General features: G+C 36.0%; 5 protein-coding genes and 1 long non-coding RNA gene across 8 annotated transcripts; 4 read left to right on the top strand and 2 right to left on the bottom strand.

Moving 5' to 3' along the window:
* Positions 1–9,812: 9,812 nt before the first annotated feature.
* On the top strand, positions 9,813–24,048 carry LOC126975218 (trimethyllysine dioxygenase, mitochondrial). The gene is made up of 8 exons (XM_050823008.1): positions 9,813–9,907; positions 11,430–11,529; positions 12,743–12,855; positions 14,318–14,538; positions 15,958–16,139; positions 16,903–17,127; positions 19,425–19,558; positions 23,788–24,048. Exons 1-8 carry the CDS (start codon positions 9,901–9,903, stop codon positions 23,922–23,924), a joined length of 1,119 nt encoding a protein of 372 aa, XP_050678965.1. The 5' UTR covers positions 9,813–9,900; the 3' UTR covers positions 23,925–24,048.
* A 14,336-nt stretch (positions 24,049–38,384) lies between these two features.
* Positions 38,385–39,547, top strand: LOC126975277 (probable DNA-directed RNA polymerases I and III subunit RPAC2). Its single transcript, XM_050823090.1, has 4 exons — positions 38,385–38,681; positions 38,870–38,964; positions 39,051–39,254; positions 39,327–39,547. The coding sequence occupies exons 1-4, from the start codon at positions 38,652–38,654 to the stop codon at positions 39,343–39,345; spliced, it is 348 nt and encodes a 115-aa protein (XP_050679047.1). The 5' UTR covers positions 38,385–38,651; the 3' UTR covers positions 39,346–39,547.
* A 3,322-nt stretch (positions 39,548–42,869) lies between these two features.
* LOC126975247 (40S ribosomal protein S2) lies at positions 42,870–44,376 on the bottom strand. Its single transcript, XM_050823051.1, has 3 exons — positions 44,214–44,376; positions 43,359–43,878; positions 42,870–43,170 (listed from the first exon to the last, which is right to left on the bottom strand). Exons 2-3 carry the CDS (start codon positions 43,875–43,877, stop codon positions 42,904–42,906), a joined length of 786 nt encoding a protein of 261 aa, XP_050679008.1. The 5' UTR covers position 43,878; positions 44,214–44,376; the 3' UTR covers positions 42,870–42,903.
* Positions 44,377–48,581: 4,205 nt separating this feature from the next.
* LOC126975289 (uncharacterized) lies at positions 48,582–51,886 on the bottom strand. The gene is made up of 3 exons (XR_007731679.1): positions 51,621–51,886; positions 51,162–51,474; positions 48,582–50,433 (listed from the first exon to the last, which is right to left on the bottom strand). It is a non-coding gene; the product is annotated as an uncharacterized LOC126975289 (long non-coding RNA).
* A 336-nt stretch (positions 51,887–52,222) lies between these two features.
* LOC126975224 (N(4)-(Beta-N-acetylglucosaminyl)-L-asparaginase-like) lies at positions 52,223–60,853 on the top strand. Its single transcript, XM_050823018.1, has 6 exons — positions 52,223–52,390; positions 52,499–52,652; positions 54,255–54,483; positions 59,018–59,205; positions 60,136–60,243; positions 60,588–60,853. The coding sequence occupies exons 1-6, from the start codon at positions 52,276–52,278 to the stop codon at positions 60,811–60,813; spliced, it is 1,020 nt and encodes a 339-aa protein (XP_050678975.1). The 5' UTR covers positions 52,223–52,275; the 3' UTR covers positions 60,814–60,853.
* A 3,536-nt stretch (positions 60,854–64,389) lies between these two features.
* On the top strand, positions 64,390–68,525 carry LOC126975219 (adenosine deaminase-like protein). Of its 3 annotated transcripts, XM_050823009.1 has the most exons (7): positions 64,390–64,651; positions 64,811–64,959; positions 65,229–65,417; positions 65,997–66,213; positions 67,015–67,171; positions 67,766–67,866; positions 68,277–68,525. In XM_050823009.1, exons 1-7 carry the CDS (start codon positions 64,604–64,606, stop codon positions 68,508–68,510), a joined length of 1,095 nt encoding a protein of 364 aa, XP_050678966.1. In that variant the 5' UTR covers positions 64,390–64,603; the 3' UTR covers positions 68,511–68,525. The 3 variants fall into 3 exon arrangements, with proteins under 3 accessions (XP_050678966.1, XP_050678968.1, XP_050678967.1); XM_050823011.1 differs by lacking the exon at positions 67,015–67,171 and having other exon boundaries at positions 64,394–64,651; positions 68,277–68,470; XM_050823010.1 differs by lacking the exon at positions 64,390–64,651 and having other exon boundaries at positions 64,813–64,959; positions 65,239–65,417.
* Positions 68,526–72,089: the final 3,564 nt, after the last annotated feature.

Raw genomic sequence — 72,089 nt, 5'->3', positions numbered from 1 at the left:
ATATTATAGTTTAAGTTTGTTAACTTAAACTTATTTTCACTAAGACTTAATTAATAACAATTAAGCGCATACTATCACAAAATGCGTATTATAAGATAGAAGAATATTTAAATAACAAAATTATTTGGAACACTATTTGTAATTTAGTGACAAAACAAAATAAATATATGATTGGTAACAGGTATTATCATCTACCATCTAGTCTACCATCGATGACATTTATATTTTATATTTTTATTATTGACATATATATTGATATTATTGTTACATTTATATTTTTACGATAATGTATTAAATTATTCTATTGTATTTATGACGTGGAAAAGTGTAATGTATATACCTACTTTCAATAAATTGTTTTGATTTGATTTGAGCCGCTCTTCGTTGTATGCGATCAAATGAAAGAAGAGCTGGTACTGGGGAGCACCCGCCCAGAGGTGAGAATAGTTTCCATGTGAGGCCGAATTTGTGCCTTATAAAGCTGCAGGCGGTGGCTTTTAGTGAAGTACTGTCTCGCCTTACTAAAAAGGTTGGTGTACTCTAGTTAATCTATTTAGATTTAATTTAAAGTTAATCTATGTTCACTATCACCATGCAATGTGATAGGGATTGCATAGCCCAGATCTACAAATTACGTACTGTTACACGGGAAGGAAATTATCTCTTTAAAATAAAATATTTCGCAATTTTTTTATCACAATATAATATCTTTAAAATAAATTTTTTCACAATTATTTTAATACGATTATTACGACTATTACTACTACAATAATTATTACAATTATTATGATGACCCCTATAGCCCAGTGGTTAGTGACCCTACCTACTGAGGTGAAGGTCCCTGGTTCGAATCCCGGTAGGTGCAAACATTTATATGATGAATATGAATATTTGTTTCCGAGTCATGAATGTTTATATGTATTTATGTATGTTTCAGTAAGTATATTGTATTAAATATATCGTTGTCTTGTAACCATAGTACAGGCCATGCTTATGCTTGGGGCAAGATAATTTGTGTAAAGTATGTCAATATTACTTATTATTAATTTACTTAAATAGAAAAAAATATAGCAACAGTTGAGTAGATACAGTGTACTAGATACAGTAGATTTAATATATTTAAAAATAAGACGTTTATTATGAAAGAAGACCGACGATTGACTAATACTACTGCCCCTGATCCCGTTAGGTCGTGGTGTATATTATATTGTAAACAAAATGTTGTCTAATCATAATTAACAACGATAACGATTTATGCCCTAAATAATAAGGGTATATAACAGCACGATAACGAAATGAAGCTATTGAACGATAGAAAGAGAAGTTAGACCTTGAGTTGGTTTTCGTCGACGACATTCTTTGGATGTGGACAAGCCAATATGCGATATATATACCTAATTAGAATAATATTAGAAAATTTACGAAAATGATCTTAATATAAGGTATGATTCTATATCAATTGACTTTTAGTAGCACTATCACAAAGATAAAAGAGATCATTGCTAGAGAGGTAATAGTTGTAATTAACACATATTCTTCAGTATATATTATATTGTTCTCGCACATTTAATGGTCTATACCGACTAATCTAGAAATAAGGGATTACTTGTAACTAATTCTAGTAGGCTTCATATGATACATGGTAGCATTAGGTTTAAGGGTAAACGAATACACTTTTAAAATAAAGTCTCAGCCACTGTTCTGGCATTATCCTACTACTCAATAGCTGAATATCTAAGTGATCAGACAGACTGGGACTAGATTACGGTTATTTAATAGCAATAGCAATGACAATACTATTTTTTATATTTGATTAAAAAGAGCGCAAAAAAATATGCCGGGAGAGTTTCTTGCGCCGTTTCTTCTCTCTCGGAGCGCCATTTGTTTCCGAAGCGGTAGTAGTGACTAGTATATTAAAAATTACATCAAAAAGAATTGTAAAGGAATCAATCAATTTTGAGAGAATAAATGCCTTTTATGGCTTTTAATCGAAAGTTGTAGAGTACTACTAATACCTACGTAAGTATCTATCCCTACTCTGTGGCACTACTATGAGTAATACTTGATCTACTAATGTTGAAACTGAAAAAATTTCACAGTTGAAGCTATTTCAGTTGGAGTAGAGCTACAAGAGCTGGCTTTCAGGTATAATTATTATGAAAGCAGCACTTTACTAGCTGTCAATAGGTGTTTGTAAAGTGCTTTATGAAAAGCCATTACATTCAGGTGTGCGTATACAAAATATTATTATTATAATTCAACACGTTAAAGTGTTGATGTTAATAATTATTGTTGTATTGTTGACATATTACATAATTCGTTTGCGTGTGTGGAATTTTTAAAATTAAGTATACAGGGGATTTCGGGGGCAATAAATCGATCTAGCTAGGTTTCAATAAAAAAAATGTAGTATATCCATGTTTAAATGAGAAACAGCTACAATAACATTAGAATACAAAGGTAAATTTTTCCACTAGATACAAGACAATAATAGCTCAGATTGGGTGATCCGGAAAGCAGAAGACCCCGGTTCGAATGCAGTTGTCCTATTAGTTTTTTTTTTTGTTCAAGTTTTGCACGTTCTTAAAAATCTGAGCAAGGTCATTGTCAAGACTGTCATGTATGTTATATTGCAGGTGAGTGTTCAATTAAAGGTAATCCATGTGTGACAGGAGTACTTGACAGAGGTGTCTATAAAATTAGACAATGTTTACAGGCAACTGCTCTAGCTGCTACTACAAACAATGAAATGCAGCTATGGCATAAAAGGATGGTACACCTAGGAGTACGTAACGTTACCCATTCAACTCATCATATAGTAATTATAGTTTTTGTAAGAATTAGATGTTACAAGGTGAATTAGAGCTTCAAAGTTCCATCGGTGGCGGTTTTTCTTGCAAACAGAGATTGATTTTCACTGAATAACTTATAAAGTTTTACAGTGAATAAAGATTTCTTTGAATTTTAATTTGAAGTTTCGCAATTTGTCGTTGTAACCGGTAAATAAAATAAATTCGGGTACTGGTATTGACCTCTACAATTCCGAACAGATGTAAAAGTCCTATTACGAATCGTCAACGCTCGCTTATAGTGTCCGAGCGCTAGTGTTCGTTTGCAATACACGATATTACGTTGGTGTGCGTTGGGAGTACAAGTATGGTTCACGAAACAATTTTGATACAAAATTAAATTTTTCGTAAGACATTTTTAATTTTATTTATTTAACACGGCTTTGGGTTTGAGATGGGACAAAATTTCGAACCCACTACACTCACCCTGACCTCCAAATCGTCCGAAACTAGTCGGCACCCAAAACGATAAACCGTCAGTAAAGCCGTATTAATTAAATTAAATATATATATTTTTTAATCCAGAGTCTGAACACTATTAGGCAGGCAATCAGGGGTGATTATAAATGAAAACACTCAAAAAGAGTCCACAAATTAAAAAAATATTATAAAGTTAATAATACATTATAAAGTTTGAGAAAAAAGATTACAAAAACATCTCTCGCAATGGCATTGATCGTGCTTTACGGGGATCAATCAACTTGGGAAGTACACAGTTATAGTAAAATGTTTTCAACTTCGGTAAAATTTGGTCACGCCAAAATAAATCATCTTTACAAACTTTTGACGACTTTCATCGGGTAGTCATCCCCAGTCCACACCGCGAACAAACAGATATTTTTATCAGCAATATGGAGCTGGCCTTGGACTTCATATATATAGTCATGATTCCGATCTAAAATAACTTCAGAGCGATCATTCAATTTGAAGCATTTCAGCTTCTTTTGTCGAATAGCTTCTTCAGGATCTAATCCAAAGGGGGACTTTATTTCCACCAAACCATCTTCAAACAATACATCCGGTGTGGCTCTTAAGAAAAAAAAATCCTTATCAATGAACAATCCATACTTGTCAATAATAATGTTCTCTTGAATGCTTAGTTTTGCCAGTGCTTTGGATTCATTTTCTTTTCCATGTTTCACTGCAGGTACGCGATCAAGGCTATAACTGTATAAAACATTCTTCACAAGAGGTGCAGAGTTCTGGTTTGACCGTCTTTTGCAAATTTTACTAAATATTGACGCAGTTATAATCTACGCAATTCTAGCCATCAAACAATTTCGTCCTGCAAAATAGAGCCCCTTTTATTTCTTGCCGGTTTAAAGCTTGTTGTTTAAAATGGTCTAAGAAAATCCTTTTTGCTTGTCATTGGTCACCGTCCATATCTGGACGTTCACAGTATTGACTGTAGTTTGAGACGGTTCTAGCAAAATTAAGCTTTTTGCGATGATGGGACTTTGTCAGGTGTATTTAGATTTTGAGGATGTCTTGCTTCTTCAACGCATTACAGATACTTTTCTGGATTTTGGTCGAAGACAGACTTATATGTATAAAGTGTACTGTAGTTTCCTAGTGTTGAAGGCTACTCTAGTAGAGAAAAATATACTCTTTTGCCACCCACCATTTTGGCCACGACACTGTTCAGCACGATTATTTGTGAAGGTGTGTAAAAGGCTTCTCGAGTGGACGGCAAGTTGAGAGACATTCTTTTGCAACTTTAACATCGAAGTCGCTGTTGTCGAGACATGATTAGGAGAGCCCAAACAAGAGTGATTTCGCTCTTGCTTACAGTAGTAGCTCTTACAAAGATTGTGGTCTCCAAACATATGCCGTGGACTGTTTAAAATGTCTTCTTGTAATTTTTTTATTTTATCTGATATAGTGCCAACTTACGATTTCCTATATTTTATAGCAGATCGTATTGCAGTTCGTAGTCTGGTCAGACGGTCTCCCGTCAACAGTTTGCGATCAGATAGTGGAACAGACGTATCCTTCTGTAGCTGCAAATTTCTGCCATTATAATTTCGTAGGTTATGGTTAGTGCATTCTACTTTCTGAACGGGAATATCTGGATATGGCCTACTTTCTAAAATATTTTAATAAGTACTAGCGTCCCCATCAGTAATCAATGTGTAATCAATCAGACCTCTTTTTTCCACCGACTACTTTAAACCTTCTACTAATATATCCTGTACCATAGAAGTCGACGAACCCGTATGATTTTTAGTGCACTTATGTGCTCGAAGTTCTTCTATTTTCGCATTAGCACGTGCGCAAATTACACAATATTTGTTTCGAACTCCTCATACACGTGTAAGACTTTACCTGTATGTTCGCCAATTATTGCCGCAACACCAGAAAGAGCCGAATAATTACCTTTATACGACCTCTTGCACCAACAAGCATCTGCTTCCACAGGTATCATGTGAATACCCGCGTTGCTGACATCTTCCATCGTTTTTTCGGCAATAAATTTCCACATTTCAGAAAAAGAATCATGTGTTTTGCTGTATATACGAAATGGCACTGTGGGCCATATATATATTTTTTTATTTATTAGTTTCCAATCAACATGTATTAAACTTTACAAAATAATGCTACTTAAAATATATCATGATTAACATATACATCAATTAAATGGAAACACTTATCATGGCGTGATATAAAATTTAAATATACGTAGAATTCTACAATGAAAAAGTAGATTATTGTACATGTAAGCGTGTTAACTAATAAAAATTATATTCAAAAATTTAAAACACACATAAGATTATATCCTTAATATTATAACATAAAATGAGCCAAAACATATATTTAATATATTGTAAAAAAATACTTTGTGGATCAAAATATTTCGATCGGCGTACACTAGGTGATAATAATAGCGATCTCCGGACAAAAATTTCGTAGATCCCACCTCCACAAGCGTTCGCGCCAGACTGAGGAACTAATTGAATTGATGCAGAATATATTATAGTCCTTTAATTTTATTTACTGTAATTTTGTCTTATTATATTGACAAACGAAAACCAATTAAATGTATTCAATGGAGATCGAGTTTTATGTAATATTAGTTTATTAGATAAAATTGTGTTTCTTTGGAATATAATAGACGCTGAATCAAGACATTTATGGCTTAAATTAGGTTTTCTTTATGATTTTTTTCTTGAAAACTCAGGGAAACTAAAGAAATTCTAGAACTCCAATAAACAAGTAAAACATTCAACTCATCATATAGTAATTATAGTTTTATAAGAATTAAATGTTACAAGGTGAATTACAGCTTCTAAGTTTCATCGGTGGCGGTTTTTCTTGCAAACAGAGTTCTTAAAATATTTATAGTAGATTACATGAAAAGAAAAATGAAAATGTGTAACTCGAACTTACAAGAGGAAGAATTGTTTTACAGTTGTTCAAAATCATATAATTAAAATATCTTACTGCTGCTGAGAATTACAGCGTCAAAAATCATGAATTTGCATAAAAAATGTAGTAGGCCTCGTAACCCACTTCTCTACGTCAGGCCAATGAATCAAGCCGTAGCCATAGATGACTTGATCGTCAGTGATTCGAGCAGTCTCACCTGCTTTGTCGTTCGTTCATTTGGTAAACGTGACAATCTGAGCATTGAATGGGATTATGTTTACAATTTTATCAATCATCATTTTTTAAATATATAAAATCTTGCGTTCCCCTTTTAAACCTAAGATAGTTCTAGAGCTATTACTGCCAGTGAAACGTGTGATATGTATTTATAAAAAGCAGATGAATTGGTATTATAAGTAAACACTTCGAAGTTCGACCTTATCTATATGCGTAAATAAGTGATGTGACGAATATATTCGTACGAAACATTTCCATTCGTGTTCGTAATTTTTTTTACGAATCAGCTTGCGAGCGCCATCGATCGAATCATTTTCATTCGTATCACGAGGGTATTTTCATTAGTATCACATTCGTATCATTAAAACAGTAATTTCAGTCTGAAGTTGATGTTGACAAAATGGCTGATTTGTACGCTTCCACAGCTGCTTCTGGGTCTTCAAACCGTTGACCGCGTAATAAATCTTTCATTCTGGGGAATGTAAAGAAATCGTTTGGGCTCAGGTCAGGACTAGGTACGGAGGATGGTCCATTAGCTCAACGTTTTCCTGCTTCAAAAATCATTTGTCTTCCGAGCTCCCATGAGCTCGCATTATCGTGATATACCACTCAGGGGTAACTGTTCTACGATCCTGTAAGGGAATATTAGCAACATGCCCCTTTTTCGAGACAAACGTAGAGACCATTTTCTTTGACACGCTGCGGAGCGAACCACTTTCGTTGGTTTGACCTCGTCTTTGCAGACCCAAACCGTTGACTGATGTTTTCTTTCAGGTTTGTATGAAGAAATCCATGATTCGTCACCTAAGACAATATTATAAAAGGCATTTGACTTCCCTCCGTTGAAGCGTTGCAGAGTATTCCTGCACCAATCTACACGAGCCGCCTTTTGGTCTTCGGACAAATTGTGGGGAACCCAGCGGGAAACTAGCTTTCATACATACAGCTCATTATGCAATATCGACTGGATTGCACTCATTCCGATACTGATAAAAGCCTGAATCTGCCTGTATGTCACATGACGGTCATCTAATATAATAGTTCGCACAGCTGCGATGTTTTCAGGCGTGGCCGCTGTTCTTGGTCGACCTGCAGAAGAAACAGTTCTGAGCGACACACGACCGTGTCGGAACTCGGCATAGCAGCGGTATATTGTCGTTTGACTGGTGCTTCAACATCATAAATCGAAACAAGTTCGTTCAGAAATATATCTTGAGATAAGCCGCGACAAAAAGTTGTGATAAATTATGGCACATTATTCACGCGTGAGCTCCATTTCTGTTAACGACGTGTCAATTTTAAACCAACATAATTTTTGTTGTTGAACTTTTTTTTTATTTGTATGAATCTCATTAATAGGCCAGTATTCAAATTCTAAAAAAGGTTTTATCGTAACTCAATCCGAAATATTCTATTCCCGATCATTTCAGTGACCCCTCGTACATAATCTGTAGATACTTATTATGGCCAGTGAATATAAATTTACTTTAAATATAACCTAACCTTGGATGGGAATTTTTCTAATCAAATCAAAATCACTTTATTCATGTAGGTCACGGAAATGACACATGAATGTATGAACTTTTTTATTATTGAATCTACTGCTACTTATATATTTATTTTATATTTATTTATTTACTAATAATCTAACAGCTTTATATACCATTACAATAGACTTACAAATATGCCAATTTAGGATTAAGAATAATAGTTACAAAACTTTAATAGGTATACATTTGTTATTTAATGCTAATATTATTACATACGTTAATAATAATATTATTTAAGAGGTGTGTGTGTGTGTGTGTGTGTGTGTGTGTATAGTGTAGGTGAGTGAGGGTGTAGGTGATTGAGTGTTTTCGTGTTTATGTTATACAATTTTATTTTCGTGTGTTTTAAGTATTGAGATTTCGTGTAAAAAGCGTTGCTTAGACGTCGCAAAAATGTCAGTACCTGCGTACTCGGTATTATATAAGTATGTTATACGTTTTAAAATATTGTTCTGGGCATAATTTGTAGTTACTTGGGAGATGTGAAACAAGGAAGTGTGACGGGTTTTGTAGTCCGGTACGTAAGCGTACACGTACATATATCTAAGGATATATAGATTCTAATAATTCCGAACAGTCTATAAGGTTATTCCATAACATATGGAGTAACAGTATATCGCTTTTTTTCCGCCGTGTAAACAGAGGTTCCATTCTAAAGTGTACACAGACATCGTCACGACACACGTCATCGTTACTTCGTTAAGGGTTGATCGAATGAGAAGAAGTAGCAAGAAGCTTATTGCCACTCATTTAAATCAACATTTACATTTTAATCGTTTTACAAATTATTTCAATTACAATATAATATGTAAAGTGATGCAAAATACATACTCAAACGTCAAATAGTCAATGTCTTACACGAGTTAGTCAAAAAAGTAAATGTAAGTTAATACGAAACAAAAGTTACTGAGTACAATAGCTGCGTCATCCACACACACCGTAAATAAATAAAGGTATTTTGAGAGCATTTTACAAGAGATTATTTAAAAAAATCTGAAGTCGATCCTCCCGCAACAGGATCATCCTGCCACCACAAACAGCGCCCGTTCACGAGCATGACGCATGAGCTAGCCATCGCCTCTCTCAACCATATTTTAGGAAAGGGGACGACCCGTCCCATGTCGCCGCCATGAATTGACTAGGATATCATTGTTGTGATTGCCGGGTGAACATAGTCGCATGTCTTCCTCACCAATGTGTTAAGGTGGATGTACCTTGTCCAAGATACGTCGTGATGACTTGTATGATACTTCTGGTGTTATAAGAGTGGTTACGGTGGTGATTACTTCCCACGGCGTGACCCGTACCCTCGTTTGTCCTTCATTTTATGTGAGGATGGCCGTGATTACTGAGTGACCCGGACTCCCCTTTGTTCTTCTTTTCTCTTTTATAAAAATCAGCACAAGATCTTGGTGAAGAGCTATGTTCCTGACATACATCCGGTGGCGATAATTTTATCGCATTATTGTACCAAAGTCCTGACTTCTATCTTTGTAAATTATATATTTTATTAACTTCATAACTTTTAATCATTGCTTAGCAATAATAAATTTTTGCAGACTCACAGAAAATGGGCTTTACGCAGACGTATTCAAAATTTGTATTCAATTTTGGCATTTTTGACTGAATGGCTTTTTTTTCCGAAAATCATTGAGACACAATCGTTCAAAGTAGATACTAGCCATGGGCCTTTAAAACATCCACGAATTTTACGTGGCAAGTATAATATTCCCGCTAGTGAACTAATGCGGATTCGTGCTCGCGAATGAGTTCAGTTCAGTTCGTTTATTCGTTACATCACTAGTGTAGATGTCTTTAACACGGATGCTTGCTATTTTATAAGTTCGCGTCAGATCGTTTTCACTGTTATTAGTAAATAGTTACTTCTTTGTTTAACAATGAAAAGTAAGTGCGATTTAATATTTATTTAGATTTTTCAGTCCTCATTTTTAAGTGCTCATTCTTTAGAGTATTTTCAATCAATATAGAATTTTTTAGCGAGTAATACAGGTTTAAATAATTTCAAGTTCGAAACGATGTTCGATAACCATTTTAACTCAGGTCAAGTGATAAGAGATAAGTTAAATTGGAACTTTGTCATTGCTTATATATAATATTATTATAAAAGATTTATGCACTATATTTATTTTTGTACTAATGTAAGTGTATTGCGGATTGAAAATACCGATATTATTAAAATGATTTGAGTTTTCTTTACTGTTAATTCCGCCAATGTTTGTCTTTAAACAATTCGAAACGTGTTTCGCCTCTACACAAGGCATCCTCAGGACGATTTGTTCCTGTTTCGCCCAGGGTTTTTATCCCACATTCCTGTTTCGTCCCACGTTGATTTTTATTCCTGTTTCGTCCCACTTTTTAAAATGTTATTTTTGTACAGCCAGAAAAAAAAATGTGAATTACAACAATATTCTAGATATATATAAGAGCAATAATTTACCCGAGACCAAACGATGGCATGAAAGGTGTTCATAAACCTATTACAGGATATTATGTTCTTGAAGATTGCGGCACAGCTGTCTTAGGTTGTCTCAAAAGTATAAACGATAAAACTTGGCACAAAAATATCATAAAAGTACATAGTAAAATTATCTTGATTCCTACGTCCGTGCATCAAGATGAAAATGGAGAAAGCGGTAGATAAAAGTTAGGATTTTAAGCCATAAACATGCTTGTTTAGCGGGCACACGTTGTACACGTTTTTTTGTAAAGATATTGAGTTTTAAAACCAATTTATATAATAATTTAAATAAGTAAAATTTGAATTAGTTAAAAAGCTCCTGTTTCCATTAATTGATTTCTGGTATTGAATACTAACTTATTGAGTTCATTAATAAAATTTATCGTCAAAAATATGATTTTTAAAATATTTTGTATGCTGTCTGTACAAAACATATTGTAAAACACATAAATTACAACCCGGGGCGAATAAAGAACAAAAAGTGGGGCAAAACAAGAATAAAATAATAAATTATTCATTATTCTTATTTTCGAGACGAAACAGGAATAAAACCTGGGGCGAAACTAGAATTTTTTGTGTGGGGCGAAACAGGAACAAATCCTCAGGACGTGTTGTCTCGCCAAAATCTGGCACGAGACTCCAAGTCTCGTGTAGAGGCGAAACACGTGTGTAATTGTTTAAAGACAAATATTGGCGGAATTAACACTAAAGAAAACTCAAATCATTTTAATAACTATGGATTTCCGAAAACGCCTATTTCAATATTTTTTTTTCAATACCGATATTGACAGGAATTTCACAGTAACTAACCTTCATTGATATAACGAATAACTGTGGTTAGTTTTATTTGGGAAATTTGGGTCCTACGCAAAACTTGAAATAATTGAAACCCGTTCTTGTAATAAACAAACTTACAAAATAATAATTGAAACATAATTTTGTTTTCAGTAACGGAATGTTCTGTTGTAGAAGACACGAAAGTCAAAATTCAATTTGATGATGGCAAAATACTCACGTTTGAAGACTGTTGGCTAAGAGATAACTGCAGGTACATACATGGCTATTATTAATGTTTAAATAAATGTCTTTTAATTGGAAAATAATTCACTATTGTATTTGTTTTTTATTTTTTAACAGTTGTTTTTGTGCTAAAATTGTTGTTGTTTTAAGAATAACATATAAATAAATGTTAAAAATGTTTCTTTGCTACCGAGGAAAGTCTTTAGAAATTTCATTAGTGCATTTATTAAGTTTAAGTAATATGCCTCTGTATTTATGTTTATTTAAATTTGTAAATAGAGAAAACAGAGTGAATTCATAACTACCAATAGTGGATATTACATGTATACATATATTTATGTTAGGGCCTTTAGTACCCACTGGTACTAACTCAGTCCCACACCCACTCAGTAATAATTTATTCAGTATGTAGAAACGACACGTACCCAAAGAAAATCAAAATTATAAGAAGCATTTACCACCATTTCGGAAAGGTTATTTTTAACTGAGAAGAAGTGACAAGGAACTCATTGCCACTACCAATACGACTTTTTAACTAACCTTTAAGTTTAGAGCATTCTCCCATCTTAAAGGCCGGCAACGCATCTCTTGACACCTGGTGCTGCGGATGTCCATGGGTGGTTGCCCCACCACTCCCATTACGCGAGCCTATTGCACATTTGCCTCCTTTTATATAAAAAACAACAGTTTTAGATCATCAATTGTTAGGTTGCATGCTATTTTAAATGTCTCCTCAAAAGAGTTTGACTTCATTCAACTTTTGTCACATCAACACTGTTTTTGAATGAAGTTTTTGACCATTTCTTTCCTTTAAAAATAAATTATTTTCGACCACCTCTCAAATATTTTGTTCTCAATCCCTGAATAGTTCACGTTACGTCATCTTTGCTTCCGTATTGAACTGTCAGAATATGATATGTACCTGTATGAAGTGTTGACACATCATCAGCCGGAAGACGTCCACTGCTGGCTAAAGGCCTCCGCCAAAGATTTCCACGACGATCGGTCGTGCTCTGCCCTCATCCAACGTATTCCGGCGATCTTGACCAGATCGTCGGTCCATCTTGTGGGGGGCCTACCAACACTGCGTTATCGGCTATCGGCTACCAAACGGCCATCTGTCCGTCGAACTATGTGCCCTGCCCACTGCCACTTCAGTTTCGCAACCCTTTGGGCTGCGTCGGTGACTTTGGTTCTCCTACGGATCTCCTCATTTCCTCATTCTACATAAAAACTTCCAGGTGTCCAGTATGTTATGATGCAAATTTAGTGGAGAGACTCGCTCATATTGTGAATTTTCCCGATGTCCGTGTTAAAAATATTCAAAATTTGCAAACACGAATCTCAGTTACATGTAAGTACATAGTATATTGACTTTTTTAGACTCAAAAGCCGTGAATGCATCGAAAAAAATAAGTAATAAACCTGGCCTGTTATCATGCGTTGTGTTACAGTAAAAGGCTCTATCTAGACGCTTCTCACCAGTGGGAGGCTCCTTTGCACAAGACGCCGGCTAGATTATAGGTACCACAACGGCGCCTCCTTCTGCCGTGAAGCAGTAATGTGTAAATATTACTGTGTTTCGGTCTGTGCGGTCTTTCGGTGTCGTGCGAATGTGGAATTCGACGGCAGGAATCCGGTTAAATAGGTGTTCGGAACACTCCCCGTGATAAATACAGTAGAGACACACAATGAAGTAACGCCACGCTGTAATATATTTTGTACCACTTTGAATCTTTTATATTCATTACTTATTTCATAAAGAAAATAACATACAGTACCATCCCTCACTATTTGTATATATCACTCAAATTCAACTTTGCTCTGTCAGAGAACGTCTATAATCCAACTAGACTCCCAACCGCCTATTTAAACGATGTCAACAATGTTCGAGAGGCGTTGTATACATTAACTTATACACATAACGTTAAAATATTCTATACCCGCAAGCACGGACGCGAACACGAAACATGCACATTTTGTTTAAGAAATTAAAATGTAATTACGTATTTAGCAAATAGCATAGACTATAATATACTAGCGTATAAACGACCTGACAACCAGATAATGCGGACCAATTGTATTTGTCAATGTTTTTTTTATGAAAATAAGGGACGAGACGAGCAGGACATTCAGCTGATGGTAATTTATACGCAATTTATATGCACATTACAATGTAGTGCCGCTCAGGATTCTTGAAAAACCCAAAAATTCTGAGCGGCACTACAATTGCGCTCGTCACCTTGAGACATAAGATGTTAAGTCTCATTTGCCGAGTAATTTCACTAATTACGGCGTCCTTTGACCGAAACACAGTAATGTTTACACATTACTGCTTCACGGCAGAAATAGGCGCCGTTGTGGTACTCATAATCGAGCCCACTGGTAGATGGTTGTTTAATATTGTAAATACTAAATAGCGAATCCCAAACGTGGCTGATGTTTTACGAGTTGTCTATCAAAACAGTTACAAGAGAGTCGGTTACAGTATAACAAACAGTCAGTTACAGTATCAATAGATTCCCTTTCCGTTTCTATCTTTGTGTGTTAGAGATGTTCCTCTATCTCGCACTTTACATATGTCGTTCGCCGCCGATCTTTGTATTTTTTTGACAATAAGGGACGAGACGAGCAGGACGTTCAACTGGTAGTAATTGATACGCCCTGTCCATTAAAATGCAGTGCTGCTCAGGTTTCTTGAAAAACCCAAAAAGTCTCAGCGGCATGTCAATTGTGCTCGTCACGTTGAGACTTTGTATATGGCCAAAGACCTATTTACTATTTCGATGTTCTGCAAGCAAATTTTAACGTTTCAGGGACTGACAATCATGTGTCGACTTATGATGCCAGCTTTTTATCACAGTTTGATTTTAAGATATGGGAGCAAAGTCGTCGACTCTCACCGGTTCTGTGGAAAGGCTCTGAGGTTGTTTCGAAAGTTGCTAGAGTTGAAGTAGATAAGTTTCTTAACACCGAGGAAGGAACTAAAGAAATATTTCAATCACTGCTTGATTATGGGTTAGCTTTTGTTGAAAACGTAAGTAATTTATTTATTAGCATCGCCAACACAATATTCACTAACTCTTTACATTAAGTATTATTCTAAATAAGTCTTAAGTCTAAGTGTTATTGCACTTACAGGCAACGACCACATTCAAGTATAACATACTTACCTATACATGTTTGTGCAACATAATAACTAATAATAAAATACTATATAATACAATACAATTATATAATTAGTTTCTTTATAGTGAAAATTAATAAAAATTAACAAACCTAATTTTACTTAAACTAAATATTACTTACATTAAATGAAGAATTTTTTGTTGAACTTGAAATTATATTTCCGTCTAGCAACATATCAATTTCTAAAGTTAATACTGAAAAGTTGCATCATTAAAAATGTCTAATACTTCGATTAACTTTGGGCTATTTATTGTAAGTGCGAATAATTCTATTCAGAGTACGAAATAATAATTATTATTGTCAATCAGGATAGCAAACGTCGCAAATATGTCGGTCTCAGTGAGTCTTAGGTATATCTTTGTGCCGTTTTAGTCGAGACATTTGGCCCGTGGGGCCAGAGGCGCTGAGAAAGTACAAAGTTCCCTACAAATAGGGCTACTGGAAACCCAAGTGCTGGCAATCGTTCAACGGATCAGCCTAGCTATCCAACGCGGAAATGCTGCCAGTATTCTTGTTACACTTCCCCGTAATATATATATGTCGCAGGGAAATGATAATAAGAGAGATTTGTTCAATTCCCTAAGTGATTTGATCAAATCACGGAGTATGTTTAAAGAACAACACGATTTTATCATTTCTCTAAACAAATCTAGTGATTTGATCCAACGCCATGGTTATTCCGTGAAATGACAATGAGCGACGCGACTAAAAGAAATTATGATAGCGAGCGAAGCGAGCATCAGAATTGAGTCATACCCCGACCGGACAGGTTATGTAGAATAAGAGACTGGTGCGCCACGGGACAGAGTACATCTCACTCCCTTCCCCATCCCCTCTCACCCCCTCCACCTGCGACATGATACTAAATTATTACCAAATTATGTCTAAGTCTTACCAAATAAACCTTATAAATACCGAAGAAAATACTTTTTGTCATTTCACGGAACCAACTCTGGCATTTGGTCAAATCACTAGATTTTTTCGAGAAATGATAAAACCGTGTTGTAGTTTAACATCTTCCGAGATTTGACCAAATCACTGTTTTTATCATATACCTGCGACATATTACAAATATACCTTAAATATTATTATTATATAAAGTATCAATAAATTCCTTGTGGATGCCGAAATTTCCCTTTCGTCTTGTTTCTTCTTTATAAATTTGTCTTGTACATTAAAAAATTTATATTTTAATTAGACATGAGAACAACTATAGAACAATTATAGTTTGGAAAAATATGAAAATAATTATTAATTTATATTTAAGGTAACGCCTACTATAGAAGCGACGGAGGTGGTATGCAACGCTCTCGGTGGAGTTATGCATACAAACATGTACGGGGGGATGTGGACAATCAGTACAAACCTCACTGAACACTCAGACACCGCCTACACCAACTTAGCTCTTAAACAACACACAGACAACTCATACTTCTCAGAACCAGCAGGGTAGGTAACTTAGGCTACTAACTTTAATTGTGTATATAAGACCAGGGGAGAACGACACAACTTCAAAGTCCGGAAACAATAAATTGAGTTAGGCCACTTTATGAGCAAACTTTGACGTGTAAACATCTTGTGTATTTCAAATGACTGTTGGTTATGTCAGCAAACAACTATACAAATCTCTTCACAGTCCGGCAAGCAAGTAGCAAGGAACTTTTTTCTATTTTCAAGCTTCAGAATAAACTTCCTTGAGCAATTTCTCTAGGATAATACGTCATTGGTATATTCAATAGGCGTGTAAATCTTTCTAAAAGGCCGGTTTTTTTATGAAAATAAGCGACGACATGAGCAGGATGTTCAGCTGGTGGTACCCCTGCCCATTACAATACAATGTTGTTCAGGATTCTTGAAAAACCCAAAAATTCTGAGCGGCACTACAATTGCGCTCGTCACCTTGAGACATAAGATGTTAAGTCTCATTTGCCCAGTAATTTTACTAGCTACGGCGCCCTTCAGAGCGAAACACAATAATGCTTACACATAGTAATGTAAGTAAGCAGTAGCTTCACGGCAGAAAAAGGCGCCGTTGTGATAGCCATAAGCTAGCCGGCATCTTCTCCGGCGAAGGAGCCTCCCACTGGTAAACTGATGTCGGTGTGGCATTCAGATGAGAGCGGGCCATGTCATCAGCTCTTGTATAATACTAGTTCCAATAGTTGCTGGTTCGATAGTATAATAAACATAATATCTTAAATTAAATTTTCAGCCTTCAAATATTTCATTGCATAGAGCACAATGACGGGACTGGCGGTGAATCAATATTTATGGACGGATTCTATGGTGCAAAGAAATTGAAGGAGGAACATCCTAAAGATTTTGAGTTTCTAAGCAATTTTCAACTAGATGCTGAGTACATAGAAGATGGTCATCACTTTAGGTTGCTTGCTCCTGTCCTTAAGGTGAATAAATTCGGCGATGTGGTACACTTGAGGTAGGTAGTAAATATTTCTCATCTTCATCCCATCTTCATACCCCCCCCCCCCCTTAGAAAGGTACACTTGAGGTAGGTAAATATTTCTAACCATCTCGTCTATCGTCTCATCTCCATATTCACCCTCCTCCCTTTTGAAAGATATACTTGAAGTAGGTAAATATTCCTAATCATCTTTATCCCATGTTCCCATCCCCCCCCCCTCACCCCTTTAGAAATGAAGAACTCCGGGATGCTAAATGATAAAAGGATGTGCACCTAATGGTGGATGTTCTGGTTGCCGGAATATCAGGGGCTTCGTTCTTATCTATGTGCCGTCCTTCAGGCACTTTTCATCTTGGATATTCACAAATCGAGCGGACCAAATGACATTCCTCCGATCGTGCTATGGACAAGTTCTCGAGATAGATTTAGTGCACAGGATCCCTGAAAAAGGAGTTTATTAAGATCCGTGCAACTACTACCCAATTACAATAATTTTCCCCCCTTTTTTAACACTAAAGTACATAGGCTGCACTAAAAGTATCGGGAATGGAATATTTCCACTGTTCCTGTCATATTAAAACTTTTTAATTGAAAACTCCTTCGTTTTAAAAATCGAATACCATTTATTTATTTTAAAAAAGATTCTCGGTCTTGTCACAAGGTCTTGTCAAACTTGTTTAGTCGTTGAGAAAATGGAATTGACTCGAGAAAATTCTAGAGCGATGATTTATTATGACTTTCGAAGTGGTTTAACACAAAAACAAAGTGTAGACCGGATGATTTCTGCATTTGGTGATGAAGCCCCATCCAAAACCACAATTTATCGCTGGTTTGCTGAATTTACACGTGGATCCCCGTCAAGGTCGTCCAAAAACTGCAATCACCAAAGAAAACGTTGATGCTGTGCGTAAGCTGATTGAGGAAGATCGACATGTGACATACCGCGAAATTCAGGCAACTTTAGACATTGGCATGAGTCAGATAAAAATAATCTTGCATGAACAATTAGGTGTAAAAAAGTTGTTTTCCCGATGGATACCGCATTTGCTCTGTGAAGAGCAAAAAGCGGCTCGCGTTACTTGGTGCGTCAGAAATCTCGAAAGATTCCACGCAGGATCCTCAAATGCTGTATACAACATTGTATCAGGTGACGAATCCTGGATATACGCGTACGAACCCGAAACAAAAAACCAGTCACGAGTTTGGGTGTTCGAAAATAAGTTAAAGCCAACAAAAATTCTTCGTTCACGGAGTGTTGCAAAAAAAATGGTGGCCTCGTTTATCTCCAAAACCGGCCATGTTGTGACTATTCCTCTTGAGGGACAAAGAACGGTTAATGCAGAATGGTAAGCTAGCATTTGTTTGCCACAGGTCGTTTCTGAACTCTGTAAAGAGAACTGCAATCGCCGCATCATCCTCCATCACGACAATGCGAGTACTCACACCTCGCACAGAAGAAAAGAGTTTTTAGAGCAAGAAAATATAGAATTATTAGACCATCCGCCGTGCAGCCCCCACCTAAGCCCTAATGATTTCTATACTTTCCCTAAAATAAAGAATAATTAGCGTGGTCAGAGATTTTGGAGATCCCAACTTCCGAATGATATGGTTGCTTCAATGATTGGTTCCATCGTAAGGAAAAATGTGTACAAATTTTGCGGAGAATACTTCGAAAAGCAATAAATACATTTTTAAATAGTAATGTTGTGTTACTTCCTTGATTCCCGAAATTTTCAGTGCCGTCCTCGTATAATCCCACTGACGTTCATGATTTTAATTAATTATCTCCCGACCAAGGTTGTTGACATATACCAAATATTGGTGGATAAACTTATATCTACACTGTTCATTTTTACAACAACCCTACCAGTGGTCGGCGATTGGTGCCGATAGTGTAGAAGATCCTATATGATGAATTCTTTATATATGTTTAATTAATAATTATATAACCCATTCCCGCCCGCTTCGCTGGGCCAATTTTTAAAGGAAGGAAAGTTGGAGATTAAAAAATAAGTAGCCATAAACCATTTTGGATTAATTTTCTTATCATACACATGGTGGTAGTTTCATGTCGATCAGTGGTTTAGGCTTGAAAGAGCCTCTATATAAAATATATATATATATATATATATACTAGCCATTCCCGCCCGCTTCGTTGGGCGAATTTTAAAAGGACATAAATTACACAATAAACCATCTAGGATAAATTTTGCATCGAATGGTGGTAGTTTCATGTCGATACTAATCGATCGAATCGATTCACATATATATCAATACAATTAATTTAAATTGTAAATGACATCTAATTTCAGATTCAACTCATACGATAGAACTCCGATGGCTTTCGCAGATGGCGAAGAGTGTCGAAGTTATTACAGATCTTTAAAAAACTTAGCGCAGTACTTTGAAGACCCACAGAATCAGTTTGTGATTAAATTACAACCAGGTCAGTGTGCATGGCAGTAACTACTTGATCATTAAATCGGCTTTATGACTTATGAAAAAAATAACATGCTATCACAAGCCTATATGGGCTCGCATATACTTAGGTATAGGTTTAAATCCCAGGTACCTAATAATAATGTTTACTTATTTATTTATTTATTTATTAAATTCCGCCAACAACAGTATAATATAAAAACAATAACATTCATATGGTAAGTGATGCCTTAATTATAGGCGAAAATGACATGCTATTCAATTAAATTAAGCCACAAAATAAAATAAGAACTAAAATATATTATATATCTACGAATATAATCTTAATATAAATTAACACGAAATAGTTTGAGGTCATCCCTCCCTTGAAAGAACCGTTTTAATATATTTTTTAAATTTGTGTAAGTTGTGATCAAATATGTCGACTTCATCGTGATGACTGTTATATTCCCTGGTAATTCTATTCAAGGGAGAGAAATAGCCTACATTAGATCCTGCATAATTACAGAGAAATGAATTATATCTTATCAATAACTTAATTTAAAAAATAATACACTATTATTAAAGCATCGATCAAAGTTACAACGAAGTACAAGAACTTTTATATTCTGTTACTTACTGCTACGGAACCCTTCATGGGCGAGCCCGACTTGCACTTGGCCGTGTTTTTTAGGTACACAATAGGAATATTAGTAGATTCGGATAAGTCTTGAACATAATACATATAACTATACATTATATAGATACATAGGTAGGCTACGAGCATTAATTATTATTTTCAGCTATATTTTTTGTAATCCCTACTAGATATGCGTGTGTGTGTATATATATACAGTCGTGGTCAACTAATTAGGGACATTCAAGATACTGAAGAGAAATAACCGGTTATATACATATAAATATGAAACCCTATTGATTTCTCAGTAACTATTATTTGCATAGTTTGGTCCAATTATCATGCAATAAATGGCTGTAAATAAAAGATTAAATAAATAGAAAAAAGTGTTTAATATAAAAGGTTAACCATGTATTCAATTTAAGGCATAATTTTGTAGCTGGACATTTAATTAAGCAAAGTAAAGTAAAATGAAAAATAGAGTTAAACAAAACTAGTAATCTGCAGTTTTTAAATTTCTTTAACAACTCCATTTTATTACGTGTAAAATCAGTACCCAGCAGCAAAGCCTTTGTTAGTAATAACCGCTTGATACCGATGTGGCATAGACATTATCAGTTTCTGACATGTTTCGACAGGTATGTTTGCCCATGCCTCACATAAATCTTCGTTATGTTCATCTAAAGTTGTGGTACGATAAGTGGCAATTTATTTCTTGATTTAGTGCCAAAGGTGCTCGATTGGGTTGAGGTCCGGGCTATTATAGCCAATCTAGTACTGATACCGACTGACTGTTAAGAAACAACTTGACTGAACGGGTGGTATGTAATATGTTTCGGGTCGTTATCATGCTGAAACGTCCATATAATAGGGAGATGTACCTCAGCGTAGGGAAGCATAGTTTCTTCTAATATTGCCTTGTATTGATGTTGGTCTAAATTACCCTGAACTTTCCTCACAGGTCCTCCCACTCCACGTCCAGAAAATGAACCCCACAATTTAATGTTTCCACCGCCACACACTTGCTTACACATGCTTTTTTGTGAATCTGCGAATCATTTCCGCACATTTATCGCTTTTACACGCTTCACAGGACGCCGTACGTATTGCCTTTCATCTGAAGAAATCAAATTAACCTTGGTCTCGTCAGAGAATAATACATGATCTCATTGGGCGTAGGTCCAATGTCCATATTTACGTGCAAACGTCAAACGTGCATTTCTATGTTCTTTCTTCAACAACGGTACTTTGCGAGCCACTCTTCCGAACAACCCTGCTTCTACCAGACGTCGTCTAACGGTCCTCGCTGATACACCGGCTCTTTCGTCCGCCCCAAAACACTTCGTGTTTAAATAAAACAAAGAAACCTAGAAACGGATGCATAATTGCAAACCATAGTTTTTGAACAATTGAAATATTCTGCAATGCTTCGGTATGACCAACCACGCTTGACAAATTTCATGATGATTTTTCGTAGTGTTGCATCGCAACTTTTAATTTTGCCCATTTTTCTTCAAAATAGTTCTCAAAACTTAAAATTAATAATCTTGATTGCCGCCAAAACTACCACGAAACAATAGGAGAAGAAATAAAAAAATATTGAGATTCAGATTTTGAAAATAGATTGAAATATCTCAGTGTCCCTAATTAAATGACCAGCCAGAATTTTTTAAATAAATAGCACTGTGATAATCTATCAGCTATACTTTAAAGAAGTTTAATGTTTAGGAAGTTGTTATTGTTTGTATAATCGGGCACATAAATGGGTAATTATGCTTACATGTAAGAGATATGGAATATTGTGTACACTCGTTGGAAAATAAAAAATAAATTCACAATTTGGTTTAAATAGAGAGTGTCCCTAATTAGTTGACCACGACCTTATATACAGGGTGGCGCAATAGAACGTGCATATTGAATCATCTTTTTTCGCGGGGTAGAAAGTGCGCGGGCGAGGGGAGTCTGCATCGTTGGGTAGTTGGGCTCATGGAGTTTTAGTCACTATGAGTCACTTCGACGGGAAGTGTCGCGCATTTTGCGTGCGCGCATTTTACGAGAACTCTTGTTCATACATCGTTACTAGGCGTTTATATTGTTCTGAATATGGACTACGGCAAATTAGTGAAGCTCCGAGTGCTAATTTAATTAAAATATGGGTACAGCGTTTTGAAGAGACTGGTTCAACGTTTAAACCACAAGCAAAAGGTCGTCCAAGAACATCTAGGACCGACGACAATATTGAGAGTGTTATGCAGTCTGTACGAGGAGATCCACAAATGTCTACTCGCAAGAGATCGTCTGTCTTACACTTATCGAGACGAAGTTTGCAACGAATTTTAAACTTGGATCTTAAACTGCATCCTTACAAGCTGCAGTTAACACAAGAATTAAAAGAGTCTGACTTCGGAGCAAGGCTCGTATTTGCAAATGAAATGCTTAATCGATTTTCCAATTTTGACAATATCCTTTTCTCAAAAGAGGCCCACTTCCATATCAATGGGTTCGTAAACCGTCAAAATTGTCGTTACTGGAACAGTGAAAATCCCAAACTCAAGCACCAGAAACCACTGCATAGTCCTAAAGTGACAGTATGGGCAGCAATCTCTGGTAGAGGAATAATTGGACCGTTTTTCTTTGAAAATGCGCGGGGCAAAACGTCACTGTTAATACCGAACGCTATGTTGCGATGTTGGAAGGTTTTTTGGCTCCAGAGCTTGAAAATTCAAGAATAGTGAATTCTAGGACTTTGTTTCAACAAGACGGAGCTACCTGTCACACATCAAATGACTCCATGGCTATTGTGAAACAGATGTTCCCTGGCAGACTGATTTCGAAAAGAGGTGATATCCCATGGCCCCCACGTAGTCCAGACGTGACGCCTCCTGACTTTTTTTTGTGGGGATATCTCAAGAACAAAGTCTACAGCAATAATCCGAAAAACATCGATCAGCTCAAGGAGATTATCCGTGGTGAAATGGCAGCAATTACACCAGCATTACTGAAGAAAGTTTTCAATAACTTCCGTTTGCGATTAGAGGAGTGTCGTCGTAGAGAGGGTCATCATTTAGACGATGTTATTTTTAAAAAATAAACTTCAGTTATTTCTTAATAATACCTCAGTTTTATTTTAACTATACCTTTTGTATTTATTTTTTAAATCAATATTTTAAATATGCACGTTCTATTGCGCCACCCTGTATATACAGTAAGCCTACGAGCAGTTCTAATTATATTACAAACACACAAGTGTCAAATTGATAACCTTATTGTAATAAGTCGGCTTAAATGTACTCAATAACACATCCTGTATAAATGTACTCAATAACACATCCTGTATAAATGTACTCAATAACACATACTGTATAAATAAATTTTCGGGAATAACATCCAAAGAATTATGAATAATCAAAAACTTGGAAATAGAAAATATGCTTCATGCTGCGTTCCTATACGTATTTCATTTAACATAATGAACGGGTAAATATTAATTTTATATTTGAAACATTGGATGGAAAATTGTATTGGACGTGCGACGAATTTTCTATTTACATTTTCTAATGCCTTTATAAGCCGTTGAACGACAACCTTTATTGTGAAAATTAAATTATTTTTTGTTTCAGGTACTGTTGTGGCAATCGACAATTTTCGTGTTCTTCACGGGCGAGCAGCGTTCACTGGGAAACGAATCTTATGTGGGAGCTACGTGAGACGAGATGATTGGACGGACAAGGCTCGGGTTTTAAAACTCATAAAATGAAATGACGTTTAGTAAAAAGAAAACAATGTATAGTTAATCTATTTCACATAAAGGTTCTGCCTGTTTAACATAAGCACATAGGCGACAAAGCCTAGTATAATATAAACACAATCAATGTTATGTACTTACTTCGTACTTTATTTTCCCGCAAAAAATCAACCAGTAAATATCTGACTTAATAATTACTTCTTCATCAGATGCATGCTTGTTCAAGAATTATTGTGTGAATGAGAATATGAGGACAAACAAGCGTAGGTACTTTTTTATTTTATGTTATTTTATTTATTTATTCAGAAACATACTTACAAATGAATTAAACAGATACCAGACCTATAGTTTCCTTAATTAACAAGATTAATAGCGAACAGTCTATTATTATTATACATACATATAAAAATACTCTAAGAAAACGTAATATAAATTTTATGAGAATTTTTTACTACATGTATATGAATATATATATGGTACATACACCAAAATAACATTTTTTACAATTATTGTCTGTCTGTCTGTCTATTTCTTCCGGCTAATCTCTGAAATGGGTGGACCTATTTTGACGGGACTTTTATTGGCAGGTAGCTGATGTAATAAGGAGTAACTTAGGCTACGTTTATTTTGATTTTGGAAAAATAAAATAATATTTCAATGTCCAAGAAACGGTCTAACTCTAAAAATAATTTATATGGCAAAACAACATTTGCCGGGTCAACTAGTCTATAACACTATAGTGGTGTAAATTATTATATTGTAAAATTGACTCACACGACGAACAAAACTATTTTCAACAAAACAACTTGAACAAGAATGTACATGAAATAATTCTTTTGAATGACATGTGCGTTTAGGCACTATGTGACCTCGAATGGTAATTGCTGATGCCGTTCATGCACCTTCTGTCTAGTAGAACCTACACGCTTTTCATGTTAGTAGCCAACTCGTATTTATCTGGAAACATACTGCAATGAGGTTACATTTTTTTGGGTTCCAGCTTCTTAGCATGTGGAATAATGCAGATCGTATGAATTATATTTAACTTAGTAACGTGCGATTTTGCTTGGCGTCTGGAAACAGTACAATCTTCTCTTTTATGTCTTATCGTTCCACAGGTCCATATGTACAAATTCGAAGAACGTAACATCACACCGCCGGTACATATGAATGAATGAAAATGAATTAATTTTGGAAGAAAAACTGACACATTTACACAAAAAAGTTAATGAGAACAAAATATATGCATAATCTAAATACATAACTTACTTGAAACAAAAGAAAAAAAAGCAAAACTTAATGTGGCAGTGGTCTTCCAAAACTGGAGTCCACTCAGTTATAGCTGTGTCCATACATACTGAGCACAACACTGATTTGCGGGGAGTTGTGTGACGTTTGGAGCTGAACTGACAAATTTTAAAAACAAAATATAATTAATTCTGGTACTAAAATAAATATAATAAATATACTAAAATGGTACTAAAATAAATATAATAAATAAATAAATAAAAATAATAAGCAGAAAGCTCTCAAGCTGCTTATGCACTATCTTTTCAATTACTTTTGATAAACAAGGAACTATGCTCACACGACGAAGTTCCTTAAAGTCTTTTGGATTGTCGTTTTTTGGTATGGGACGCACTAGAGCATGACGCCATAAGTCTGGAAACTTGTTGGATGACACTATGGCGATGGAACTTTTTTATTGAATGAGGATTGCAATGTGGGTAAACAGAAAAAAAATCATCCATAGCAAATTAAAAAAAAAATAATTTATAATGGCAAAGTGCAACAACTGTGGAAGGTTCTTCGCAGAGGAATCAGATGGCGCTAAGTGTAAATAATGTTCAATGCTATTACATAAGACGTGTTATCCGAATGCTCGAAATAATAACAAGTGGAGTTGCTAGGATTGTAACATGTGCATTAAAACTAAGGAAGCTTGCAGGAAGTGAATACCCCTAGCTCCCAGGAAGAGGACAGCTTAAAAAAACAGCTAAATGACTCGTAACAAGATAAGTTGCTAAACGATGTCGAGATCTCAGTACTCCAAGAAAATAATCGGGAGAATCTGTTACACGTTGTCATTACACTCGCTCAAAGGCTTTAGTCTCGAAGAACTTGATATAGTGAATGCATATCGGCTCAGTGCACGCATCAATGCCGTGGAATACAGGGGAGCCGGCTCCGAAACAACCCGACGGCCGTGACCGCGCTCCGTTGTGGTGCGACTGACACGCCTGAACGAAATTCACTTATTTTTGGTGAATCACCCATTTTAGATTTGTTTCATCATTTATAACTATTTCAGGAACACACATTCTACACAATTGATTATTACACTAATAATATAATAATAATAATAATAATTCATTTATTTTAGAGCAAGTCCATATTACAAAATAAAATTACAAATACGATATAAATATAAGTGAAGTTAAAACATAAGATATAAAATATAAAACAAAAGTGTACAATTAAAAATAATAAAATTACACACTTAATCTTAATGAAAGCTATTAATTTATGATTTAAATACATATTTTTTTCTAAAATCGAAATATTAGCAGAAGCAACTTCCAAAATATGAACATCAAATTTTGATTTTTGACGTTTCGATGCGCTACTTTGTCTTTGAATCTTAGAGATGGGACAATTAGAATGAATTACCTAGAACTGAAATTTTAAAAAATTATAATATCTTCAAAGTACGAAATTGTATGTATCCAAATTTTTATTAGGTTTTAAAATTATAGTGTCTGTTGTAGAACAAAGATCATTGATGTAGAAGAAAGTTCCACAAGATTGGATGAATTGAGTTGGTATCCGAGTACTTAATAAAATTATTGAAATAACTTGTCTTATTATTTGTATCTAAAACTTTTCGTTCTCTGCATAAAAACCATTTAGTTCAGTCGTTCATTCGTTGGATAATCTCCCATCACTATGAATTATCTCTGGTTACCTGTACGAGTAACGGCCGTTTTATTGAAGTTATACTTCTTTTGGCGCGATGGAGAAAAATGATGAGAGTGAATTTTTACGATGCGCGCGCACACCGACACCTGAATTCTACATCGTGAAGTTAGTTCTAGGTGGCATGAAAATCTATAACTATGTTCAAGTTGTATATCTGATCATGGTATCTTATTTTGATCATGGTATCTTAATATCGAAATTTATGGGTGTAGGTGTACATGGTGACCTCCTGAGATGATTGATATCTTATCTAAAGGACAGATTACAAGCAGTTAGGATTGGAATCATTAAATCAAACTTTGATCGCATACCCTCTGGCGTACCACAGGGATCTCACTTGGGGCCCCTGCTTTTCAATTTTTATCTGTATTCTACTCCAAAATTTTAATGTTCGCCGATGATCAAAAAATATTTTTTCCCATTAATAGTTTGGCTGATTGCGACAAACTTCAATCAGACCTTCATAGACTCTTAGATTACTGTAGAATTAATCGACTGGAGTTAAATGTCAACAAATGCCAAACTATCACTTATACCCGAAAACGCAATTTTATCTCTCACAACTATTCTCATAATGGTACCACTATTTCCAGAGTTGAGCACGTCCGTGATCTTGGAGTAATGATGGATAGTAAGCTTTTGTACACTTGTCACTATGATTATATAACACAAAAAGCTTATAGAATGCTTGGATTTTTACATAGAAATGTTAAAAGTTTAAAAAAAATTGCCTCCCATAAAATTTTGTATTTTGCTTATGTTCGTAGCATTATGGAGTACGCCTCACCGATCTGGTCCCCATCGTATGTTACTTACATATCTCAATTAGAGTCTATTCAGCGGTCCTTTACACGTCGCCTAAATTATGTTCTTCGGAGAAAGGACGAATACGAGGATAGACTTACATATTTTGGTCTACTTACCCTTGAAGATAGACGGAAAAAAGCAGACATGAAATTATTATTTGATGTGGCTAACTCTGCAATAGATTGTTCGCTTCTGACCGGACGGATCGGAGTATGGGCCAGTACAGCACATACACGGAGTAGACGCCTTCTCGACGTTGGCCAACCGCGTACTAATTATGGCAGACATTCTGTTTTGCACAGGATAGTAAATTTATACGAAAAAAAATTTAAAGATATTGACATTTTTTTCTTCAGCCGTAATAAATTTATTAACTCAGTGATCGAGCACATGTCCCAAGCTGAGAACGATGCCCATTAGACTGAACACTACACACTACTCACAACTCATAACACTCTCACATATTCATACACACTATACACATATCTATTTAATAATCATGTATCACAAGCACATATTATTCAGGACTTCTTCTTCTTTATTTTATATAATTACTTACCATTTATTTGCCAGCGTTATTATTTCATTATAATTTAATCTGCCAAACTTTGTTAATGGCAATACATGTATATAGTTTATAGAATTAATCTGTAGAAAAGTAATGCTGTAAAGTTTGCTTAAAATAAATAAATAAATATTCTAGTATTTTTATATTTAGATCACGTGTTTCGTAACAGTACAATTAAACAGTGTGAATAAATAAATATTATTTTGGTGTTTTTATTAAATCAATTTCATATACGATGGTGATAGTATTTACTAATAATTTATTAGTATATCTATATATATATTTAAATATTAGTGATAAAACTGATTTGAATAAACTGTTTTGAGTGCATTTATAGATTTGAGGTTAATTGTAGGTATGTATAATTTATTTACATCGTTACTCAAAAATTATTACATTATTATCTAAAAACTATTTGTTAAAATTTGATTTATTTTTCCATACACCAAAGAAGTATAACTTCTAACGCGTATAAGTACACACACTCTTTTTCTATCCTTAGTTTGATAGATTTGTCTTACGTCTAGTAAGTTACTAGACGTAAGACAAATCTATCCTTCTACGCTTACTTACATTTCAATAACCTATCGTATGTTTTGTTTTTGTATGACGGTTTGCAATTATTTACGTTCTGGTAAGCCGTTCTAATGCTTAGGCTTATTGGTTGACACACAGTGGACTCACGACTAAGGAGAAAAGTGTGCTTACATTGTCTTTAAGCACACTTTTGCCGTTGTACTATCAGACTTCGAATGATATGTCCATATGTATATAGAATGTCATTGCCGTAATGGGTAATTTTAGTCATAATAATAATTTATGACAACACCTACTCCTGTCAAAACTATTGCTATCTAAAAGGGGCACGCGGGGACTACTTCTATAGTGTCAAATGTCAATATGTCGTCTAAGCTGGGTCTGGACCAAAGAGTATAACAATATATAGGGAAAAGAGAGCCCTCTCTACGTATTATGAGCTGTCTATTTGAAAACTAGCGCCATCTGGAGATTGGCCCCGAAAATAACTATATATAAGCTCCAAATTATTAAATTCATTTTATAATGTTGTGACGCAATTAAATAACTAACTCTACTTTTTAATGTAGGTATTGCAATATTTTACCATGTTCAAATTGCGCGTAGAGTTAGTTATTCAATTTTGTCACAACATAGAACATAAAAGATGGATTTAGTAGTGTAATTAAGCAAAATGGAACACGAGAGCTACATACATGCGCAAACGCTAGAAGTAGCCGCCATGGGGCAGTGACACAAATAAAGAAAAGTTGAAAGGTTTCAAAGCGAGTGACAGCTGACAAAGCTTTCATTTTCGGGCCAACTACAGTCTTCTGAAAACGTCACTTTAATTAAGGCGTCTGTCCCACCCCTGGTCTGGACCACACAGAATCATACAAGAAGAAAGCGCAGAAAACGAATCGATGGGTCATTTTTTCTTTCATTGCATTTTAATTTTTGATTTTATCAGTATTATTATAGTTTATTAGTGTAAATTATATTTATATTTAGTGTTAATATAATAGTTTAGTGTTTAGCTAGAGTCCAGGTAAGTTTTTATGTATATTATCATAATATGAACAAGCCGCCTGACTTGACTGCCCCGGGGGCTGAGATAGTTCCCCCGAAGGCTAATTTTATTACTATATCGACAACTAATGAGTCGGAAATGGACACGGATAGTTCTGTTTCCAAGCGAACAAGTCGCAAAAGATCTCATTTACATAAAATTTGCAAAACCTGTAATATGAAAAAGAGGAAGCACGCTCAGGCGGTGGGTGGTAAGACTGGATGTCGTTGTGGAAGCAGTGAAATTAGTGATACTTCAATAGAAGTTACTAATAAACCTTTAGAAACATCTAATATCACTAGTGAAAATAATTCAATAGTTCCAACAATACCCTCTATTGGTTCAGATCCCAAAGTTTACACTTCTATTGGAAGGATAAAGTACAGCGAAAATGACATAGCTCCATTTATTGTGCACATACAAAGAGAAATAAATTCACCAAATGACAGTACCACTCTACACCCTGTTTCATTTGGCAGGTTCCTTAAAAAAAAAAATTCAAAATATTATTAATGGTTCATTGAATAAAATAAGTAGGAACAGAATGTCTTTATCTTTTTCAAGTTTTACTGACGCTAACACCTTCATTGATAATTCCAACTTAGAAAAGATGAACTTGAAAGCATTTATTCCATCATTCCAAATAATGCGCATGGGCTTTGTACGAGGAGTGCCGTCGGACTGGTCAATTGAGGATGTTATTGAAAATGTGTCAGTGCCTAGTGGTTGTGGTAAGGTTCTCAAGGTTAGACGAATAAATTATAAGACTATAGTGGAGGGTTCTCCTGTCTGGAAACCTACTCAAAATGTTGTTCTGACATTCGATGGCCAGGTCCTGCCGGAACGTATATTCGTTTGTTTTAATTCCTTACCAGTAGAGCTATACACATACCCAACTATACAATGTTTCAATTGTTGTCGATTTGGACATACGAAATAGTGACTCTTGTAATGTAAATGAGGAGAATGTTACTGGTTGCTATTGCTCAGGTAATCATTTTGCTATTAGTAGATCTTGTCCAGAGTATGACCGTCAAAAACAAATTAAAATTTCTATGGCACAAAATTGCATCTCATATGGGGAAGCAACAAAATTGATTGCTCCTATTAATAAATCCTATGCTTATGTAGCAGGAAAAACATCAGTTTCTTATAATACTCCAGTCCATCTGTCTACTCGCCCTCATTCATCTCATCAGTCACAGCCAAATAGTTCATATAGGAAAACAATCTTTAGAAATCGTCGTACACCCCCTAAATCAAATAATGGTTATGATCAAGAGGCTTATCAAAATATAATCAAAGAATTTCACACTCCTGCAGTCCAAGATGGCTGTGCATTGGAAAATACTTCCAAATTGACTACATCAGATATCATTCAAATTCTCATTCAGACATTAACCCAGTCTAATATTAAAATACCATACAACGTTGCATCTATAATCGATATGTTCAACAATCCAGAAACCCTTAAAAATGGCAGTACTTCAAAAAATTCTACAATGGAACTGTAGAAGTGCAATTTCTAAAAAATCTGAAATAATATACTTAATAAACAAGTATAAGGCTTGTTTATTTGCACTCTATGAGACTTGGCTTAAGCCAGGATTAAAATCCACGGATTTTCTTGCTTAAGAGATGATAGGTCTGATGGGTATGGTAGTGCCGCTTTACTTATCAGAAACACTATCTCTTTCTAACCTCTCTCACTTTCTACCTATAGTAATTTTCCCGTGGCAGCACCACAGATTAATAATATTTGTGTAGTTTCTATATATATTCCTTCTGCTTCTTCTTCAGCTCTTCACTACTTTAACAGTCTTATCGCACGTCTTCCTCGTCCTTTTATAATTTTAGGAGATTTCAATTCCCATCATATTTCTTGGGGATGTTCTATCTCTACATATTGTGGTGAAATGTTGTTAGACATACTTAATTCTCATAATATTTGTATACTTAATTCTGGTGCTCCTACCAGACGCACAGGACCAAACGAAAATATTAGTCCAATAGATCTTTCTCTTTCTTCGCCAAGTTTAGCTTCATGTATGACATGCCATACGTTATCAAGCTCACATGGAAGTGATCATTTCCCAATTGTTGTTTCATTTCCGACTAATGATTCGCGTTACTTACAGAATTCTTACAGAAAGCCACGTTTGAAATATAAACTCAAAAATGAAAAATTATGGGATAAATTTAAAAGAGCCGTAGACTTTAATATTTCGAATTTACCCAATTTATCGCATGGAGTTAATAATTGTAGCAATGCTAAATGCATTGCAAGTGCACTACTACAAGCTGCAGATGAAACATTCCCTTTGAAAAAGTCACCTAGTCGCCATATCCCTTCTCCGCCTTGGTGGGATAAAGAATGTACTGAAATAGTTAAATTAAGAAAAAGAGGCTGAGAAACGGTACAATAGAGGCATGTCAGACGAAAACTTTAGCGCCGTGTCTGATGCTATATCAAGTGCACGCAAACTACTAAAAAAAAATGCAGGGATGGAAAAAATTATGCCTATCCATTTCTCCTCATGTTAATCCATCTATTGTTTGGCAAAATATCAGACGATTTAGAAATGGTATCAGTGATAATCGTATTATATCAATAGCTCCAAATTTAAGCGAAACATTTCTGGATCGTCTAGCTCCCCCTTCAGTTCCGGAACACAACCTTTTTTGTAGTAATATTACTTCGTATATCTTCCAAAACCAATGTATCGTTAATTCTTCCTTCACTATGCAAGAACTACAAAGTGCTTTAACTTCGATCAAAGACTTTGCCCCAGGTGAAGATGGTATTCCATATTCTTTTTTAGCAAACCTTAGTCAAGCTTCTCCTCAGTATTACTTGGATTTAATTAATAAAATAATTCTATCGGGCAATGTTCCCCCTTCTTGGAAATCGCAAATGATTATTCCCATTCTTAAACCAGACAAGTCACCGAGTCTTGCATCATCATATCGCCCAATAGCATTATCACCTGTAATCGCAAGAATTGCTGAGAATTTGGTAAAAAATCGTCTTGAATGGTTCATTGAAAATTATGGAATACTACCCGAATCACAGTTTGGATTCAGGAAAGGTAGGAGCACTTTGGATAGTGTGGGTACTTTTACAACAGATATATGATTGGCTTTTACACGTAATGAATCAGCTATTGCAGTCTTTTTAGACTTGCAATCAGCTTATGATAATGTCAATCTACATATTCTTCAATATAGAATGAATAAACTTGCTATTCCGGATATTCTAACAAACTTTATTATAAACCTTCTGTCAGGTAGAACAATAAAACTTGACCAACAACGGGATCAAAGTAGACTTGTGTGGAAAGGACTTCCACAAGGATCTGTACTCAGTCCGATACTTTTTAACCTATAAACTCATGACTTGGAATCTTCACTTCCGACCTCTATTAACATGCTTCAATATGCTGATGATTTAGTAATATATGCCATGGGTAACACATTTAGTTCATTATGTAGCCGAATATCAAATTCCTTAAATTGTTTAAAACTTTGGATGGATGAAAATGGTCTCAGCATTTCACCTCTTAAAAGTTCGGTAGTAATCTTCACGCGTCAACGTTTACATCCTCCAATTTCCATAATTTACGATAATCGTCGAATACCAACTAATAACCATGTCAAGTTTTTGGGAGTCGTTTTAGATTCAAAACTGACAGGAATGGCTCATTGTGAATACGTAGTTACTAAATGTGAAAAGCTTATTAATTTAATGAGATGCCTCTCTGGTGTTTGGTGGGGTGCACATCCGTTTTCCCTGAAGCTACTTTACAATGCTACAGTACGGAGTATCCTTGATTACGGAACCTTCTTGTTAGAGCTCTGTAATTTAGCAGGTCTAAGAAAACTAGATTCTATCCAATCAAAAGCTATGAGAATAATAACTGGAGCCATGAAATCGAGTCCTTTGAATGCATTACAAGTAGAGCGTAACGAACCCCCGCTTTATTTAAGGCGCCAGTTTTTGTCTGATCGTCTATTTTTTCGTGTTTTGCAATTTTCAAATAGCCCCTTGATAACCAAAATAAATACTCTCACGGATCTCATTGAATCATCAAGTTATTGGAATAACAAGCCACTACCTTGTTTGGTAAAAAGTTATTTGGGGTATAAATCGATTCACTACCCGATACATCGATCTCCAAAGTTTGATTTATTTAAATGTAAATATGAAGCCTTATCTACCATTCCGACTGTTCATTATCTTGCAAATATTGAAAAATATAATGCCAATAATTATTTTAATTCTGTTGTTAAAGAAACCTGGCCATGATGGCATCATATTTATACCGATGCGTCAAAACACAAGTCAGAAGATTTTGTAGGAGTAGGAGTTTATCATGCCCAATATAATATTGTCCATAAAATAAAATGCCCATCTAACACGTCAGTTTTTACTGCTGAATGTCTTGGCATCGCCAAAGCATAAGAATATGTTTTACTTTGTAAACTTAATAATAGTTTAATTTTATGTGATTCCAAGAGTGCTTTACAGGCTCTTTTGCGATTTCCCTTCAAATCAAAATCATTTTTTCCTAGTATAGCAGACATTAGAAGTAATCTTTACGCGTGTTCAACAAAAGGTCTTTCAGTCACTTTTGTCTGGATACCTAGTCACTGTGGCATAATAGGCAACGAAACAGCCGACATACTTGCAAATGAAGCTGTGGTGTGTGGTGACAAATTCCCCTTTAAAATATATACTCGGGATGTAGCTGTTCTTTCTGGTCTTTATCTCAGGGCAGAAAGTGGCCAATTTAAAGGCAAAAATTATTGCGAAATTCAACAAATAATTCCTAACAAGTCATGGTTCTCTGTCATTAAACTTGATAAAATCATTACCACCATATTGATAAGAATGCGCCTTGGACACACCACTTGTCCGGCCCACCTTGCAAGGTTTCATATTATAGATAGTCCACAATGTGAATGCGGACATGACTTTGGGGATCTGGATCACTTATTCTTTTCCTGTCCTAAATATGACCGAACTTCCTTTTTAGATAGTTTGATATCCATCCGTGTCCCTTTCCCCACTTCTATAAAAACCCTTCTGAGTTCTGTTGATCCTATATTGTATAGTATACTTTCTAGATATATTTATAGCAATAATATTAAATTGTTAATAATGCATTCATCTATTTTTTATATATATTTATTTACCTTAACATTTATCTTAACCATATCAAATTTCTCGTGTTGTACATTTTTGTAACGTGATTCGTTTCCCTACCTTAAAATAATTAAAAACACTTTGAAGTAGAACATACAAGAAAATTTGCAATTTGAATCGATGAAAGAAAACTTGAAGCTGGCGGATGCATGGAATGTGCGAGCCAAAGTCTCCAAAAAGGAGTGAAATTAAAAAAAAAAACATACAGGATACAGATTTGAGATTTCAGATTACTGGAGTCAAGTTTTTAAATTTTCTTTGACTGGAGTTGTATTTTGTACAGTTGTGTATCAATTTTTTATTTTATGAATAAATTGTTGGGAAGGTCCCTATCCCTAAATAATAAAGCAATTATCATTCAACTTTATCAAACCACTATTAAACATGTTAAAGAATGAATTGAAACTGTCGGAGGTTAGTTGTCTATTGTTTGTTTTATTTACATTTATTCAGTGAAATTAAATACTACAATTGGTTTTTCAACTTTGAATAATGTTTTTGTTGGTAATAATACCTTATCTTAATGATTAGTAAACAACAATACAAATCATTAGGGCACCTGATATTCTACTACCTTTGGTTGGTTAATAAGGTGACATTGGCTAAATTATGGTTTTTCTCCTACAGTAGGAAGAATACAATAGAAGTAGATTCTTAAAAAAAAAGTGTTTCATTTTTATTATATATTTTGTTAAAGCTTCCTGGTGATGATGATTCTGGTCTTACATGTCGAACATATGTGATAAAGGATGAAGGACACACCCTCGGGAATGCTTTGAAATGCATTATTAATAGATAGTAAGTGAATATAATTAACAAATTTTCATTACACAAGTTCATTCAAATTGAATTTCTGTGAAGTGTGTTAATGCTTAACATATATTTGTTTCAGTGAAGATGTTCAGTTCTGTGGATACACAGTTCCACATCCAGCAGAATCTAAAATTCATTTTAGAATACAAACTGAAGAAACTCCAGCTCTTGAAATATTGAAACGAGGTCTTAATGACTTAAAAAGGGTCTGTGAGCACACTATGGATCTATATGAAACAAAAGTTAAAGAGTTTAATAAAACATAACATATCTATCATGACTTCTGAACTCTGGGTTGCCTTTAATACTTGTATAAGTGTATGTTGTATTGTTATATCATTAAATCATTAAGAACTGTTACTCATCTATTATCTTATGCACACCAGTAACTATTGCCTAGTGTATCGAAAAATATGAACAGTCTCCATGAAGTGGAATATTGTAACCTAGTGTTTCAAAGAAGTAATAACTGTTTTAGGATTGAGGATTAACTCAACTTTTAAGTTTTATATCTTGTTCGACTAATAGGAGTTGATATAATATTGTGTATCTAATTTAATAATGACATATTGTATGCAGATGTGGTCACTAACTATGAGCCTGATGAGAAAGCTAATGGTCATTTAGAGGGCTATACTCAGAGTTTCCCTGCGAGATTGAATCAGAATAAGGAGATCCGTAGGAGAACCAAAGTCACTGACAAAGCCCAAATGATTGCGAAACTGAAGTGGCACTGCGCAGGGCACAGAGTTCGACAGACAGATGGCCGGTGGGGCAGTAAAGTCCTTGAAAGACGACTATGTACTGGAAGAGGCAGTGTTGGTAGGCCCCCACAAGGTGGACCAATAATTTGGTCAATATCACCAGAATACATTGGATGGTGGCAGCGCAGGACCGATCTTTGTGGGAAGCCTTTGTCCAGCTGTGGACATCTTCCGGCCAATGATCATGAATGTAATACCAAATTAGTTTATTTATTAATTTTTTTTAGAACATAAAGTAGAATCTACTTAAAAAGTTAATAAAACTGGGCTTCAAAAGAAATCATAATAAGCTTCATGTCACAAACAAGTTTAATGGTGTTACAATAAAAAATATTTAAAGTCTTCCTACTGCAAAACCTCAACTCATATTTTGTGACCAGTCCCTTTTTACCTTAGTTATCTATGTTGTCAATTTAACTCATGGAATGTTTGTTACATTGCATCCAAAATGAATACAATATGAACCTTAATTCTTCAATTACTTTGGAATGTCTATAAAATCATTTGATGAATTACTGCATATTATAAAAGTGGATATTAAGGGTGATTCTACAATTTTAAGACTCAATTTCTCGAGAACAAAAACTCGTTATAACATTAAGGCATTAAACATTATTCATTCAAAAAAATCTTAGCTCCAAGGTGACAGCATCCGTGATAGTGGTGGTGTCGTAGATCATAATTGTGAAGGCATTGGTGTTGAGGGTGTAGCACTGGTGCATCCAGAATAAGTGTTTTTTTTTCACGCTTGTCTACAATCAGTAATCTACTATAAGTGGATGTGTTCGTAGATCTAACTAAATGGCTAACGATTGTGCAGTTCTCAGTGCAACTCTTCAACCCGCGGCAGTCTTCCGCGAAAATGAGGATAATAGGAAAAGAAAAATGGATGAGATGAGAGCGAATCTACGCGGAAGCAGAAAGGGAAAAGAAAAATAATTATATCGTTTAATTACATTAATAAAACGAAATTTCTTAGAAATTATTTATTTTCCAAACACCCTGTTATATGCGTAAATTCACTTCATAATAAAATATAGGTCAAAAATATCAAATGTTAATGTTATCTAAACTGCAAAATAGCACGATGCTATATAACGACCTCGCTATCCATAGCAACGCACTCTGCGTGTTTAGCCGCTCAAGTGTCTCGATTTTCTTGTAAACGCAACACTAGTGTAAACAACGCAACACACCTTTGGTCGAAAAACCACACTCCACAACTGTTGTGTTTCAGCACTCTATGTGTAAGAAAAGGACATAGAGAATATTCCTCCCAATTATGAAACTACAACGAATTCAATGGGTCCTAGTAGGGATACTACTGAACTTATAAACGAAATAATTACAGAAAGAGTCAGGGTTCACAGCTCTGTTTACATAATAAGATCAATTTTAGCCTAAAATTTTTAGGTGGTTCGGTTGTGAACATAGTTTTTATGTTAATAACGAATTTATAAATCACATAGTACGGCTGCATATACACAATTGGTGTAATATAATAAATAAAATATTTAATCTCAAAAACATGCAAAATGCCCAAAATTTAGCTCTTGCCAAATATAAATCTCTTAGATGTAGGAAAAGTAAAATAAACAAATTAAAATATTAATATTGTTTTAATTTATAATTGTGCTAATTTTAAGTGTACCTAATATTTTTTTTGCTATCTTAAAATTGGCGCAAATTGAACCCAATAACCTCAATGTAATTTTACTGAACTAGTAGGAACCTTTTTCAATTATGATAAAATAGTGATTTAAACATCACTAGTACCGAGTTCGATAAAGCTCTTGTAAATAGATCCCTTTAACGACACTAGCGCAATAGAACATTTCTTTGAAACTTCAGAACAAAATTATTGAACTGTCTTATCTGTAGCGTAGTAAATCTGTGGTAAGAGTGTTCTGTAGTCAGCTGTGTCCTATTGATTTTTTCCCAAAGTAAAATTCGCGAAAACTGGATAAGCTAGGTATCAGCTTTTTAATTAGTATCCTAAACAAACCAAAGAACCAACATGTTAATTAATGAAATGAAACTGTTTGAGGTTTGTTACTTATTGTTTTTATTACTATTTTTAGAGTAAGAGTACAATTGATTTTACAACTTTAAATTGTGATTTGATGGGTAACAACGCAATATAATTGGCAAATTATAATAAATATTGTAAATTATTAGGACAGATTTTCAAGTAAGTACTCATAAAAATTTTGTTTTATATAAACTTTGTTAAAGCTTCCCGGTCTGAATCGGGACCCAAAATGTAAAACATTTGTTATAAAAGACGAAGGACACCTCGGGGATGCATTGAAATGCATTATTTCTGGATAGTAAGTGACTATAATGTACACATTTTCACAACCTAAATTTTCTTTCCTTCAAAGGCCTTGATGTGTTACATTATTTTCTATTTCAGTGAAGATGTTCAGTTCTGTGGATACACAGTTCCATGTCCAGTTGAATCTAAAATCCATTTTAAAATTCAATCTGCAGAAACTCCTGCACTTGACATTTTGTATCGTGGTCTTTGTGACCTAAAAAGGGCCAGTGAACAAGATTTGGATCAAATTGAAACAAAACTCAAAGAGTATAATAACCACTCATGCTTTTGTAAGATGAGGTATTAAATATCTTTGACAAATAATATTATTAAATATTGTAATGTCAGACTCATTTTTTATTTTTGCTTCAGAACAAAACAAGCCATGTAAATACAACAAATACGTAAATTATATAGTTTATTGACCTTATTAAGATAAATAATGTAAATTATATAATATAGGTACTGAGAAAGATATCAGCAGTCAGCAAATGTGTAACCCTGTTATTTGTATGATTAGATATTTGGTTTAGATTTAGTACTTATGTAAATTATAAATATGGTTTTCTGAATAAATATATGCAGTTATAAAACTGGTTTAATATTAAATACCTTATACCTATTTATAATCTTGGCACACATACTGTAGGTACATACAAGTACAGTATTGTACTGGAGTAATACTGCAACCAGGCCTGTTTCAGCCGCATTCAGTAATATGATAGGCACTTGAGTTCACCTATTAAAATTTCGACTCTAATGCAATTTCTATTCACCCCATTTTACGGTATTTCAACTGACAGGCGCAAAGCAATGTGATCAGTGTCCGTTCACACTTCACATTACATTTACCTTACTACCTAGGTACTTTGCATGATGTCTGGTATTTCAAAATAAGGTCGTAATATTCACTCATAGATTCCACTTAACATCAGACCGGTCCTGCGTGTTATTTTACGTGTATTAATAGATCGCTTATATTAAGGATGATTTGAGTGAATGTGAAAGCTTTATTTTCACGCGTCACCTGGTGTTAAGTGATCACCGCCGCCCACATTCTCTTGCAACACCAGAGGAATCACAAGAGCGTTGCCGGCCTTTAAGGAAGGTGTACGCGTTTTTTTTGAAGGTACCCATGTCGTGTCCCGGAATTACCGCACAAGGAAGCTCTTTCCACAGCTTTGTAGTAAGAGGAAGAAAGCTCCTTGAAAACCGCACTGTGGGGGACTGCCACACATCCAGATGGTGGGGATGATATCCTAACTTGTGGCATGTCGTGCGAAGGTGGAATTTGGCGGCAGGAATAAGAACACTCCCCGTGATAAATGCGGTAGAAGACACACAATGAAGCGACGTCTCTACGCAATGCCAAGTGATCCAGCCGTTCACAGAGCACTGGGTCCCCGACAATTCGAGCTGCTCTGCGTTGCACGCGGTCAAATGGATCGAGCTGATACTGAGGTGCGCCATACCAGAGATGACAGCAATACTCCATGTGTGGCCGGACCTGCGCTTTGTAGAGCGCTAGAATGTGGGCCGGCTTGAAGTATTGCCGTGCTCTATTAATGACGCCCAGCTTCTTCGAAGCCAATTTGGCTTTGCCCTCCAATTGGCAATCGCTCGAGACCCAGTATTCCGATACTAGGCGAGGCTTTAAGGGAAGTGTTGTCGAAGAGCGGTGATGCGGAGAGGTATAAAAATATCCATGCCCTGCAGTATCACATCGGCTACTGCAGCGGCGCAGGGACTAGGATCATCCAAAGGTAAACAAACCCTGCCCCAAGGATAGGATGCAAAAAAGGAACGCATCCTATCCCAATCTGGTGACTTGTAGTGGCAAACGCGGCGGGTTGCTGGTGGTCTGCGACGTTGGCGTCGGATAGGCACTACACTCCTGACCAGGCAATGGTCGGACGTTCCGAGAGGGGCATCGACAGAGACCTGGTAACTATCGGGATGTGTAGTCAGCAGAAGATCTAATAAGGACGGCATGTTGCTATCCACATCCGGGAGCCGCGTTGGCGACTCAACCAATTGGGAAAGGTCATACGCCAATGCAAAACTATGCACAGATCGCCGATGTTGCAGAAGGTCAGGAAACACGACATGATTAATACAATTATTAAATACTATTGCAAGATATGGTGCTATGACATCAAGTATTTAACTTATTACTTTAACAGAAATACCCCATATATTAGCAGTTTTTTTCAGGTCCAGAGAATTAAGTTTTCATTATTTCACCAGGGCTAACAAAACTGAAAATTTGTTGACATTGTCTAACATTTTCCAGAAGAAGTGACTCAGCAACACTGGTAGAGGAGGCAAGAGTATTTGTTATAGAAACTGGAATCTCAGAAAAAAATCTCCAAAGCAGTAGCAACTTCTTGCTGAGATTGAATTATTGTATTGTTTATTGATAGATTGTATTCAATGTTGCGGTCTTTCAATCTTCCACATTCCTAGTTAATAACATTCCATGTCATCTTTATTTTATTGGGTGCATTTTTAATTATTTGTCTGATATGCATAGACTTTGCAATAGAACAAACACTTAAACAATTTAGAGTATTTTTAACATACTCGAGTAGATCCATCATGATTATAAAATGATCTCTTACTCTATAGTTCATATAGCCTTTGTCTGCTGCTCAAGGCATTCATAGATGCCAGCTGTTGCCCAATCATAAAATAACAAGAGACAACCTGATTTGACTGTTTTAGAAGTAAATATAGAAGTAAACTCTGTTTTAATTATTTTAAATAACATAATACATTTCATTGGGATTAATATTATATTTGATAAATCCAAATTTGAAAGTTTACTGACACATTACTTACCTCTATATTTCCCCATTCGCCTATTATTTCACAGGAACAAACGCAAACTTTTTAATTTTAGTACATTTATTGACCTCAATATTAAAAACAATCTGACCGTGGACTATCTGACTGAAAGTGGTCTGAACTCTGTTTATTACTGCCTGAGAAATGGGTTTATAATTGGTAAATATGTTATCAATACAACTTTTGGAGGGGCTGGTTAATTTAGTAGGCTATAACAAAATATTGGTTAAATCATATGATTTGAACAAGATCTGAATCTAATACTGGTGTTAGATTTTTCTAATAAATTAAAAATTCACCACATCGTACTAATATTATACATGTGAAAGTTTTTTATGTCTGGGATGTATGTTTGAACTTCTTTAACGCAAAATCTACTGAATAGATTTTGATGAAACTAAAATAATATAGCTTACACACCAGAATAACAAATAGGCTATAATTTATAAAACTAGTGTGAATTATACAAAATATAAAAGTGTGATTGTTACTAATGAATACAACTAGCGCCATCTCTTATCAACTAGCAAGCAAAAGATCAATAAAATTTAATTTATATGGCATAACGTTTGGCGGGTCAGCTAGTATGATATACTTCTTAATTTTAATTAAACCTCCAATACACTTTCAAATAATTCATATACTGCATACAAGTCGGTGACTGCATCTGGGGGTCTGTACCTATATACTAACAACAATGGCGCGCTCGAGCTCTGCACAGGCTATTTCATTGGTACGTTCAACAGAGAAACCCATATCTTCTCGTTCTTTGATCTTTCTGAGGTTAGCAGTGAATGTGTTAATTTACTTATAAGTATAAGAGATACGTGTAGCCCTTTCTTTGCTAAACGCACTTGCCACCTCATGACCCCTGAAGTTAAAGATGAGCTCATATACTGTGTACTCTGTTAAATATGTATCTTTATGATTCAATAATAACTCCAGTTAAAGTTCTTTACCTATTTAGGTATACATAGTAGATTTTGTCATACTTAAAATAATCAACTGAATAATTCTCTCATTAAATACAATACTTAGTAGTGGTACAATTGCAATAATACAAGTAAATAAGTTGCATGTGTTTATTTACACATTAAGAAATTTAAACTTTGAATTCAGAGTATGGTGACTTTGTAAGTGGGATGTCCCGCCATAAATCTGGGGTAAGGTAGGCATAGGTCTTTGCTATTGCAGCATATGTTGCCTTAGCAAAGTTCCCTAAGGTGCCAGTAGAGCCACGGGCTGATGTGTAGCAGTCCTCAACACCAGCCATTTGAAGCAGTTTCTTGGGAACAGGGGCCGACACAATACCAGTACCTCGGGGGGCAGGTATTAACCTCACAGTTACAGAGCCACATTTGCCAGTTACCTGAAAGAATTATAATATATTAATAACATCATAATTTAAACGATTTAAGACAATTAAATGATGTGTAATCAGACGCATCATGCTTCATAGGCAAAGCCTCAAGTGGATACCACGAATGAAAATTAATATGGTTTCATCATAATAACATGTCTTTGCAGTGTGTATGAGAGAACATAATTTTAAATTACCTTGCAAGGTACAGTATGAGGCTTTCCGATCTTGTTACCCCAGTAACCTCGTCTCACAGGCAGTACTGAGAGCTTGGCAAGAATAATAGCGCCACGAATAGCTGTTGCAACTTCTTTGCTGCATTTGACTCCAAGACCAATATGTCCATTGTTATCGCCAATAGCCACAAAAGCTTTGAAACGGGTCCTTTGTCCGGCACGTGTTTGTTTCTGTACAGGCATGATCTTCAATACTTCATCGTTTAATGCAGAGCCAAGGAAAAAGTCAATTATTTCAAATTCCTTGATGGGCAAAGAGAACAAATAGATGCTCTCAAGTTTGTCGATCTTGCCTTCGCGTACCAGCCGACCCAATTTGGTCACTGGTATCCATTCCTTCTGATCTTCCTTGCCGCGACCACGGCCTCTGCCGCGTCCACGTCCACGCCCGCGCAGGCCTCCACGACCTCTATCACCACCGCGAGAACCAAAGCCACCACGGAAACCGCCACGTCCACCGGCTGGAGCTGCGTCCGCCATTCTGAAATAGTATTATAATATCAAATACTTGCATTGTAATAAAATTTCTACACTTAACGATATCAAATTTAATCAGACGCGTTAAGGCCATCACCGTAAAATACTATGGTAGATACCACGAATGAATTTTTATTAAGTTGTCATCATATTAAAATACTTCTTTAGAGTCGACACGTGGATAGGAGGTTAGGTATGTCAAATTTTTGTTCGTACGTAATTTACTACAACCAATCAGTACATATAATAGTACATTTAAAATCATAATGAAAGCATTATAAAACTATACTTTGACTTTATAAAAACAAGTTAAAACGGGATAAATCTAGAATTACTTACGTAGAACTCCAAGCTTGAACGACGGTCAACTTCAAAATGGCCGAAGATCGGAGTTCAGTTTATGGAGCACATAAGTCGATTTTTTTTTTATGACGATGGATGCTAGTCTTTCTGTCAAAATAATAAAATGGTAGTATGTTGAAACTTTAATTAGGGTTGTAAAAATTGTTCCTATTGTCACTACAACTAAATTCCCTATAACCTCAATATAACTTCTACTAACTATTTATATTAACCTAACAGAAATAAACCTGACCACATGAACAGATATGACACGTCTTTGAGATAAAAAAAATCAGGTTGCACTATGGGAGTGCCGGCAGAAGTGAAAAGTTAAGCATTAACGTTGTGAATTTTTGAATATTTTGGAGTGGTTAGGGAATAATATCGCAAAAAAATTACTTTATTTATCAGTATTAAAATACAAGCATTTATGTGGTTAAATACAATATTCATTTATTGCGCTATCGTACATAAAAATGACAACAAATATTACGTAAAAAAAATTAACACTTTAGAACTAATACAATTATTTTACATTAAAAAGTTTATCTCTCAGAAAAATCAACTTTCATCTATAATATCAAATTCAAATTCAAATATTTTTATTCAAAATAGGATGTGACATCACTTATTGAAAGTAAAAAACTACCACCCATTCCAAAATGAATGCCTCAGACCTGAGAAGATTGTTAAATCAAATCAACGACTGTGTTACGAATTTTCGATCAGGTCACATGTCTTGACGCGAGATAACATTATACATATACCCATCCCAAGAAAACTTCTATACGCCACTAAAGAAGTTTTCACTTCAAAAAAAATAATAATAATAATTTTGAAATTCAAGAAAAATCACTAATAAGTAAAAGCATCATACAATATATTGGCCACAATGCGAATACGTTCATGACTTTGAAGATCAGCTATTTTTTTCCTACCTTGTCACCTTGGCAAGTGGTACTCGTGATGAAGGGTGGTGAGACAGTCGCACATTGACATTCGCAAAACCAGGACTCAAGAGATGCTGTGCTAGCCGGTAAGGAGCATATAAAACTCTATGGTATACCTTGTAAAGATATTTATAGCTCTTGTGTTAAAACAGTGCAGTACCTTCGTTTCCATACCTTGGTATAAATAAAACTTCTTTAATGTAGAACATACAAGAACACTTACAATTTGAAATAAATAATTCAGGAAAACTTAAAGCTGGTGGATGTACGGAATGTGCCAGCCCAAAAGGAATGAAAAAATAAACAATATGGCAATAGTCCGCAACGTGCCAGCCTAGCGAAACTATAAGAAAAAGCGATTCACTCGATTGTATAAAACGTGCAGTCATCGATAGATTGGTAGATGACTGCTATAATCTTGGAAAAAGCGGAGATAGCCGAAATCTTTGCCCTGTGCTTCAAAACTGTGACATTCAAAAATTTATGTTAATAATTCATCTCTGTTTTACTCCTGATATATTCAATTAAATTTCTATCCCTGTAACTAGTAATTCAATTCATAAAACATTCAGTGCATACACCTCCTACATACATTGCTATGCAGATGACAGTACTGGTGATGCCGTATACACGGGTCATGTAGGTCTCTCTCGGGAAATCGTGGACCAGTGCCGGGAGAAACTTGTGTCTTATATCGAGTCCTCTCTTGGGAAGGTCGCGGAATGGGGTTAATCAAACCTTATCCAATTTTACCCCCAGGAGACTCAAGTTTGCGCGTTTACCATTAAAAAAAACCCCATTTGTCATTACACACTGAGATAAGTGTGTAATGACAAATGGTGACAATCACTGCGCACTTCAAACTAAGCTAAATTTCAATTTTTAACTTAGGCAGTCTCGCCTCATATCACATAGTCTTTATATCCTCTTTGCAACGTGCCCGCAAAATTACCGCAACGTTACCGACGAAAAGCGCGGGAAACATCTAAATTGGCGGACGCGTTTTTTCTTGATATTTTTATTTATAATTAAAAAAGTGGATCAGTGAAGGTTTTTACGATATAAAAGTATTTATTTAATAGTTATAACATATTTATTTTATTATTTTATTTATATAGTGTACTTTTTGGAATCCGTTAAGAGTTTTTTTAAATTATTATGGTGGTTGATCCCCCAGACGACCCTGCCTGTAGGATGTAATGTCGTAATCGACGATTCGTCAATGGATACTGAAGATGGACTAATTCCTCTCTCAGAGAGAAAACGATCGAAACCAACAAAAAAACACTCTAAATCAAAGAAAACTAAAGCTGGAAAATTCTTCTCTAACTAACGAAAATTCTAACGTAAAAACAATGTTACCACCCAAAATTCACGTCTCACCAGTTAATACTTCTGCTGCTACACAACCCACTGGTTCAGGACACTCACAACCACAAATAATTAGAAAATATGTTCGCACAGATTCAGGCCCTTTCACGGTACATGTACAAAGATTAACAACATCCCTTGATGATCCCATTACGATGCACCCAATACAGTTTGGAAAAGATTTAAAAAATATAATATTAAAAATATTGTTTAATAGCTTGAAGCGTATCGGCAGGAACAGAGTGTCCTTGTCTTTTACAAACTATGAGGATGCCAATTTGTTTACAGAGAACTCGGCAATAACTAGTCTCTGCTATCAAATATTCATACCAAGTTTCACTGTTACTAGAGTTGGTATAGTGAAAGGTGTGCCCCAAGATTATTCAGAGGAGGATATCCAGGAAAACATCACTCTTCCTATAGAATGTGGTCAAATATTAAAAGTGAGGCGAATTAAAAAAAAATGTTACTGATGGTACTACCTTATTTTCTAATACCAACATGGTTGTATTAACCTTTGATGGTCAAATTTTACCTAAAAGGGTTTACATGTGCTATACATCTCTTCCTGTTGAATTATACATTTTTCCTACCATCCAGTGCTATAATTGCTGCAAATTTGGTCACACTAAAATACAATGCAGGTCAAAGTCACATTGCTTTAAATGTGGGGAAGAACACCCCTCAGACACTTGTGTATTGTCTCTGAAAATGCTCACTGTCTCCACTGCACTGGTCGTCACTTTGCCACTAGTAAGCTATGTCCAGAATTCGTTAGACAACAAAAAATTAAAGTTTCAATGACCCAGAGTTGCATATCATATGCAGAGGCAGCTAAAATCCATCCTCCATCTTGAAAACCTTATAATGATGTAGTAGCTTCTTCCCCTCCCCAATCTGGAAATAAAAATCATCCTTCTTCAAATTTTAGTTCACATGTACCTCCTACACCAAACAGTGGGCATAAAAAAACTGTGTTTATTCAACGTCGTGTTCCTCCTAAACAAATTGGAGGATACCGTACGTACGTATATGACCGTACCATGCATGAATCAATTAATAATGAATACAATAATCATAATTCCCAAATACCTGATGGTTGTGTGTTGAAACAGAGATCAAATACAATTCCACAACAATCAATTGCAGAATTAATTTTGGAACTTATTAAATTGCTTTCTAATTCTAGTGATTCATTCTCTAGTGATAACTCTTTACCGTCCAACGCTGCCAATTCATTATTGACATCTTTAAACCAAATCTTTAATTATGGACCACAAAATCCTTCAGTGGAACTGCAGGAGTGTAATAAGCAAAAAAACTGATATTATTTACTTACTAAATAAATATAAACCTATGGCTATGTGTCTCTCTGAGGCATGGTTAAAACCAGAGTTTTCTTTTAGGATTTCTGGTTTTGTTACTGTGAGAAATGATAGACTTGATGGGTATGGCGGAGTGGCCATACTTATTAGTAAAGCTTTCTCATATAAGATTTTTTTACTCCCTCCTCTCAGTGATGGCATTAATGCCATCGCTGTGATTGTAAATAAAATTTGTATAATATCTGTGTATATACCTCACCCTTCTTCTGTTTTATATAATGAGTTTAGTCAATTACTTGCTACCTTACCTGGCCCATTTTAGTACTTGGTGATTTCAACTGTCAAAATCAATCATGGGGCAGTTCTAACACTAATTATTATGGTGAATTGATGACAGATATTTTAGACTCTCATAATGTATGTATATTGAACAATGGAACTCCAACTCGACGTACTGGTCCCCATGAAAGCCACAGTGCTCCTGACTTGTCACTTTGCTCTCCAAGTTTGGCCTCACAGCTACCCTGGAGTGTACTTGACAATTCTTATGGCAGTGATCATATATCTTGTCCACCTTCTAATGTAAAACATATTTCTAAATTTAAACAAACTGCCAGATAACTGGAGTTCATATAAAAATTATGTTGAACAAAAACTATCCAACCTTCCTATTGTTAGTGGTGGTAATGAAACATGTGCAGACGAGTTTACCAAAATATTAATTGATGCTGCTAACACTTTATTTACATTACGAGGTAATACACAAGGTAAAATTCCATTTCCTCCTTAGTGGGATCATGAGTGCACTACAGAGGAAACCGTGCTAAGAAACAGGATCTTATATCATTAATTAACCTTCATATCCCTGTTATAATTGCCATTTCGGAGACATGGCTGAGGCCTGGAGCCCGATTTTGGATCCCTGGTTTCTGCAATTTTCATTCGGCAATACATTTCTTTTTCTTCTATTCCAATCCCCCCTCACAGTAATCAGATTAATGCTGTTGCTGTGAGAGCTGTAAACATTTCCTTCCTCTCATTGTATATTCCACATCCAAGCCCCTCCCTTATTCCAGAAATTGAAACTATTCTAACTTCTCTCTCCAGTCCCACTGTGATTATGGGTGATTTTAACGCACACCACACTTTGTGGTTGAGTTACAACTGTGACGGGTTTGCTCCGTTGTTGGTTGACATCTTTGAGGATATAAATCTTTGTATCCTGAATGATGGCTCTCCGATCCGCAGAGTTTACCCCAATCAGAACCAAAAATTGGCAGTAGATCTATCCCTTTCTTCAACTTCCCTTGCATCTCAGCTATCCTGGCAAAATCTTCCTACTACCTATGGTAGCGACCACTTCCCTATTATCCTTACTCTAAATAATAGGTCAATTCCTCTCCCCAATCCTAACCCCTTACTAAAATATAAATTGCGAAACGCAGATTGGTCTCGCTATGCTCAAACCGTGGATGATTTGTTGGACTCCCTTCCTGATCTTCAGTGTGATGGTAACCTCTTTACTATGATGATGACTATGAACAGTTTGTCAAATCTCTTATTTCTTCGGCCTATTCCAATATTCCCCGTAAAAATCTTTCTGTCTCTTATAATTTGCCTTCCCCTCACTGGTGGGATGGGGAATGCAAAGACTTGTTCAATGAGAGAGTGGCAGCAGAGAAAGAGTACACAGCCCAAATAGCAGAAGAGAACTTCATGAAATATAAACGTATTGATGCTAAAACTAAAAGGATGGTATCAAAAAAGAAAAAGCTTGGCTGGACTATGTTCTGTGAATCACTTATCCCCAGATCGCCTTCTTCTATTGTTTGGCTATCCAAACTCCAACAATCCATCTGAGTGGCTTAGTACTTTCGCTGACAAACTTGTTCCCCATCCGAACGATTTCCCTATTTCTACGCCAGCATTCTCGATATCTAAAAGTACCGGGTGGATTGTACACACTTCGGAATTGTTTAGATCGCCTCAAAAAGTGTGTAATAAACAATATTGTCGTGTCATTACAATATTGGTTACTTTTTGTGGTTCTAATAGACACGGTTTCCTTAGTACTCTAAAAACAGCCGATAAGATGCCAAAAACATTCTCTACTATTCTTCGAGCACGCGACAACCGATAATTGAAAATTTGTTCTTTCGTCCCTTTAGCGTTAAGACCGGTATACGGCTTCAACATGTTTTCAGTGAGAGCAAACGCACTATCTGCCACAAACACGTAAAGAAGTGGTTCGACCCTGAGAGGCAAACTCATTGATGTTGGCAAATTCAGTTCATTTATAGATATTTTTTTATACAATTCTGTGTTTCTGTACACACCGCCATCACTTATTCTGCCTTGACATCCGCAATCCACAAATGTGAAATTATAGTCAACCAAAGCTAACAGTACAATGCTGAAAGTTCCGTGATAGTTGATATATTACGAACCACTGTAACAGGGGCTTAGTATTATCACGTGTTTCCCATCAATCGCGCCAAGACAATGAGGGAAATTCCATGTGCTGTTGAAATTGTTTTCAATTTTTAACCATTCTGCTTCCGTCCAAGGTAACTGAAATGAAAATACTTAAATTAAATTTTTATTTTTTATAGGATCCACTGGACGACGAGGATACCGAAGCAGAAGAAGGTAACATTACGCAGGCGACATCGGAACAAACATTAAAGACATTTATCGCGTTGGACGAAATGAATACACGCAGCAATGAAGCTTATAATATTTTAAAACAAATGACGAATACCGAGCCTGACACATCTTCACTGTATTGCAATTTACTGTGTAATAAATTGAGAGGTTTACAGGAAAGTACTAGAGATAGCACCATGGTGGAAATAGATAAAATAATGTATGCTCTTAAACAACAAGACAATCAATCATACAATTCACAATACTCTCATTCATCCAACTCGCAGCCACCTGTATAATGTTAAGTCTCACTGCCATCCCCAGATTACTCTTATTCATCCATCGCACAACCATTTCCACAATATCAAAATCCTCCAGACGACGTCCACTCATCCAACTCACAATCATCCGCGTCCCCACAACATCAAAACTCACAGTCGCAAGCTTCACACTTGAAACAATATTACGAAAATGTACGTTTGCCTTAGAACTCTGCTTCCAATAGTATGCTAAATTAAAATACATACATTAAAATAAATAATTATATGGATTCTCACAACTCTTATTGATCTCTGCTACCAATAGTGTACTACAATTAAAAATACTTACTTTATAGGTACTTAATAAATAATTGATTCTCACAATTTACTTACTTTTATTTCTCCCTTTAATTCTACCACCAAGGCTTCGCAAACGTCATCGACACATCTTGAAATTGTTTGTTTGGAGACTTTCAAAAGATAACTAAGGCTTCTGTAGCTATCTCCAGATGCCAAAAATCTCAGTGGAATTGCAAGCCGTTCTTGGACTGGAATATCTTTTCGCATATTGGTATCATTCCTTGATATACCTAGGCCAATTTTATTTAATAGGTATTCAAAATCACTTAAAGTCATCCTACAAAAATTTAAGAATGTGTTGCTTGGTTCTTTTTGGATATTAAAGAGCATATCAGTTCCGTTATATCTGAAAAGAAAAAAAGTTATTAATTCTATGCAGTAATGATAATTTCACCTGAACCATTTCCCATTATTTTAACTGCGGCACCTGGTCCCACCAGGTGCTACTAAGGGGCTATAGTAGAAAATATTATTAGATAACTATACACTTACCTTGACCGACTTTTGTTGTATCATGACATCCACCAGCGAGGTTTCTTTTTAATTTTACGCGATCGCTCATTGGTAATATTCGCATTTAATATAATCAAAGCGGCAGCTACAGCGACGATACGTTCTCTTTCACTTTGCATCTTGAAATGAAGCTTGAAAAGATCTACACAGACCGACACGCACCGTTGGAACGGCCCTGGCTGCGGTTCGTCGCCGTCCGTGCTCGTCGGCTGTGCGTGGCTGATCCGTAGAATAGCGAACCGTGGGACCCCAGCATAAATGTTTATAAAGCATCGGCAACTTTCATATCTTAAATTGTAATTATTTTATCTCTGTATATTAATTTTTTTGTCTTTCCTTTAGTAATTAGTTTAAAATTAGAAACCGAGATATTAGACTAGAATTTAGTTAGACTTTACTTATTAAATCTGTTACATACCTACATATTTACCTATTTATTTTCTTTTGAAATCTGTACTAATCTGATGATATGTAAATAATTTTCTAAATTCCATGTATCTTTTTCTTTCCTTTTGTAACTCGTTTCCCCGTTTTTAATGGCTGAATGCGCATACAGAATGCGTGCAGTGCCAATGAAAAAAAATGAATTTAAATGTGAAATTAAAATTAAAAATATACTAATCTAAATTCGAAAATGAGACTGTTATTTATAATTTATTACGCCAGTTTTATTTCTACTGGCTATAACAAAGCACACGACACACCACTCGTCCTGACTACTTGGAATTTTGTAAATGCAAGTATTGGTGGTAATGATAACAAATTACATTTTTCATGTTACCGATTACCATTACTTTCTGGAGGTCTATTCACTGGGTATCATTTTATCTTCGCTTAAAACAATATATTTTTTATAGCATGGACAGTATTAAATGAAGGAGGTTCTTCACTAGACGCAATTGAGAGAGGTTGTTCAATATGTGAAAGCGAACAGTGTGATGGCACGGTAGGTTTTGGTGGAAGTCCAGATGAAAATGGTGAAACTACACTTGATGCATTATTAATGGATGGGTAAATAATTTTTTTATAACACTAAGGTCATCACAGTACTTTGTTATAATATCTAGTACATCATAAAATATCCTTCACTGTACCTAGGAGATATCCGCCTTAAAATATTTTTTATACATTTGGCAGACCGCTTATAAAATCAAATTTAGGACTGAACTCTCCAATTCTCAGAACTGGTGAACAATATAACATGCCTGTTAGTAAATACTCAAATGAAGATATATTCTAATATATTATATAACAACTAATCAACTATATAATGATTCTCTTGGCCCACTTAAATACAAAATATTAACACACTTTTAAGTCAAAATACAAACTTAAAACCTGGTAACTAAAACTTATTTTCACTGTTACACTAATTTAGTACATATTATAAATATAATTTAATAATTCTGGCACCTTACATGGCAATCACGACACTATCCCACACACAAGTGTGGGATATTTTTTTCTAAAACTGATACAAATCAGTTTTAGAAAAAAAAAACTAATAAATTATCACAACTGTGGGTACATCAGTGATGGGTGATAATGAATGATGACTATAATCAAATCATTTTGTATTACTAATATTGATAATAAATAATTAGTAACTAACTTATTTTCCTTATTGAATAATGTTACTAATTAGTAAGACTTATCCTGTTGTAAGAAGTACCTAGAGATAGAGAGACTCGAACTCATGAGTCACTGATGGCTGTTTGGCTTAAAAACTGGCTTTGTGATTTTCAGAATTAAAATGATTTGTATTATTATACATGGTATTTTTAATAATAAAGAGAATTTGTGCTTATTAAATTATTTTGTTGTGTACCTAAATCAAACACTCATCATGAAAACAATATTCTTAAAGTATGATAATGATATACCTGTTTCTTGCAGTATATGTGTATAATATATAAAAATCAGATGCAACATAATTATATTATTATACTAGGTACACTACTGTTAATATATTTGTACAAATGTAATCAGGGTGGTGCATATTGCTGTCCCCTTCCTTTGCACATCATGTATGCTTCTGCCACACCAGATGACTCTACAGATGCGACCCGAGTTGACCTGACCATCATGTTGCGCTTGCTTTGATCTGCGTCAACTTGAGGACACAATTACCTACAAATTTTTTATATTCAAGATTTTTTTATAATGGAATGATATTATTAGTATATCTCATAATTGCCTACCACTAGTGCACAGAACACATGTTCTAAACCCTCTTCAACCTCTGTGTAGCCAGATTTTCAAACCAGAGTAATTGGTTTTCTGGTGAAACTACCTGAAACCAGTACATAGTACCCACAGTAACACATTTTCTGCCACTAAGCAGTACAGTGCAAATAAGATATTTAGCATTTTGGTTTAACGGGTGCCATATCTCCATAGGGAAATTACTGTGCTACTAAGACTAAACATCTTAGGTCATAAGCTGACAAGCGAATTGCTGTGCCTTTCAGAGTAATTTACTTTTGCAGAATCTAGAGTTTGTTTATTTAATTCAATATTATTATTTAATATGTGTGACTTGCTAGTGTTGTCAATCACTTAAAACAAAATTATTTGACTGTATGCTCATAATATATTTTTGTCATGTTACAGGCAAACAATGAATGTAGGTGCAGTGGCTTCTTTGAGGCGTATCAAAAATGCTATATCAGTGGCTAGACATGTGTTAGAGCACACAAAACATTCAATCCTTGTAGGAGATGCCTCTACTGAGTTTGCATTGCAAATGGGATTCATTGAGGAATCTCTAACAACTCGGGTTTCAAAGAAGAGTTGGACAGAATGGCACAATAATAACCATTGTCAGCCTAACTTTTGGGTGGTATGTGGTTTTCTTATGATTATATTAAGGGTCATATTAATGCCAATGAGACATGTTATAAACCTAGTTGGGCAATTAATATTGTTAATAGTTAAAAACTAATTTTTTTTTCATATTTGTAACTTATTAATGATGCTACAAACTTTGTTCACTTCCTAGTTCCTGCCTATTTGCCTGCAGTAATTTTAATTCATAAGTCCATGTACCGCCTGGTGTACACGGGTGTAATGTACCGCCTGGTGTACACGGGTGTAATGTACCGCCTGGTGTACACGGGTATATCCGGGATCACTAACTTGATATATTTTGTTATTTTTTGGCATCAGTTGTTAACTGGACATTGAATAAAGGCCAAAAAAAATGATATCTGATCCATATTAGATACATATGTCGTGACATATAGATGTCTGTCATATAGTCTGACTGTTACCGTGTTAACGTACATATTTTATCGAGAGAAGTGGGAGAGTCACGCAGCCGTCTTTTGACGTCAGCACAATCGGGCCAGACACGTCCGGGTTAATTACCACACTCGCACAGAATACCGGCGTGAAGTAGCGGCCTAGTGCCGCTATGTTTCGCATAGGTTAGTGTCGAGGACCGGAGGCCATTCCCCCCCCCCCCCATCCCCAACAAAGATTATGAAAGCGGTCCCTAAAGAGATAGTACCCCAGGAGGGTACCGGCTCTACCAGAGTCGGAGAATCCCTCCCCGAGCACTCTAGCTCGGGCTGCCCTTCGTATTCTGGGGAGGGCACAGTACCGCGCATGACCAAGGACAAACGAGGCAGTAACACCACGGCACCCCGCTCCACACTCAACGTGGACTTTTGCAATATCAGGGGAATTCACTCCAACTTAAACGCCGTCCACCACCACCTTGAGACGGCGAAGCCGGCCTTGTGTTTCCTTACGGAGACGCAGATATCTCGACCTAGCGATACGTCATATTTAACGTACCCCGGGTACAAAATTGAGCACAATTTTTTGCCTCATGCCGGGGTATGTGTGTACGTTAGGGAGGATATCTGCTGTCGCCGTCTCGGCAATTTTGAGGGTGGGGACCTGTCCACTCTCTGGCTCCGCGTAGATTTAGAGGACCGCGTCCGCATCTATGCGTGTGTCTACAGGTCCCATAGTGGTAACGCAGAAACCGATCATCTCATGGGCTGCGTTCAAGCGGCAATTGACGACGTGCTTGCACAGATCCCCTCCGCTGAAATCGTAGTCTTGGGTGATTTCAACGGGCACAATGCCGAATGGCTTGGATCACGTACCACAGACTACGCAGGGCGATATGTGCATAATTTTGCATTGGCGTACGATCTGTCCCAATTGGTTGAGTCGCCAACGCGGCTCCCGGATGTGGATAGCCACATGCCGTCCTTATTAGATCTTCTGCTGACTACACATCCCGATGGTTACCAGGTCATTGTCGACGCCCCTCTCGGAACGTCCGACCATTGCCTGGTCAGGAGTGTAGTGCCTATACGACGCCCACGTCGCAGACCACCAGCGACCCGCCGCGTTTGGCACTACAAGTCAGCAGATTGGGATAGGATGCGTTCCTTTTTTGCATCCTACCCTTGGAGCAGGGTTTGTTTCCCTTCGGATGATCCTAGTGCCTGCGCCGTTGCAGTAGCCGATGTGATACTACAGGGCATGGATATTTTTATACCAAGCTCTGTAGTACCGATCGGTGGCAGATCACAGCCCTGGTTCGATGCGTCAGTTAAAGCAGCATCTGACTGCAAAAAACAGGCGTATCGAACTTGGGTTGCGGCGCTGGGCACAAAGGATCCGAACTGCATAGTTCTAAAGAGGAAATACAACCGTGCTTCCAGATTTTTTAAGCGGCAAATCGCCCGTGCAAAGTCAAAACACGTCGTCAAAATCGGCGAGCAGCGTTCCAGTTACCCGACCGGAACACGCAAGTTCTGGTCGTTGTCGAAAGCTGCTCTTGGTAACTTCAGCCAGCCGTCCATGCCGCCGTTGCACATGAGGAATGACACCCTGGCCCATACGGCAAAAGAGAAAGCCCATCTCCTGTGCGCTCTTTTCGCCTCCAACTCGACTCTTGACGACAACGGAAAAACACCGCCGACCATCCCGCGGTGTCAGAGCTCCATGCCTGAAGTACAGTTCCGACAGAAAACTGTTAGGCGAGCTCTGTTTTCGTTGGACGTCAGGAAGTCGAGCGGGCGGGATGGCATTTCTCCAATCGTGCTTAGAACGTGTGCCCCTGAGTTGACGCCGGTGCTAACGCGTTTATTCCGGCACTCTTATTCCAAAGGCGTAGTCCCTGACTCATGGAAGTTAGCCCTTGTCCATTCGATCCAAAAAAAAGGAGACAGTTCGGATCCGGCAAACTACAGGCCTATTGCTATTACCTCCCTGCTCTCCAAAATCATGGAGAGCATAATTAGCCGTCAGCTCTTGATATACCTAGAGGCTCACCAGTTTCACAGTTTTCACGGGTTTCGCCATGGTCGGTCGGCAGGTGATCTTCTGGTATACCTAACACATAGATGGGCTGCGGCTATTGAAAGCAAGGGGGAAGGCCTGGCAGTTAGCCTGGATATAGCGAAGGCCTTTGATCGTGTATGGCATAAGGCGCTCCTCTCTAAACTTCCATCATTTGGGCTTCCCGAGAGCTTGTGCAAGTGGACCTCCAGCTTCCTCACTGGGCGCAATATACAGGTCGTTGTCGACGGACATTGCTCGACCCCGAAGCCCGTGAATGCTGGAGTGCCCCAAGGCTGTGTGCTATCTCCTACGCTGTTTCTTCTGCATATCAATGATATGTTGGACACCTCCAACATTCATTGCTATGCAGATGACAGCACAGGTGATGCCGTATACACGGGCCATGCACGTCTCTCTCGGGAAATCGTCGACCAGTGCCGGGAGAAACTTGTGTCTTCTATCGAGTCCTCTCTTGAGAAGGTCGCGGAATGGGGTAAATTGAACCTTGTCCAATTTAACCCCCAGAAGACTCAAGTTTGCGCGTTTACCACTAAAAAAACCCCATTTGTCGCATCACCGCTCTTCGACAACACTTCCCTAAAAGCCTCGCCTAGTATCGGAATACTGGGTCTCGAAATCTCGAGCGATTGCCAGTTCCGTGGCCATCTGGAGGGCAAAGCCAAATTGGCTTCAAAGAAACTGGGCGTCATTAATAGAGCACGGCAATACTTCAAGCCGGCCCACATTCTAGCGCTGTACAAAGCGCAGGTCCGGCTACACATGGAGTATTGCTGTCATCTCTGGTCTGGCGCACCCCAGTATCAGCTCGATCCATTTGACCGCGTGCAACGCAGAGCAGCGCGAATTGTCGGGGACCCAGTAATCTGTGAACGGCTGGATCACTTGGTGTTGCGTAGAGACGTCGCTTCATTGTGTGTCTTCTACCGCATTTATCACGGGGAGTGTTCCGAAGAGCTGTTTTACCTAATTCCTGCCGCCGAATTCCACCTTCGCACGACTCGCCACAAGTTAGGATATCATCCTCACCATCTGGATGTGGGGTGGTCCTCCACAGTGCGGTTTACAAGGAGCTTTCTTCCACGTACTACAAAGCTGTGGAATGAACTTCCTTGTGCGGTGTTTCCGGGACGATACGACATGGGTACCTTCAAAAAAAGCGCGTACACCTTCCTTAAAGGCCGGCAACGCTCCTGTGATTCCTCTGGTGTTGCAAGAGAGTATGGGCGGCGGTGATTACTTAGCAACAGGTGACCCGTACGCTCGTTTGTCCTCCTATTCCATAAAAAAAAAAAAAGAGGGTTATACTTTTACGAAACTATTCAGTATTATATTATCTAGTATGGCAATACTAGGCGTGACAATGAGACGGAAGTTGTCGGAAAGGTTTTATAGGACAGAGAACTTACAACAACTGCATTTGGCAGTTCCCTCTATCGTTGGTAGGTAATAATGCAAGTTTTCAAGATAGTACGGGTTATCTGATGGTAAATGATCACTGTTGCGGGGCTTATAAGCAGGTGTATGTGTTTTTAATGGTATCTTTATTCTTTATGCAGGCGAATTTTTAATGTGGTATCGTCGTGCAGTCATCTCGTAGGCTAATTTATTAGCTTAGTTTTATGTAAAAGAAAGTGTGGAGGAATACCACACATCCAATGGTGCTCATGGCGATTTAATACCATGAGTCTGGGCAGTTCCTGCTGTCGCCATAATACAGCAGCGTGACTTAACACGGGTAGTTCAGGGAATAGAAAATATATACGGAGAGAAAGAGTTATATATAAATTATAGTTGATAAGTTTGTATAATCTTACAACAGCTATATGACGAAATAAACAGATCCTAGGTACATACAATATAACATCTCAAAGGCATACAAGTTTCTAATAATTCTTCTTCGATAATTTTCTATAAAAAATGTGGTGATCAATCATTCATAGATATTCTAATAAAATAGAGATAATTCCTTTTACTTCTACAAAAATGTTGTTAGGTTGAAATATTAAGCATATTATTAATTATTATCTTAATGCTTTTTCTAATCTTAGGATGTCACTCCAGATCCGAGGCAATACTGCGGCCCATATGAACCCAGCAAAATTATCTTGAAACACAGATCCAGCCCTGCTAAAGGTGATCGGTACAATCATGACACTATTGGCATGGTAGCAATAGACAAAAGTGGACATATGGCAGCTGGTACATCAACAAATGGTGCTAAATTTAAAATACCTGGGTAAACAAATCATGATTAAATATTTAATTAAAGGAAGTTAACGACCACTGCCCATAATGTCTGTATAATATACAGTCATGTCAAAAGTCAAAATGCCGGTCATTGATCAACAGGCGATTCTCTATATATTCCAAAATCAAACGGTTTCTCCATGCATGAGCTGATGCTAATTTTTTAAGGAATTGAATGGACAAGAGCTGAACGATTCCGAAACTTTGCGTGCCGGAGTTAGTATTTTAGCACCAGTATCAACTTTTAACTTAATTTTTAGGTAAATGATTTTTGTCTATGTTATTTAAGAATATTATTATCTGTCATTACCGATCAAAGATTTATTATAATTATATTATGATCTTTCACTATGAAGTTCATATTATACTTTGTCAGCTCCTGTGAACGCTCAACTATTCCGCAATCAATTTTAAAAAAATTGCTAGAGACTGTCATAACCATAATGGTAACACCAGGAACAGACATAAACTTATAATGCCTACTACTCGGCTAAGTCTAGTTAGTAAGTCTTTTGTGGGGCGATGTATATGCTTTTACAACAAGATCCCAGAAAATGTTCAAAACAAAAGTATTACGTTATTCAAAAGAATTGTTAAAAAACGATTGTGAGGTAAAGGTTACTATAACATAAATGATTTTCTTAATGATACCACATTTTGGGAATGGAGTGACCGCCCTCAGGCTATTAATAACTTTAATTGTACAGTATTACTTTGTTAACATATTTTATCGATGAAAAAAAAAGCCTGTTGTTGAAAAAGTTTGTTGCGCCCATTCTTCTCAGGTCTGAGGCATTCGTTTTGGAATGGGTGGTAGTTTTTGACTTTCCATAAGTGATGTCACATCCTATTTTGAATATAAATATTTGAATTTTAAAGTCGATAATATAATTTTAAAAGTTGATAATAACATTAACAGGAGAGTTGGAGATTCACCTATCCCAGGTTCTGGCGCCTATGTCGACGCTAATGTAGGAGGTGCTACAGCGACCGGGGATGGTGACGTCATGCTACGATTTTTACCAAGGTAGATAATACAGCCTTTACTAAATTTACAACTTGGTTGTGTCTACAAATTTGTTGAATTCTACCAATCCTAAAAAAATAAAATACATAATGAATTATAAAATAATCTAGTTAAATAACATAAATTTTGCGAAATTTGTACTTTTTTATTCCTTGGGTTTATAAAGACGTCATTTGTATGTTAACGGTTTTATTTTTGTGATTTCGAGTACGTAACTCGTACACTGGAGTAGTGTACTTGCTCGAAAATGACAATACTGAATAAAATGATAACACGGTTTAATGCAAGTACTCGTTATTACAAAATAATCTATATATATATATATATAGATTATTTATTTACAGTTTTTTGGCTGTAGAAGAAATGAGACGCGGAATACCACCAAAAGAAGCAGCAGAAGCAGCTATTGCAAGAATAGCAGAATATTATCCTAACTTTATGGGAGCTGTGATTGCATTGAGAAAGGATGGAGTATATGGCGCGGCGTGTCACGGCTTAGGAGATCAACCATTTCCATTTGTTATCCAATCTTCACCTGTTCATACAATAAAATATGTACATTGCATATAATGTTAATAAAGAGTCTATATGTATGTATATAATTTGTTAATGTGTTGTCATTATTTTTCATTTTTGATTAGTATTACCTATCTACTACAAACATGCAGTATTTCCATGAAAATTAACCTTATTAACGTTATTCAAATCCAGTTTCTACTATGATTTGGTCATGTATGCTTTTATAGTCTGGCCATAAATACCTAGGTAGTTTTCCAACAACAGAGCATAATGCGATTCAGTGCCGCACAATGCCGAATTGTGCTGATGCTTAATTGGAATATGAATTAGTTTTAAAATGCGCCAGTAGAGTGCGTGTGTACATAGAGGTAGCAATCTAATAAGAAAATAAGATGTTGTCTTCTTCATTTTGATAAATTTGTTCATTTCCACGAAAACATTTATGTCTGCTTCATTAAATGATTCGATCAAGCCATTGCAATGTTGACAAAAGTATATTTCTGTTCAATAAATTGGTGTATACTTTAGAATTATGAAATGAAATTATATTCACATTTTAAATGTGGTATATAAAATTAAATAGTCGATGTTCGTACCTAAAATGAAATAGTTGTTGTTTTCGGTATAGTTGTACCTTTATGCTTCTTACATTTTTTAACACAATCTGAATTAAGTTTTATTATCTAATTATTATTATTATCGAATTAAGTTTAATAGAATTTGTTGCTAGATATATATATATATCTAGCAACAAATTCTATTCAATTTCATACCGATTTTGCCAATGGGAGGCTCCTTTACACAGGAAGCCGGCTAGATTATGGGTACCACAACGGCGCCTATTTCTGCCGTGAAGCAGTAATGTGTAAACAACTGTGATTCGGCCTGAAAAGCGCCGTAGCTAGTGAAATTACTGGGAAAATGAGACTTAACATCTAAACACTACGGTCTTCTTGGGTATCACGTTAGATAAAAAGCTTTAGTGGGGTCCACATATGGCCCATCTAGCAGATAGACTCAGCTCTGCGGCTCAATGCGACCGCTAGATTAGTGTACTTCAGTTATTTTCACAGCATCATGACGTACGGTATTTGACTGTGGGGTCATGCTGCTGACATTGATATAGTGTTTAGTCTGCAAAAGAGAGCTGTTCATGCTATATACCAGCTTGGTTATAGACAGTCTCTCAAAGAAAAAATTAAATAAATAAATATTATGACTGTTCATTGTCAGTACATGTATGAAAATTTAATATACGTTCACAAAAATTGTCACCTTTTTGCTCTTAATAGTGATTTTCATTATTATAACACTAGAAATAAGGGATTGCGTGTAAATAATTCTAGTAGGCTTCATAAGATACATAATAGCTTTAAGGGTAAATGTATACACTTCTATACTAAAGTCCCAGCCACTGTTCAGGCATTATCTATAAATAAATTTAAATGTTTTATAAAAAAAATGGCTCTGTCGTAAATCCTATTACTCCACTGCTGAATATCTAAATGATCGGACAGCCTGGGACTAGATTGTGATTATTTTATAGCGATAGAAATGACTGTACAATATTGTATATTTTTAATGAAAAGAGCGCAAAAAAAGAATGCTGGGAGAGTTTCTTGCGCCGCTTCTTCTCTCTCAGAGCGCCATTTGTTTCCGAAGCGGTAGTAGTATCTAGTAGTTATTAGAAATGACATCAAAAATAATTTTAATGGAATCAATTTTGAGAAAATAAATGCCTTTTATGTCTCAAGGTGACGAGCGTAAATTGTAGTGCCGCTCAGAATTTTTGGGTTTTTCAAGAATCCTGAGCGGCACTGCATTGTAATGGGTAGGGCGTATCAATTACCATCAGCTGAACGTCCTGCTCATCTCGTCCCTTATTTTTATTAAAGAAAATACCGATGTTTACCGATCGTTAGTTTCTACGTAGAAATTACGTCCGATCGTTGCTTGTTTGTCCCCAAAATTATATAAAAACAAGGGCCTATTCGGATCTGGCACTCGCTCGCCGCTGCCGCGGCATGCTACGTTCGGCTCGTGCGTTGTGATTAACAGTCTAAATAAATTTTTGGGACCTACTAGTGAATAAAGGCTGATCGGTTGTGGTAAATCAGGCGGATCGGGTAAAGGTTAATGTAGGTTTTGTTCGTACGTAATGTAAAATATTGCGAAAGTTCATCTATTTGAGTGAATATGTATTATGTGGTACTAGAGTTTGTCTGTGAATTTTCTTTGAAAATATAAAAACAAAAAGCTATTTTTATTACTGACATAGATTAGGTTTTGTCTAGTTAATTCTCTGCCGGAGCACTTACACAAATCAGGCAGGTATATTGCGAAATGCAATTTTTGAAACTCTTATCTGTTTGATACTAAAAAATTTTGAAACTCTATAGAGAGGTGTGTCCCATAAAAAAGGGCGGTAAATGTAAAAATGTTATCTATAACGTGTCTACTAAATAAATATGTGACATAATATTAAATTTTATTAGATAAAAAATTAATTACGATGAAAGAGTACATTTCAATGTATGTATTTATTGGTAACTAAAATCAGAATCTCTACATAATTGCCTTCCTCAGAGAAACTACTGTCAAAAACATCATTAAGCATAGATGATACATAAAAATATGATGAAGCGTTTCGGTTATATTTTTATATTTAGTTTGTTCATCAATCAACTGCAGTTTTAGCTGGCGGTGAGCAGTCAGAATCTTTAGCAATAATCCTTCAATATTTTTTTCTACGGGGGTCATCTAGCGGCTAAAGATCTTAATGCTTATTTTTAAGTGATTGTTAAACACGGTCATGAGTCATGACCCACCTTATGAAAGGCACCAGAGGACGAAGCAAATTCAGATACGACATTTAATTTGTGCGCGAGTGTGTGACCCGGTCCGTAAAGTAGATGCAGCGAAACAACTCGCCGACTTCCTAACCAAGCCGCTATTCAAACCCAGGATAAAAGAGCTGAGCACTCTTATAAGCTTAGCCTAGCCAAAAGGAGACGAGATGTTAAGAAGGAAGTAAGTAATCGTTTAGCCGACGCACCTTCTTGGTGAACGAACGATGTCATTGTGTATTGTATTGTGTGAAACCCGTCTGAATTGTCTATTATGTTTCGAACCTGTATTAATTGTCTTACATAATAATTATAAATAAATTATACTCGTTATTACTTCCACAATTAGATCCTTAGTCGTTAAAAAACGGCTGCATATGGATATGAATCCGAAGTCTATTGTGCATGTCGTCTCTTTCTATCGCACATCTTGTTGTATTTGATGAAAGAGTGCCACTACTTAGAAAATGATCAAACAATGCGTGCTCTGCAGGCTTGGTAATTGCTCCGAAGTCCGAACCCCAAGCGGTATAGATATAGTATAAATTAAGATGAAGGGTAAAAACAATGTTAAAAATTTCATATTACTTCAATTAAATTTTTTGTGATATGGTACGCGGCTGCACCTGACGGGCGCGAATTACTTCGCCAATGGTCATGTAAAGTACTTAGATCCACAGAGTACTTTTTGCTGTCATGTGCTCGTTAGAGTAAAAGTGTTTTGTGGTCATGTGTCACTAGTGTCAGGCGCGTCAGCACTCCGCACAGCACACACCAAAGAGTATAATAATATATAGGGAACACACACAGCAGCACAGCAAACATTTCACTATTACATTCCCTATATATTATTATACTCTTTGCAGCACAGCTAATAGCCAAATAAATTTTCTTACTCTAACCGTCTGTGTATTTTAAAATTGGTAGCGGTTAAGAAAATAAGAACAAAAAAATCTAATTTCGTGAAGCGTCTTAGAATTAGGAATATTATAACCATGGCAGCGACGAATCTTGAAATATTAAGTCGAGAATTACCCAAAGTCGTATGTATTATTCAATTTATATTAAAATATTTTTTTTTGAACATCAGGTCGACTGATTGCTGATTTACAAAACGAATCGATTTGAAACATTTTCTGATTTAGTATAAGAAAAGTATTTCGTATTACAAACACTCAGATTTTCATATATTGCACCTTCAGGAACTGCATGCTCACCTTAATGGTTCACTAAGTCGATCTACCATGATGCAACTTAAAAGATATTATGCAGATTCAGGAGTATCTGATCAGTCTGATGCATTTTTGGATGAATTCCAAATTGGAGCTGGTGACACCCGTACACTTTCTGAGTAAGTGTTAATATATATATATATATGCATCATACAAAGTCTATATTTTGTGGTTTTTGAATAAATTGTAATCCATTTATATATTTAAGTTATATGCAATAAGATTCACAATTCAAAATGTTTCCTTTTTACAAATGACAATATTTCTTTTATTATTGATTCTCCATCTGATTGTAATCTGCTCCAGTTAGATCTTAATAATATTCACCATTGGTTTGAATGTTACTACTTACTACTTGTTTACAAATTATAATAATTATAATTTTCAGCTGTTTTCAGGTATTCAACATAGCTCATAATCTAACACAGTCACCAGAAACCTTGGCTATGGCAACAAAACTAACATTACTAGAATTTCAGGAAGATGGTTGTTGCTATATTGAATTAAGAAGCACTCCAAAGGATACCCCCTTCATGACCTGTGAAGAATATATAGAAACTATAGCTGTAACTTTGAGGTAATACAATGAAATATTATTAATGAAATGAAGGTAAAGTATCAGAGGCCCAAAAGGTAGAACAGTTGATGCTCACCACAGACCCAGTGGTTCAATTCACCTACCATTTACCAATGTTTCTTTGAATTTGTTGTGACATAAAACTCTTTGAAAGTTAGAAAGTTTAATTTGGCTGGCAGACATTTTTTTTTAATAACCAACAACACTGTTTTTATGGTAAATCTATTCAGGTTCTGTGCTGTCCATTGAGTCAATTTAATATATTATCTAGCATTGCGCAGATTTACCAATTCAAGCTGAATCATTTAATCAACATTCCACTGTTGATTCACTTGTATTATTATAAAAGAAAGAGCAGGATACATCAGACCGATGTCCTCTGGACTAGAATATGCTTTTCAAAACTTTTGATGGTAAGCTACCCACTAAATATACTGATACAGTAGCAGCTATGGGCTATTAAATTGTAATTCTACTAGAAACAACAATGAATTCTTAACAGCAAACAAATATTTTGTTGGTTTGTTTTAATAATGATTATTATCTAAATATATGTTTTTCTTTTTATCATTCTTTCAGAAATAATGCCCATTTACAAATAAAATCCCGACTCATTGTGTCAATAAATAGAAGTAGCAGTGAAAAGGAAGCCGATAAAATAGTAAAGCTAGCTATTGCCTGTTTTAAAAAATATCCAAATGTAGTTGTTGGTATAGAATTAAGTGGCAATCCTGCAATAGGGAGATTCAGAGACTTTATATACCCCTTAGTTATGGCAAGGAATGCTGGATTAAAAGTAAGTGACTAGTTATTTTATTATTTTAATAAAAATATTTGATTTGTACAATAACACAATATGTTAATCCTTAAAAAAGTATTTTTTTGCGTGTACCACAAAAAAAAACCTTTATTGTATCATCAGTCTTCAACAACAGTTCTCTTAAGGCCTCATTCAGGTATTCGGGGCCACTTCCGCGGTCATTTGGAAGGCAAAGCCATGATGAATTTGAAGAAGCTGGGCGCCATTAATAGGTGTCACATAAGGACGTCACTTCTTTATGTTTCTTCAACCACATTTATCATGGGGAGTGTTCCGAAGAGCTGTATGACCTGATTCTTGCCAGTCAATTTCTTCGCATGAAACATTACAAATTAGGATATCATCCCCACCATCTGGATGTGTGGTGCTCCTCCACAGTGCGGTTATCAAGGAACTTTCTTCCACATACAACCAAGTTGTGGAATAAGCTTTTGTTATGCAGTGTTTCCAGGACAATAACACATAGGTACCTTCATAAAAAGCGCGTACACTTTTTAAATGACCGGGGCAATGCTCTTTTGATTCCTCTGGTGTTGCAAGAGAATGTGGGCAGCATTGACCACTTAACATCGGGTGACTCATAGGATTGTTTGTCCTTTATTTCCTTTTTCTTTGTCGTCTTGTTCCTTTCCTTCCATAAAAAAATTTAACCATGTTGAACATCCAAGATATATGACTACTTATAAACAATCTAAATTGTCCACTAGTGAACTGCACAGTAGTTTGTCAAAATAAAAAAAAACCTATTTGTTGCTTATCATGTCATGCATTATATAGGTAACTCTCCACTGTGCTGAAATTTGTAATCCTGAAGAAGTTCTTGAAATGATCCAGTTTGGGCCTGAGCGAATAGGTCATGGAGTCTGCATTCATCCAAATTATGGAGGCTCTAATGAAACATGGCAATCTTTTTGTAAAGCCAATATACCTGTTGGTAAATATTGCTTTTAATCCAATTTACTTACTGTGTTGGAGCACTGTTGTGCCACAGTGGACCATTTCTTCATGAATTATGGTTTAATGTCCCAGTATTATTTTTTGAACCTAATATTTAATTCTTAACAATCACATTTCAGTACCTGGAGGATGAATCATAATGACCAGCCCCACACCACTTTACTAATGGGATTATTTAAATATACAAATTTAATTTATACCAAAGTTTACAAACTATGCGGGACTCGAACCCGCACCTCTCAGGTTGTGTGCAAGCTCGTTTACCAACTGAGCCATTGACACATCCACATTAATCTTGGTATATTTTGTTCAACTCCCAGGTTGTGGCTCCATGTACAGGATCTACTTTTACAGTTGAAAACTTGCTCAACCCTATAATTGCATATTACGAAATTGACTTGTGATGTCACTCTTTAAATCTAAACAGTTTGTTATTTTTAAGTGATATACATAATTTATACCACAATTTACGATGCAAGAGTCGAACACTTTTTATAATGTTAAATAAATATTATGGTATAAATTATTGTTATGAAAATAGGTTTTACTGTTAATATTTTTATTCTTTCAGAAATTTGCCTAGCAAGTAATATTAATACGAAATCTGTGGCTGACTATGAATCACATCCATTCAAGGAGTTCTATAATGCTAATATTCCAACGATTCTTTGTGTGAGTGTATGTTTTTTCCTTAATTGTTATTAATGTATAAAAAATCATCATCTTTGTGTATACATTTGGGCAGTGGACTGTTGAACATTTAGTGTTTGGACCTATCAGAGTTTTTAATTAAAATGAAAACAACCAATACAATTCAGAAAGACAAATGATTCTAGGTAACTGTATAATTATTATTATCGTTATTATTCATGATTTTTCTGATGATGATAATGCTCAAAATAGTTTACCACCACATAGTTTCTGTAAACAGGTCCACATGACATTAATTATTGTGCTAAAATAGTAAGAATATGTTCAGGTGTGTTCTTGAACCGGAAAGTTTATCAAGATGTTTACTTTATAATACATTACTGATAACACAGCATTTGAAACCACATTAATAAGTTTATCTTCTTTTACAGACTGATGATAAGGGAGTGTTTGGAACATCACTATCACAAGAATATAGAATTTGTGCTGAAGTATTTAAACTGCAGCCATCACAGTTGGCAAGATTGGCTTTGAATTCAGCAAATTATATTTTTGCCCAAGAAGAACGCAAATACATAACAGACAAAATGTTAAATTTTATTAATAAATACTCTTTAGACAGTTACATATATACTTTTATCTTACATTGTCATGTCATTATTTAAAATCAAAGCACAAACTATATAAAGACAGAAAACTGTATATTAGTGTGTGACTGATGATTGAGGATATATGAGGAGATTGCAGATTTGATTGATCTGAGATTGATGATCCATAAGACAAGATAGGGTTTGGGGTAGCTAACACGCGAGTCGAGTGTTATTACAGTTTATAATTACATTTTCTTACAGTGCCTATTAATAACTTGTGTATAGCAGTTTTTATTATCTTATTGGTGGTGGAGTATTTTTTACTAGTAAGTATTTATTAACAATTTAACATAGATATCTAATTGCGTGCTTACTAACTTAGACTTACTACCAACTTATCCATTATGGATATAACCCCCCCAGAACCTCCGGATATTCCATTACCTGGATCGAAACGTCGTTTACAGGACAGCGCAACACATAACGCAAATGCAGTCTCTAAAAAGACAATTATTGATACCGATATGGCTTCTGCATCCATACAGAATATATATAATCACCCAACTTTAGTTGTGGGGATTAAAGAATACACCTCATTAGATAAAGGTCCATTTATTATTCATGTTTCTCGTACTGAAGAAGATCCCTCTTCAGGTTTAACAATAAGACCTATAAAATTTGGTCAACTTTTACACAGACATAAAGTTGCCAATATATGCACGGATGGTATTAAAAAAGTTGGTAGGAATAAAATAGCAGTAATCTTCAAATCAGCTTCAGATGCCAACAAATTTTTAGATAACCCACTTTTAACTGCAAACAAATATGAAGCAAATATACCTTATTATAATATTACAAAGATGGGTATTGTCCGCCAGGTTCCGGTGGACTTATCCATGAATGAGTTTGTCGAGTCAGTTGATCTTCCCACAGGTTGTGGAAAGATTTTAAAAGCCCGCAGACTCAATAGAAAAGTTATTGAGGATAATGAAGTTTCTTGGATCCCAACCCAAACTATACTTATTACTTTCCAAGGACAATCACTCCCTACCAGAATATTCCTATTTCATAACTCCCTTCCAGTAGAAACTTACCTTTTCCCCACCATTCAATGTCAGAACTGCTGCAGATTTGGACACATTAAAACTACATGCAGATCCAACTCAAGGTGTTATAAATGTGCCCAATCCCACTCTGGTGACTCATGTAATATACTAGAAAAAGATGCAAATTGTATTAATTGTTCTGGACAACATTTTTCCACCAATAAAGGTTGTCCTGAACATGGTAGGCAAAGAACAATTAAAATAATAATGTCGCAAGAGAACATCTCTTATGTAGAGGCAGCAAAGCGTTGCCCAAAATTTACAAGGCCATTCACAGAAATTCTCAGTAATCCTTCCTCATCCCATAATGCCCCTACAACCCACATGAGCCCGACTAGTATTCCTTCTGCTCCCACTACCTCATATAGGAAAACTGTTACTTCTCTTCCACACTCTAGAGCCCCATTAAGCAAGTCCTATGATAAAGCTGCTCATCAGGCCATTATTGCTGAGGTACCTTCAGTGTTCCCCAATGGCTCAGCATTAATGCATCAGTCTATTGCCTCCTCTACAGTACAGAATGAAAACCTCCTGGAGGTTCTCCTTTCACTCATTCTAACTCTCATATCAAGTAACACTCTTAACATACCGTCCAACGTTGCCCATAAACTATCTCACATCTTATGCCTTTGTAACAATCATGGCCCCAGTGACCATCCTTCAATGGAACACCAGAAGCCTACGTCCTAGGAAACCAAGCCTTATTCATCTTATAAATAAATACCTTCCCTCTGCCATCGCCATATCTGAGACATGGCTGGCCCCTGGATCACACTTCAGGGTCCCGGGCTATGCATGCCTCAGGGATGATCGAGCAGATGGTATTGGCGCAGGCTGTGCCTTATTTATAAGACGCACCCTTCCCTTTTACCCAATAATCCTTCCAAACCAACATCCTGGTATAAATATTGTTGCTGCAAAAGTTTTGAACATCTCCATGGTATACATCCCTCAACCTCATTCAACTATGATTGCAGACATCCTCCATTTAATCTCGTCTATTCCCTCTCCTATGATTCTAATGGGAGATTTTAATGCACATCACATGTTTTGGGACTCTAGCACTACTGATTATTTTTCTCTTTCCCTTCTTGATATTTTTGATGAATGTAATCTCTGCATAATAAATGATGGCTCTCCAACCCGCAGGGTTGCTCCTTCTCAAAATCCAAAAAAAGCAGTTGACCAGACCCTTCTCCTTGTCTTGCTTCTCTTATTTCTTGGAACATCCTTCAAAATTCCAATGGCAGTGATCACTATCCTATTATCATTTCATTACCTGATAAAGTAATCCCTGCTCAAAATTTTTCCCCTTCTCTCAAATACAGATTAACAAATGCTAATTGGCAGCAATTTTCCACTTGCCTTGATGAAAAAATTTTAAGCTTTCCCAATCCTAACCATTCAAATGCTGTTGAAAATTATAATAAATTAGCAGAGGCCATGATATTTAGTGCTGACCAAAATTTTCCCATAAAAAAACCATCCAATAGTAAAATTTCAAATACTTGGTGGGATTCAGATTGCACCAAGGCTGCTAAGGATAGAAAATTAGCAGAAAAAACATATAATAGGAAACTTTGATACTGACTAATAGGAGACTTTGACCAACTTCATTAATTATAAAAAAGCTGCTGCCAAGGCCACTAATTTATTTGCCAAAACGAAAAAACAAGGTTGGATCAATTTTTGCCAGAGCTTATCTCCCTGTACTCCATCTACAATTGTATGGAAACAAGTTAAAAAATTTAGGGGTTCTTACAATCCTTCGGAGCATGACTCAAGTGTAGATCCATCTGTATGGCTTGAATCCTTTGCAGATAGGTTGTCACCCCCTTCAGTTCCTAATGAAGACTATCTCCCTTCACCTCCAATCCCTCTCTCATCAACTCATAGTTTAGACTCCCTTTTCTCTTTTTCAGAACTTCTTCTGGCATTGGAATGGCTTAGTTGACGCTTCTCCCGGGGCCGATGGCATCCCCTATTCTTTCCTTAAACAATCTTCAATCAGATCCCAAGAATATTATCTCAAAATTATCAATAACCTATTTGATGTCGGTGCCATACCTCCATCTTGGAAAAATCAAGTGATCATTCCTATACTCAAACCAGGTCAGAGTCCATCTAAAGCCACCAGTTATAGACCAATTGCCCTATCATCTGCTCTTGCAAAAATATGTGAACATATGATCAAACATCGACTTGAGTGGTTTGTTGAATACAATAACCTCATTTCCGATTCCCAGTATGGATTCTGAAAGGGGAAGAGCTCATTAGATAGCTTGGGTATCCTTACCACTGATATAAGATTAGCCCTTTTCCAAAAAGAACCTCTTTTGGCAGTTTTTCTAGATATAGAATCCGCATATGATAACGTGTCTCTTCCTCTGCTCAGGAGCAAACTCATTCAGCTGAGTATTCCATAATATAGAAGTTAACTCGATTCATATGCAATATGCTAATGGAGCGAACAATTACCATTAAAGGCCTATCCTCATACCTACCTCCTAAAACAGTTTGGAAAGGTTTACCTCAAGGTTCTGTTCTC

The sequence above is a fragment of the Leptidea sinapis genome, chromosome 35 (assembly GCF_905404315.1).
Source record: "Leptidea sinapis chromosome 35, ilLepSina1.1, whole genome shotgun sequence".
Taxonomy (NCBI): domain Eukaryota; kingdom Metazoa; phylum Arthropoda; class Insecta; order Lepidoptera; family Pieridae; genus Leptidea; species Leptidea sinapis.
Note: the sequence above shows the minus strand (reverse complement) of the source record. Positions and strands in the feature narration are given on the sequence as shown.

Coding starts and splice junctions, on each gene's coding strand:
- LOC126975218 (XM_050823008.1), top strand. Junction 11,530..12,742: donor TGGCTAAGAGATAACTGCAG/GTACATACATGG, acceptor AAAAACTTCCAG/GTGTCCAGTATGTTATGATG. Junction 12,856..14,317: donor AACACGAATCTCAGTTACAT/GTAAGTACATAG, acceptor TTAACGTTTCAG/GGACTGACAATCATGTGTCG.
- LOC126975224 (XM_050823018.1), top strand. CDS start 52,276: ATGAGACTGTTATTTATAATTTATTACGCCAGTTTTATTTCTACTGGC. Junction 52,653..54,254: donor GATGCATTATTAATGGATGG/GTAAATAATTTT, acceptor GTCATGTTACAG/GCAAACAATGAATGTAGGTG. Junction 60,244..60,587: donor ATGCTACGATTTTTACCAAG/GTAGATAATACA, acceptor ATTTATTTACAG/TTTTTTGGCTGTAGAAGAAA.
- LOC126975247 (XM_050823051.1), bottom strand. CDS start 43,877: ATGGCGGACGCAGCTCCAGCCGGTGGACGTGGCGGTTTCCGTGGTGGC. Junction 43,171..43,358: donor CTCATACTGTACCTTGCAAG/GTAATTTAAAAT, acceptor TAATTCTTTCAG/GTAACTGGCAAATGTGGCTC.
- LOC126975219 (XM_050823009.1), top strand. CDS start 64,604: ATGGCAGCGACGAATCTTGAAATATTAAGTCGAGAATTACCCAAAGTC. Junction 64,652..64,810: donor GTCGAGAATTACCCAAAGTC/GTATGTATTATT, acceptor TTGCACCTTCAG/GAACTGCATGCTCACCTTAA. Junction 67,172..67,765: donor TAAAGCCAATATACCTGTTG/GTAAATATTGCT, acceptor TTATTCTTTCAG/AAATTTGCCTAGCAAGTAAT.
- LOC126975277 (XM_050823090.1), top strand. CDS start 38,652: ATGTTAATTAATGAAATGAAACTGTTTGAG. Junction 38,682..38,869: donor ATGAAATGAAACTGTTTGAG/GTTTGTTACTTA, acceptor ACTTTGTTAAAG/CTTCCCGGTCTGAATCGGGA. Junction 38,965..39,050: donor AAATGCATTATTTCTGGATA/GTAAGTGACTAT, acceptor TTTCTATTTCAG/TGAAGATGTTCAGTTCTGTG.